The sequence below is a fragment of the Macrotis lagotis genome, chromosome 1 (assembly GCF_037893015.1).
Source record: "Macrotis lagotis isolate mMagLag1 chromosome 1, bilby.v1.9.chrom.fasta, whole genome shotgun sequence".
NCBI classification, from domain to species: Eukaryota; Metazoa; Chordata; class Mammalia; order Peramelemorphia; family Peramelidae; genus Macrotis; species Macrotis lagotis.
In genome coordinates, this window is record NC_133658.1 from 915,531,517 (window position 1) to 915,592,464 (window position 60,948).

The 60,948-nt window shown below is 52.2% G+C and overlaps 6 protein-coding genes and 1 long non-coding RNA gene across 16 annotated transcripts in view; 5 read left to right on the forward strand and 2 right to left on the reverse strand.

The window, feature by feature from the left end:
* Window positions 1-2,174, forward strand: part of AKT1S1 (AKT1 substrate 1) — a 3,160-nt gene extending 986 nt beyond the window's left edge. For 2 of the 3 annotated variants that reach the window (XM_074219700.1, XM_074219698.1), the window contains exons 2-4: window positions 714-1,120; window positions 1,217-1,449; window positions 1,539-2,174. In XM_074219700.1, the coding sequence (XP_074075801.1) occupies window positions 721-1,120; window positions 1,217-1,449; window positions 1,539-1,682 (777 nt within the window). In that variant the 5' untranslated portion in view covers window positions 714-720 and the 3' untranslated portion in view covers window positions 1,683-2,174. Of the gene's footprint in view, window positions 405-713; window positions 1,121-1,216; window positions 1,450-1,538 lie in introns of all 3 variants that reach the window. The other variant, XM_074219699.1, reaches the window with a different exon arrangement.
* Window positions 2,175-2,271: 97 nt separating this feature from the next.
* On the forward strand, window positions 2,272-5,346 carry PNKP (polynucleotide kinase 3'-phosphatase). The gene is made up of 16 exons (XM_074219697.1): window positions 2,272-2,492; window positions 2,579-2,625; window positions 2,700-2,957; window positions 3,043-3,122; window positions 3,300-3,357; window positions 3,443-3,550; window positions 3,634-3,705; window positions 3,831-3,879; window positions 3,958-4,028; window positions 4,113-4,205; window positions 4,287-4,383; window positions 4,471-4,532; window positions 4,680-4,789; window positions 4,882-4,969; window positions 5,051-5,112; window positions 5,185-5,346. The coding sequence occupies exons 1-16, from the start codon at window positions 2,342-2,344 to the stop codon at window positions 5,303-5,305; spliced, it is 1,527 nt and encodes a 508-aa protein (XP_074075798.1). The 5' UTR covers window positions 2,272-2,341; the 3' UTR covers window positions 5,306-5,346.
* A 59-nt stretch (window positions 5,347-5,405) lies between these two features.
* Window positions 5,406-10,057, reverse strand: MED25 (mediator complex subunit 25). The gene is made up of 18 exons (XM_074219701.1): window positions 9,881-10,057; window positions 9,746-9,791; window positions 9,508-9,632; window positions 8,971-9,069; window positions 8,774-8,894; window positions 8,539-8,695; window positions 8,129-8,259; window positions 7,922-8,009; window positions 7,646-7,839; window positions 7,371-7,502; window positions 7,206-7,291; window positions 7,052-7,109; window positions 6,717-6,824; window positions 6,414-6,626; window positions 6,273-6,341; window positions 5,948-6,181; window positions 5,657-5,837; window positions 5,406-5,543 (listed from the first exon to the last, which is right to left on the reverse strand). Exons 1-18 carry the CDS (start codon window positions 10,012-10,014, stop codon window positions 5,443-5,445), a joined length of 2,277 nt encoding a protein of 758 aa, XP_074075802.1. The 5' UTR covers window positions 10,015-10,057; the 3' UTR covers window positions 5,406-5,442.
* An 8,392-nt stretch (window positions 10,058-18,449) lies between these two features.
* Window positions 18,450-21,019, forward strand: FUZ (fuzzy planar cell polarity protein). 2 transcript variants are annotated; one of them, XM_074219704.1, is made up of 11 exons: window positions 18,450-18,648; window positions 18,788-18,909; window positions 18,992-19,076; window positions 19,159-19,227; window positions 19,307-19,411; window positions 19,496-19,693; window positions 19,767-19,862; window positions 19,937-20,043; window positions 20,122-20,186; window positions 20,277-20,351; window positions 20,446-21,019. In XM_074219704.1, exons 1-11 carry the CDS (start codon window positions 18,538-18,540, stop codon window positions 20,679-20,681), a joined length of 1,269 nt encoding a protein of 422 aa, XP_074075805.1. In that variant the 5' UTR covers window positions 18,450-18,537; the 3' UTR covers window positions 20,682-21,019. The 2 variants fall into 2 exon arrangements, with proteins under 2 accessions (XP_074075805.1, XP_074075806.1); XM_074219705.1 differs by having other exon boundaries at window positions 20,426-20,697.
* On the reverse strand, window positions 20,714-28,167 carry AP2A1 (adaptor related protein complex 2 subunit alpha 1). Of its 2 annotated transcripts, XM_074219702.1 has the most exons (24): window positions 27,944-28,167; window positions 26,985-27,053; window positions 26,764-26,906; window positions 26,482-26,675; window positions 26,260-26,389; window positions 26,072-26,173; window positions 25,229-25,337; window positions 24,817-24,967; window positions 24,544-24,712; window positions 24,335-24,472; window positions 24,060-24,242; window positions 23,873-23,970; window positions 23,544-23,775; window positions 23,221-23,391; window positions 22,972-23,138; window positions 22,659-22,724; window positions 22,404-22,460; window positions 22,235-22,317; window positions 22,062-22,152; window positions 21,800-21,922; window positions 21,576-21,692; window positions 21,391-21,460; window positions 21,164-21,298; window positions 20,714-21,076 (listed from the first exon to the last, which is right to left on the reverse strand). In XM_074219702.1, exons 1-24 carry the CDS (start codon window positions 28,008-28,010, stop codon window positions 20,999-21,001), a joined length of 2,943 nt encoding a protein of 980 aa, XP_074075803.1. In that variant the 5' UTR covers window positions 28,011-28,167; the 3' UTR covers window positions 20,714-20,998. The 2 variants fall into 2 exon arrangements, with proteins under 2 accessions (XP_074075803.1, XP_074075804.1); XM_074219703.1 differs by lacking the exon at window positions 22,659-22,724 and having other exon boundaries at window positions 27,944-28,165.
* Window positions 28,168-30,129: 1,962 nt separating this feature from the next.
* LOC141509862 (uncharacterized) lies at window positions 30,130-42,908 on the forward strand. Of its 3 annotated transcripts, none has more exons than XR_012474727.1 (3): window positions 30,130-32,210; window positions 39,790-39,896; window positions 42,067-42,908. It is a non-coding gene; the product is annotated as an uncharacterized LOC141509862 (long non-coding RNA). The 3 variants fall into 3 exon arrangements; XR_012474729.1 differs by having other exon boundaries at window positions 30,130-30,506; XR_012474728.1 differs by having other exon boundaries at window positions 30,130-30,231.
* Window positions 42,909-53,855: 10,947 nt separating this feature from the next.
* On the forward strand, window positions 53,856-59,568 carry TSKS (testis specific serine kinase substrate). Of its 4 annotated transcripts, none has more exons than XM_074219706.1 (12): window positions 53,856-54,093; window positions 54,266-54,512; window positions 55,946-56,017; window positions 56,163-56,258; window positions 56,484-56,567; window positions 56,742-56,825; window positions 56,976-57,394; window positions 57,775-57,969; window positions 58,234-58,401; window positions 58,681-58,816; window positions 58,929-59,053; window positions 59,400-59,568. In XM_074219706.1, exons 1-12 carry the CDS (start codon window positions 53,924-53,926, stop codon window positions 59,554-59,556), a joined length of 1,953 nt encoding a protein of 650 aa, XP_074075807.1. In that variant the 5' UTR covers window positions 53,856-53,923; the 3' UTR covers window positions 59,557-59,568. The 4 variants fall into 4 exon arrangements, with proteins under 4 accessions (XP_074075807.1, XP_074075808.1, XP_074075810.1 ...); XM_074219707.1 differs by having other exon boundaries at window positions 57,000-57,394; XM_074219709.1 differs by lacking the exon at window positions 56,742-56,825.
* The last annotated feature ends 1,380 nt before the right edge of the window (window positions 59,569-60,948 follow it).

The following is a 60,948-nucleotide window of genomic DNA, read 5'->3' on the forward strand; positions in this document are numbered from 1 at the left end:
GAGTGCAGCCCCTCGCGTGCGCGGAGGGGCCCGAGGCCCCGCGCTCGCCTCACAACCTCCCGGCCACGGCCCGACCCTCTGAGCCGGGGTGACAGGGGTTGGGGTGGGTCGGGGGGGGGGTCCCCGCTGATGGGGTGCCCCCCGCCCACGCAAGGGCGGGACTTCCGGTTCCAGCTTTCTCTCCCTCCGCCCCGGGAGGCAGGACGTGGTTTTTCCTCCTTCAGGAGTCGGGGGTGGAGGGGGAGGAAGAGCCGTGATTGGCTCCTTCCTCTTCGGCCCCGATTGGCGCTGCCTCCTGCCTGGGAAGTCCTGGCCCCGCCCCTCGGGGCGGGACTTCCCGTTTTCCCACGTGGAGGGCGGAGCTGAACAACTGTTCCATGCCGGACCCGGGGCACTTGTGGCAGGTGTGGAGGGGCGCCCCTCGGAGGTGGGCCCCCGGATGCGAAGCCGGACTCCGGCGCTTTGCCCCCCGCCCCCAGATCCCAGCCCTCCGGCGTTCGATGGCGGCAGCCCCCGTGCGGGCTGAGACCCCCCCCATGGCAGTGCCGGCCCCCCGAGTGGCGGAGTGACAGCCGGCCCAGGGGTCCCTCCTGTAGCGGGGGCTCCCCTAGGCGGCCCCGGCCCTGGCCCTGCGCCCTTTCCCTCGCTGCGCTCTCTGCCCAGGTGTGTCCGGGCGCCGGGCCGCCTCACCCCCTCTTTGCTCCCCCCCCCAGGGCGTGGATGGCATCCGGGCGCCCTGAGGAGCTATGGGAAGCCGTGGTGGGGGCGGCCGAGCGCTTTCGGGCACAGACAGGTACGGAGCTGGTGCTGCTGACAGCTGCACCCCCGCCCCCCCCTCGGCCGGGCCCCTGCGCCTACGCTGCCCACGGCCGGGGCGCCTTGGCAGAGGCCGCCAGGCGCTGCCTACATGACATAGCGCAGGCGCACCGGGCCGCCGCCATCCGGCCCCCCGCACCCCCCGCTGCGCCGGAGCCGCGGGCCCCCAGCCCCAGGAGCCCGCCCCATCCTCCTCCTCCCCCTCGGAGGCCAGAAGCCAAGGAGGAGGAGGAGGAGGAGGACGGCGAGGAGGAGACGGAGACGGAGACGTCGGGGAGCCGGCTGGGCCTGGGAGATGACGGAGGTGAGAGGGGGCACCGCTGGGGAGGGACGGGGCCCAGAGGGCGGCCTGCCCCCGGGGCCCCGGGCTGAGCCGCTGCACACCCCCCCCCCCCCCCAGGCCTCTTTGTGATGGATGAAGACACCGCCCACGAGGACCTGCCCCCGTTCTGCGAGTCAGACCCCGAGAGCACGGACGACGGCAGCCTGAGCGAGGAGGCACCCCCCGGGCCGCTGCCCTGCGCCAGCCAGGCGCCCCAGCAGTACGCCAAGTCCCTGCCGGTGTCGGTGCCCGTATGGGGCTTCAAGGACAAGAGAGCGGAGACCAGATCCTCGGACGAGGAGAACGGGCCGGTGAGAGGGGCGCGGGCTGGGGGCCCGGGGGGCGGGGCGGGGGCGGGCCGGGGGCGGGGCAGGCCTGACCCGCCGCCCCTTGCCCGCAGCCCTCCTCCCCAGACCTGGAGCGCATCGCAGCCAGCATGCAGGCGCTGGTCCTGCGCGAGGCCGAGGGCTCCCAGGTGTTCGGGGACCTGCCCCGGCCGCGCCTCAACACCAGCGACTTCCAGAAGCTGAAGCGGAAATACTGAGCGGGGCGGGGCTGCCCGAGCCTGCGGGCCCCTCCCCCCGGCACGCGCGGCCCGCCCCGGATCCGCTTGCGGCTCCGCGGCTCCTCCCCTCCCGAGTGTGGGGAGAGGGTGACGGGGCGGCCGCCCGCTTCCCCGCGGGTCCTCCCGATTCCGCCCCGAGGCCCCCGGTTCCGGGACGTTCGGGGGAGGGGCGCAGGGCGTCCAATCAGCTCGAGGAGGCCCGGTCTTGCCTCGGCCAATCCGCAGCCTTAGCTCCCTTGGGCCCGCCCCTTCCTTCTCGGAGGATCCAATCAGCGCCTGAACTGCCAGTGGCGACAAGGCCTCCGCGGCGGGGCCGCCTGGATTCGACACTACAGCCTCCTCGTGCGGCTCCCGCCCGCCCCGGGGCGGCGCCGGGGCGTCCGCGCTCCTCCGATGATGCCACCCTCGCCCGCGGGGCTCGCGGGGGCTCCTCCCGCACATGCCTTAAAGGGCCCTGCTCGGCCGGGGAGGGGGGGAGGGGCGGGGGGCGCCTGTGAATAAAGAGTTTGACTTGAACTGCGGCCTCGTCCTGGGGGCGGGGCGGGCGTGGGCCGGTCCTGGGAGCGGGGCGCGCCTCTTCCGGCTCTCCTCGGGGAGTAGGCGGGACTTCCGGCGGCGGCCCGGGGTCGGAAGCGGGCATGGCGGAGCCGGAGCCGGAGCCCTCCCTGTGGCTGCACAGCCCTCCCGGGGGGCCGCCCCCGATCCCGTTGCCCGCCGCGGGCCGCAGCCTCCTGCTGGGTCGGGGCCCGCTGACTCGAGTCACCGACCGGAAGTGCTCTCGCAACCAAGGTGGGGCCCTGGGGCTGGCGGGGCGGGGGCGGGGCCTGGCCCCCCCGGCGGGCGGCACTTCCTGTCCCTCTTCCCTCCCCCTGCAGTGGAGCTGCGCGCGGACCCGGCCTCGGGGGAAGTGACGGTGACGCAGGTGAGGGGGGGGAGGGAGGGGGAGGGGCGGGGCTGGGCGGGCCGGGGCGGGGTCTGACCAGGCTCCGCCCCCAGCTGGGCACCAACCCCTCCACGGCCGGGCGCGTCCGGCTGAGCCCCGGCGCCCGCGCCCCGCTGGCCGTCGGGGAGACGCTGCTGCTGGTGAACGGCCTGCACCCGCTGACGCTGCTGGCCGCGGGGCCGCCGCCGCCGGAGGAGGAGGAGGAGGAGGAGGAGGAGCCCCCCGGGAAGCGGCCCCGCCGGCCCGCCGGCTGGCAGGAGCTGGGGCCGCTGCTGGTGTTCACGGCGCCCGGCGCCCGGGCCCGCGGCAAGGTGAGCGGCCCTCCGCCCGCGGGGGGCGGGGACGGGGAGGGGGAGGGGGAAGGGCCCCCACGACCCCCAGGCGCCTCTGCCCCAGGTGGCCGCCTTCGATCTGGACGGGACCCTCATCACCACGCGCTCCGGGAAGGTCTTCCCCACGGGCCCCGAGGACTGGAGGTGAGCCGGGGGCCGGGGGGGCCGGGGCCGGGGGGGGCCGGGGGCCGGGGGCCGGGGGCCGGGGGCAGGGCCGGGGCCGGGGCCGGGGGCAGGGCCGGGGGCCGGGGGCCGGGGGCCGGGGGCAGGGCCGGGGCCGGGGCGTCTCCCCAGCTCCATCTCCTCCTCGCCCTCCTCCAGGATCCTGTTCCCCGAGATCCCGAAGCGGCTCCAGAAGCTCGAGGCCGAGGGCTACAAGGTGCTGGGGGGGGGGGGGGGGCCGGGGCCGGGGCGCACGGGCCGGGGCCAGGAGCCCCGGGGTGACCCCCCTTGGCCTCCCGCAGCTCGTCATCTTCACCAACCAGATGGGCATCGGGCGAGGCCGGCTCCGACCCGGAGACTTCCAGGCCAAGGTGGAGGCCGTGCTGGCCGCCCTGGGGGTCCCGTTCCAGGTGGGCACGAGGGGAGGGGGTCGGGGGAGGGGGGCCAGCGCCTGGGGAGCCTCTCCACCCGCGGGTCTTCTTTCTCCCCGCAGGTGTTGGTGGCCACGAGCTCGGGCATCTACCGGAAGCCGGTGACTGGCATGTGGGATCACTTGTGTGAGCAGGTGCCCCGCGCTTGCTGCCCTGGCATGGGGGGGCTTGTTTCTGGGGGTCCCGGTCCTCCTTTCTCTCCTCTTTCATCAGAAGGTACTTCCCACCCCTTCAGCATCTCCATCCTCCTTTCTCTCAGGCCAACGAGGGCGTCCCCATTTCCTTGACGGACAGCGTCTATGTGGGAGGTGAGGTCGGGAACACTCGGGGCAGGGCGGGGGCTCCGCTGCCCAAAGCAGGGGGACCGATGCCACTGTCCTTTCTAGATGCCGCGGGACGGCCGGCCAACTGGGCTCCGGGCCGGAAGAAGAAGGATTTCTCTTGTGGGGACCGACTGGTGAGGGGTCCCGCTCCCCAGCCCCCGCCTGAGACACCAGCCTGGGGGGGACTTTACTTTCTGACCCCGTCCTCTTCCCCTCAGTTTGCTCTGAACCTCGGCCTGCGCTTCTGCTCTCCTGAAGAGTTCTTCCTGAACTGGGCTCCGGCCCCCTTCACACTCCCCGACTTTGACCCGGTGAGGCCCCGGAGGTTCTGTGGGGGAGGTGGACGGCCCGCGGCGGGGCCTGGCCTCACACCTCCCCCTGATTTTCTGCAGAGAACTCTGAGCTCCACAGGGCCTCTCTGCCTGCCCCCCGCCGGACCCCTCGTGGGCCCTGGTCCGGAGATCATCGTCGCTGTTGGATACCCCGCAGGTGAGACAGCCTCTACCCCCAGCCAGCCTTGGCCTCCTCTCCCAGACCCACCCACTGTTGACTTCTCTACCACTGCTCCTTCCACAGCTGGCAAGTCAAGTTTTATCCAGGAACACCTAGTGCCAGCTGGCTACATCTATGCAAACCGGGTAGGTATGGACCAGGGGGGCATGACTCCCTCTGCCCACCACCGGCGGGGCCACTGAGGCTCAGCTAGCCAAAGCCAGGGGAGGCAGGGTCCAGCCCCTGGTCAGATCCCCCAGGACCACACTTAGCCCTGGGCTGTGCCCCCCCAGGACACCCTGGGCTCCTGGCAGAAATGCGTGGCCGTGTGTGCAGAAGCTCTGAAGGCTGGGAACCGAGCGGTAGTGGACAACACCAACCCAGACCCTGCGAGCCGGGCCAGGTACCGAGGGGTAGGGGCTGGGTGGGAGGAGGTTGGACCTAGGTCACTGGGCGCAGAGCTCACAACACATTCTTTCTCTACCCCTTTGGCAGGTACATCTCATGTGCCCAGGATGCTGGTGTTCCCTGTAGGTGCTTCCATTTTACAGCTTCACTGGAGTTGGCCAGACATAACAACCGCGTAAGGAGGGGCTGCCACCTTGGGTCAGGTTCCTGATCTCTGACCCCCCCACCCTCTAACTTTTGACTTCCTACCCCCCAGTTCCGTGAGATGATCCGCTCCCCACACCCCCCGGTGTCCGACATGGTCATGTTCAGCTACAGGTGAGGGCCGGGGCCATGGGGCGATAACTGGGGACTCTTGAGGAGCAACCTGACCCGTCTCCTCTTCTCCAGGAAGCAGTTTGTTGCCCCCTCCCTGACGGAAGGCTTCTCCCAGATCCTGGAGATCCCATTTCGCCCCCACTTCTCTGAAGCCCAGCACGAGGCTCTTTACCGCCAGTTCTCTGAGGGCTGAGCGCCCCCCACCCCGTGCCAATAAAAGATATTTTCATAGTATCTGCCTTGTCTGTCTGCTCCAGACCCCCGCCCTGCCCCCCCCAAGAGAGTGCCAAGAAGGCTGGGAAAGTGGCTTTATTGGTGTGGAGAAAAGGCTCAGATGAGGTCCATGAGGATGTCCTCCTCCATGACGCTGGGAGGCTGCAGCCCGGGCTGGGGCACTGGGCCCCTGGGGCCTCCACTCAGGAGCATCTGACCTGAACAAAGGGGAGGAGAAGAAACCAGGATCACAGTCCTGCTCCTTCCAGGGCCAGCCCCTCCTTTCTCCAGGACTCCACTACCCTGTCTGAGGGCCCCCCCAAACACACACCTGGTAGAGGGGCCCGTGGGGGAAGCTGTCCAGGCCAAGGCTGAGCAGGCGGGGGATGCAGCAAGGGAGGGCCCAAAGGGGGCTGGCCCAAGCCCTGGTGTGGAGGAGGCAACAGGGTTGGGGCTCCGGGAGGCTGCAGGTGGTGGAGGGAGGCCTGGGGTGGCGGACCCCCAGCCTGAGGCTAGGAAAGAGAGACAAGAGAGCAGTCGGGGCTGGGCTGGGGTCAACGCTAGCCAAGGCTGTGCCAGCCCAAACCCCAAAGCCCCCTCTTTCCCTCTCCTGCCCTCTCACTGGTGGTGGGGGTGGTGGATTCAGCAGGAGGCTCCGCAGCTGGGGGTTGGCACCTGGGTTCTGAGGTCGCAGGAGAGGCCCGGGAGGGGGAGCCCCGGGAGGGGGGGCCCCAGGAGGGGGTCCCCCTGGAGGAGGCTGGGCAGAACCCGGGGGAGGCTGGGGCTGTCCGCCTGTCCCGGTCACCCCTACTCCTACCCCACCTGGTGGTTGCGGCTGTGGTTGGCGGAGCTGGAGCTGGAGGGGGAAGCGAAGAAGAGGCAGTTCTGAGCCACAGGCAGGGATCTGGGGGCCCGCGCAGGCTGCCCCCATCCCGCCCTGGCCTTACCAGGCTTTGGGGCGGGCGCTGCTGCTCCTCCAGGAGGGGGCCCAGACCTGGGGGAGCCTGCGGTCCCATCTGTGAGGAGAAGAAGGGGCGTCAGAAGCCGGGCCGCAGAGGCCTGCCCCGAGCGCCAGGCCCCACACTCACCCCACGCGGTGGTGGCGGCTGCTGCTGCTGCAACTGCTCCAGCTTCTGTTGCTGCACCTGCTTGTGGTTGGTGATGACCTGGCGGATGCCGTTGACAAAGCCGCTCTGGTCGTTGGGGATCAGCCCCATGAAGATCTTCTTCTTGGAGGAGTAGAGGAGCATCAGCACGCGCACCTCACAGGGAGCCGTGTGGTGGAAGTGGACACAGCCGGCCTGGGGAGAGAGGAGCAGGGGGCTCAGGGAGGGCGCTCCTCCAGGAGCCCCCCAGGGCCCAGCCCCCGCTCCCATCCACAGCTCACTCACAAAGCCGTTGCCCATGATGCGGTAAAGGCCTTTGAGGGACTCCAAGTCCTTGTTGGTGAAATGAAACTGGACCATCCTCGAGTTCCGAAAGAGGGGGCCCAGCGTGGTCTGCAGAGAAAGTTCGGGACCACCCCCAGCGGAGGCTGCTAGGGGTCCTGGGAGGAGGGACGAGGGCAGGAACGGGGGCCTGGGGGACACCAGGAGGATGACTGGGGGCTCCTGGAGCAGGACTGAGAAGAGGCAGCAGGGGCTGGGGGGGCCCCTGAGAGGAGGCAGGAGAAAGGGCTCTAGGATGGGACTTGGGGGGATGGGGTGGGCACAGGCCCTTCTCTCACCAGTAACTGCTGCGGGATGAGCTGCATGATCAGCTTCTGCGGCCACTGCTCCGTCTTCCTGCAGAGAGCAGAACAGAGCCGTGCCCTTGCCATCCTCCGCCATCCCTCACCACTCCCTACCCCACTGCCCCCAGCCCCCTGCCCCGACACTCACAGGTTCTCTCCCTGATTCACATAGACCTGGCAGGGCAGGGAGCGCGTCAACTTCGTGTTGGCGTCCACAGAGGCTGGCTTGGGCTTCTGGGGGGGGGATGGGGGAGAAGTGTCACCAGGCCCCTCCTCCCCTGCAGCCCCCCTTCTCCTCTTCAGTCCCTCTCACCTCCTGCCACTCCAGAACTCCACTCCAGGCCAGGACCTTGTTGGTGACCGACTGCTGGCCTGCCCCAAGGGCCGAAGCCCCCAACTGAGCGGTGCTCGGACCGCTCACCCCCGCCGCGGGTACGGGGCCAGTCTGCCCACAGGAGAAAGGGGGGCTACTTGGCGCGAGGCCCTTGTAGGGAGTTACTGGGGTTTGGGGGGAACCCCAAGGATAAGAGTCTCAGAAAACTCTGAAGGGAAGCAGGGCACATTGGGGAATTCCCCCAAAAGGCTTACCATGGGGGGCCCTCCAGGTTGGGTGGGAGGAGCCAGCCCAGGCCCAGGGGCCACAGTGGCCACCAGGCTGGGCTGGGAGGCAGGAGGCAGCTTGGGAGCCCCAGGAGGGCCAGGAGGTATGGGAGGGGCCGGGGCCTGGCTGAAGGGGGGGCCCACTCCTGGGGCGGTGGCCTGCAGAGGATTGATGGGTGAGACTGTGGAGAGAGGAAAAAGAGCTACAGAGCCAGGGGCTGAAGCGCCTGCCCCCCCCACCACGGTGGGCCCCCCAACACTCACAGCGAGGGCCCAATCCCGCCTTCTGGTTCTTGGCGGCATCCACGGCATTCTGAGCAGCCACCTGAGCAGCACTAAGATTACCAGGCACCTGCAACAGGGTCGGAGCAGCCTTGGAGCCACAAGCCATCCCTCTCCCCCTTGTCCCCCTCCCCCATCTCCCAGAGGACCTGATCCCAAACAAGGGTGGGCAGGATACGGAGGCCATACCTGGTAAGGCTGGGAAGCCGGAGGCAGTGGCTGGGGGGGCGCCGCAGAGAGGGCGGCCCCAGGGGGTGGTGCCGGAGGCAGTGGCACAGGCTGCTTGGGCTGGAGGGGGCCGGGGCCAGAGCTTCCACCCACTGTTGAGGAGCAGAGGACAGGAGTCATGCATAGAAGAGAAAAACATGAGAGCCAGAAAGAATGTGAGGGGAGGTCACAGAGCAGGAGGAAAAGGAGGTGACCTCCACTAAACTGGGTGCCTGGCCGTCAGGCGTCACAACCCTGAACCCCAAACTACAGGGTCAGGACTCCTGGATCCCACTGAGCCAGGACCAAGCCCCTCCCCCATGAAGCCCCTGACTTCTTCCATGGGAACCCCCCACCTCCCCTGCAACTGCCACCAGCTCCTTAGCACTCACCAGGCAGCACCAGGCCCCGCACCAGGACCATGTGCCGGGGGTCCTGGCTCACGTCTGCCGGCTGCGTCTCCAACATTGCGGGTGGCGCCGCTTTCTCAAACAGGAGCCGCAGGGCTGGCAGTTTCCGAGGAGACACGATGGAAAAGTGGATACCTCGCTGTGGGTCAGAGGAGCCCCTCAGAGTGGGCCACAGGAGCCCCCCACCTCCCTACTGCCCAGCCAGGCCTCCCCTGACCTCCCCAATCTTCTGCACCAGGCTCTCGGTGGTGTAGCCGGAGTAGGTGGTGCTCTCCACGGCGGGCAGCAGGTAGGGGGGCGAGTTGCAGATGAGAAGGCAGACCCGATGCGTTTGACCTCTAGAAGAAAGGGGGGACCTCAGCAAGGGGGGCACTGGGAGCCCAGGGGCTCCGCCCCAGCCCGGCCCCAGCTCACATCTGCTCCCGCATCTTCTTGAAGTCGTCGAAGAGCTGCAGGGCCGTGCTCAGCCCCTCTGCGATGAGGCTGCAGCTCTCGCCACCCCCGCCCATGAACCTGAGGGATGAGTGGAGGAACCAGGGTGGGCTGTACTGCGGACCCCGACCACTCCCCTGCTACCCTGACCCAGGATGGGCTGCCTTACAGACCCTCAGCCCCGCGGCAAGGGACCAGGGTGGGCGCCCCCCCACCCCGCAGGCCCCCGCCCCCCCGTGGGCGCCCCCCACCCCGCAGCCCCCGCCCCCCGTGGGCGCCCCCCACCCCGCAGCCCCCGCCCCCCGTGGGCGCCCCCCACCCCGCAGCCCCCGCCCCCCCGTGGGCGCCCCCCACCCCGCAGACCCCGCCCCCCAGGCAGGAGGACCGGGGTGGGCGCCCCCCACCCCGCAGACCCCGCCCCCCTAGGCAGGAGGACCGGGGTGGGCAGGAGGACCGGGGTGGGCGCCCCCCACCCCGCAGCCCCCGCCCCCCGTGGGCGCCCCCCACCCCGGCACTCACTGGATCCCGTCCAGCCACGTGACGAACTCATAGGCGCTGCTGGTGGGGGCGTGGCACTGCACGTAGGACTCGGGGGCGCAGTCCACGGTGTTGAAGACCACCAGGCTGTACTGGGTGCCCCCGTACTGCGGGCACAGCGCGGCGTGTGCTCGCCTGCCCGGGGCCGGCCGGCCCGCCCCCCGCCTCGGCCCCCCACCCCGCCGCCGCCCGCCGCCCCCTCCGGGGTCCCCCTCCTCACGTCTCCTCCGAAGTCCGTCTCGGCCGGGGGGCCCCCATTGAAGTACCTGGGGAGGAAGAAGAGAGGGCGTGGGTCGGGGGCGGGGGCCGGGGCGGGGGGCGCGGGGAGGCCGGGGCGCGCACGCGCGCTACGCACTCGATGGCCGGCAGCAGGTAGTGCTTGCGCAGCCCCTCGAAGTAGGGCCCCAGGTTGGCCGTGCCCTCGATGACGAAGACCACGTCGGCCACCAGGCCGCCGGCGCGGGCCGGGCCCTCCACGCCGGGCACCATGGCGAGCGCCGCCCGGCCGCCCGCGCCGCCTCGCTCCACCCCCGCGGGAGCCGCCGCCGCCGCCGCCGCCGCCGCCGCCGCCCTCCCCGGACCCTCGAGGAGGCGACGCCGCTCCTGGCGCACCCCTGATGACGCAGGCGTGGCGGCCATCTTGGCGCGGGGCGGGCCGAGCGGGAGGGGGGAGGAGGCTGGGCCCCCAGCAGCCAATCGCAGGGAGGGGCGGTCGTGACGCAGCCGGTTGCTAGGAGGAGGGTGGCCATACTTGAGCAGGGCGGATGTGGCACGTCTCATCTCGCGATGCTCTCCCCGAAAGCCTCGCCGAGGAAGAGGGTTGCTCGGCGACGCAGCTTCCCGCTAGAGCGCGGTTGCTAGGCAACAGCACATCTCAGGCGTTCTCTGACCCCAGGACAGTTGCTAGGCAAATCCATCCTCCCATCCACTTCGGTCCGAAGGCTGGGGCTTGGGAATGCACCTCCGCCGCTGGCGGACCAGCGTGCCCCCGACTCGGCCCGGGGCTCATCTTCCTCTCCTTCCGGGCTTCCTCTCTTCATCCTCTTGCCCGGGACGGGTGGGTTCGAATGTCCAAAGCGCCAAGTTAACCTGAATCTCCATCTCCATCTGATTCCGTCCAGAAAGGGTGAACATGATAAAGACAATGGGGGGAGGGAGGGGCAAGGTGCCCAGAATATAATGGAATGAGGAGGAAGGCGGGGTGGAGGGCAAGAGAGGTGATGAGTTAGGTTTTGGAGATATCTATGTTGCAATATCCAGGGCCAGATGTCTGAAGAGGACTGGGAGATCTGTTGGAGTCAGGACTATATAAATAGATTGGGAGATGGGCTGCAAAGCAAAAATCACCCAAGACACAGGATCAAGGAAGAAAGGAAATGGGCCCAGGAAGGTGGAGAATGGAGAGAAAGCCTTAAAGTTTAGTCCTGAAGAGACCATTGGCAAATTTGGAGAGTCACATTTCAATTGAGCAAAGAGTGTGAAAGCCAGATCACAGAAAGTGTAGTATGAAGTAGGAGAGGAAAGACTGAGGATAAACAGCTTTTTCCAGGTTTAGGTGACAAGGAGAAAAGGCCTTGGGACAATGGCTAACAAGAAAGATGGAATCTACTGAGCACATTTTAAAAATGAATAGAATATAGATAAAGCACCAGCCCTGGAGTCAAGAGTACCTGGGTTCAAATCCAGTCTCAAACACTTAATAATGACCTAGCTGTGTGGCCTTGGGCAAGCCACTTAACTTGCCTTGCAAAAACCTAAAAAAAAACAATGAATAGTTCAACTTCCTTCCCTTCCAGGAGATATTCAACCCCCCTCAGCCACACACAAAGATGGTCTTACTCTTGCTCTTGCCATCACCCAGGATTGTATCACTTAAGTATTCAAGTGCTCAAAATCCTATCTGACCATAAGCCATTGACTTTTTTTTTTTTAGTTTTTGCAAGGCAATGGGGCTAAGTGGCTTGCCCAAGGCCACACAGCTAGGTTATTAGTGTCTGCGGTCAGATTTGAACTCAGGGACTCCTGACTCCAGGACAGGTGCTCTATCCACTATGCCACCTAGTTGCCCCCAGCCATTGACATTTCACCTCTCCTGCCTGCCTTTGCATAACCCTTACTCTTTATCCTTACAGTAACATCCAATCCCTTGTTTCCATGTTCCCTTGATTGTACCTGGAAGGAATGAACACCTCTTTGTCTGCTTTCAGGGATCTTCACCAGTTCACTTTCCCCACTCCCAACTTGGAAGGTCCCTAATCTCACAGCCTAGGAGTCATATTGGGCTTCTCCTCTCTTACCCCTACCTCCAAAGACCTCTGTATTTCACCACTGCAGCATCTTTAATATGCCCCCTTCTTTCCTCTGACTGCCCCTACCCTGGTGCAGACCCTCAACACTTCATGGATTATTGCAGTAACTGCTGGGGAGTCAAACCTTCTCCTTGGTCAGTAGCTCTTGTTCATAAAAAAATCAAGTTCCTTTTATCATTAGATTTCTGACCAGAAGTAAAAGAGAAATGTAGATTTCCTACTCCCACCTGGTAACCTTAAAAACAAAATCTTTAAAATATAAGGTTAAAATAAAACCACAGAAAAATACAGGTTAGACATGAAGTTTTATTCTCTGAGATTTACCATTAGTCTATAAGTGGAGACCATTCTAGTAATGACCAGCCCAAGATGAGAGAGATGAGAAAATGTCTAAGCAGCAAGGGGAGGGGAACAGAATGTACATAACAAGACTAGACAAACATTAAACTTCCAGGAGAGTATTCTATTATTTGATATCAGAGAACCATCCTTCTACAATGCTATCTTGCCTGAGTTTTAGAACCAGAAGGACAGGACTAAACTTCCAAGTCTAAAGGAGGGCACATTCCATTCTTTACAAAATCTACCTTTGACCAGGAATGTAATTGTAAGATTTGCAGTGATTATTATACTTTAACATTTTGCCATTTTGATCATAGATGACATCCTTATGACAGCTATAGGTCAACTAAAGAAAAAATGGGTATATCGGAGGGAAAGATACCATCTCTAGGTCATCTAGGATTGCTAGAAGAATGGATAGGCAAAAAAACCCAAGGTTTTTCGACTGCCTAATCTGATATTTTTTAATTTAGAATTAAATATTTCTGATTAAAAATTATTCTATCAATCTCTGATTGAGTTCTGTAGGTTTGGAATGTTCACCTCTGCCCCTCCACAAGGTCTGTGTTTCTAGGTATAAATCTGAAGCCAGGCTCTTTCTGTGTGAAAACTGCCTAATGCTCCTCTAAATTGCATCTGCAAGGTTTACTGCCAAAACTATGTAAACAATCAATTAAAGACCATCCTGAGAAGGCAGGAAACTACTTTGGTTATCTAGATGAGAGACTGGATGAATTCCTGTTCTTAAAACATTTTGGAAAGGAAGAAACTCCAATGTGTTATATATCCACATCATAGCCAATAACAACATAAAATATCAAATTAGAAGAGGATTCAGCAGTCCTGGGCTAATTGGATCCCTGTCAGTTCTGACATGGAACAGACCTCACGGATGGGTTAGAGAATTGTAAAGTAAACCATGATAACTTTATGCACAAAGGTGTAACCTGATTGGTTGGCCACCCAAAGTTTTGTGATTCTTTGCTCTTTCTGTATAAATTGCCCCCAAAATTTTGTATCACTTGCACTTGCAAAGATGCCAAGCACCCATGGATTTTGGCAAGATCCTAGAGAATTAAACTTCACTTATCAAACTGTCCTATTTCATTTTTCTTAACTTACGGAAATGATGGTTAACACCATGAGAATGGGGCATAAGGATGGAGGATGCATTTATAGAGTCAAGGGCAAGTTACAAAGCTCAAAAGGGGACACTCCCCTAGGATTGAAAAACCCTGTACAATCAAGATGCACCAAGAGGGAGAAAGTAAAGGTGAGGTATTGTAGGGTGTTGGTCTTCACCTGGTGTGGAGGGCGCCCTTAGGGAATCCATAACAAAGGGGGAATGGCCCAGCCAATCACAAAACTGTGAGAGTTTTCCTAATCCCTTTCCAGAGATGGCAAACCCAAGACTGGTTCTCAAGGAGTCAAGAGTGACCTAGAGATCTTGACCTAATGCAATTGAATATTAACCCACACACCCACTGTGATGTTTTGGGTTCATCAGCATATCATCCCTTGTATGATGTGGGGGGGGGGGGATCATATTAGGGGCATGTCATGGGATGAGTGGACCTCTTAGATTGTAACTCAAATTCTGATAGCCTATGAAAATCCAAGAGGGAGGGGAAAGAATTTCTGAAGACTATAAATTACCTGATTTTTGAATGCTATCTCCTGCCTCATGCCAGTATCCTGCAGGATTCGGGAATAAAAACATACCATTTTCTCTCACTCTAGCAGATTTTTCTTTCATTCATTTATAACAGTAAATAACAAACTTCCTCAGACATCTGATGTCTCTGAAACCTGTCAAAGATCAGGCTTTTCCAAGTACATTCAGCATATTTGTAGATATCTTCCTTTCTGATCAAAGAAATGTGTCAAAACCTTTATTTCAAAACTTCTTTGATTTGCTAAATGTCATACATTCAATGTGAGAACAATTTTACAATCCAGTTTTAAAATACTTGACATTATTTTAAAATAGTGGGCATTTTATTTCTCTCCCATCTAGAAGAACTAGATGGGGCAGACCTGACCCTATCTCAGGTTTGTGATCAGATTGAGGCTAAATCTTTTGTCTTAACTCAGGGACCTGCCCATAAAACCACTATATAGGCATACCCTAGTCTCTGTCATGTAAACTAACAATTCTCCCTTCACTTTCTAGTGGAACCCAAATACTTCCATATTCCTCACCATTGGTATTAAAAAAAATAATCTCAATTGTCTTTTGAAACTGGCTTTATTAAAAAAATGTTTTTATAATACAATGTTTAGGTATTAGCTATATTTAAAAACAAACATAAATGCAAATCATTGCTTTTAGAATCCTTCACACGAGAATGTCTTAGGTGACTAAAAATCTCAACTAAAAATCTCAAATTTCAAATGTAACAAAACTCTACTTGCAGTTATTACAGTAACTTTAAATGCTTCTACTATCCAATGACAATGTTTGACAAATAATAAACTTCCACTTTTTATGAACTTGAAAAATAGAAACTTTTCTATGAGAGCTATAAGCGAGATATAGCTTAATCAGGTGGACAAGACTTAGGAAAACTCCAGGGTTCACTTCACTACAGTAGTTTGAATCAAAAAGGAATTCCAAACTTAACAATTATAATCATACAATTTCTCCCCCCCCCCGCATTTTTTGCAAGGATTTTGCCAGAATTCTACAACACTGATACCCTTGCAACAGGACTAAATTTTTCTATTGCATTCTCCAATCAAAAAGCTCAAAGGAACCCCAGATACACAGTTCAAAGAAGAGGTAAATAGACATATAGATGAGGGACTGTAGTTCAGAGATTAAATCCTTACAGGTTAGCCGGGAGATCCATTGTTTTGTTAAAAAGGGTTTGCCTTATGCCAGGGGAAGTCCTTGTCAGGGAGGAGCAAAGTAAAAAATTTATTGATCTCATCTCAAGAACTTCAAAACTGGGATAGGGGTAGGGGCCTATATTGCTTTGAACACTCTAAGATACATAGTCAGCACAGAGGGAACAATTTAATAAATTATAAAAGCTATTTCCCTGTCCAAAATGTTTCATGGACCACATGTCCCATTAACTCAAAATAATAAATTCACTTAGACAAACAACCTTAAGTCAAATTCTTTTACTAAATGCCTGCTTTTTTTTTTTTTAGGTTTTTGCAAGGCAAATGGAGTTAAGTAGCTTGCCCAAGGCCACACAGCTAGGTAATTATTTAAGTGTCCCAGACTGGATTTGAACCCAGGTACTCCTGACTCCAGAGCAGGTGCTTTATCCACTGTGCCACCTAGTCACCTCCCTACTTTTTTTTTAAACCAGGGGATCCTCCTTTGAAAGAGTCTCTCATGCCCCCCATTTGCAATAATTACAAAAAGACTTTTAGAGACATGCTGTGGCCTCTGCTATGGTAGAAACGCACAAGTAGGGGTGTCTGACCACCCTGAGGAATTGGACAACTGTGGTTTAAGTTCCTTTGAGATCAAGTCAGAAAAGACTGGTCAGAAAAACCCTGAGTCGCAATGTGAGGACCAGATACGACATCTGTGATCAACACAATTTTCAATATCCAAATGTTTAGTTTATGAGACTGTCCTTCAATAATCCTAGTTGCTTAGTTTGCCAGTATTTCTTTTTCTTTTTGATTTTTGTAAGGCAGTGGGGTTAAGTGACTTGCCCAAGGTCACACAGCTAGGTCATGATGAAGTGCTCGAGGTCGCATTTGAACTCAGGTCCTTATGAATTCAGGGCTGGTATTAGTATTTAATATTATAAAACATCACTTAAAATACCATGATCAAAATGATGCCTTCAAAAACTAAAAAAAACCTCAAGTTAATATATTTTTTAGTAATGTGCAGAAGATCAGTCTATATAATGCAATCTGGGGCTTTTACTAAGGGAGATAGACCTTTTCTGCAGAAAAGTTAATTAACGCAAGACATTTAATCACCCCAGACTGTTTTTTATAATCATGAGCCATTTATAATAATTTCTTAATGTCAATTAACAATTGATAGGTAGCCCTATTCCTTTTTCTGAATCTTGATTCTTAAAAATTCCTATAGATTTTTTTTTCTCTGAAATCAAATCAATTCTGGTTTGCTGCTAGTAAGGCGTGACTTGCTTTTAAAAAAAAATCTCACAGATATTTATCACAAGCCCTTTCTCCCAGTTTAAACCCAATTTACTAACTTGACTTCTAAAGGGAAAAATTATCTCTGTAGTTTCAAACTGAAACCAAGACACTTATACCATTAAAACGTCCCTAGCAAGGAGCTAGGCCCTGAAATCTTAAAACTGATGACATTCTCACTTAGATGGGAATCTGTTATGGGTAATTTTAAATTTAATTTTAAATTAGTCTTTTTAAAACAATTAAATCCAAACCCCAGACAAATAATAATTCACACTTTAGGAATTTCATTTCATTTAGACTGGGCTGGAAACAAATTCAGTTGCTTGTGGGTCTTATTAACCATCTGTTGTCAGTTTTAGAGGAATAATTTCACATACAAGTAGAGGGAAAGCTGTGCAGCCAGGTGATCAGAGTTGGAAAATCAAGATTCTAAGGGAGTTCTATCCCTGCCCCATTTTATAGCTGAGAAAAAAAAATCATAGGAGAAATTATCTCCTACTTGAGAGAGAGGAGACCACAGGTGCTCATAGCCTTTGCCTTTTGCTTGCTCTCACCATCAGCTTTGGGAAAGGCAGAGGCAGAGAGAGGCAGAGACAGAGACAGAAATACAAAGGAGACAGAGAGTGGCAGAGACAGAAAGAGACAGCCAGGAGACAAAGAGATGAGAGATAGAGGCAGGGATACTTTTTTTTTGGTTTTTACAAGGCAATGAAGTTTAGTGATTTACCCAAGGCCATATAGCTAGATAATTATTAAGTGCCTGAGACTGGATTTGAACTCAGGTCCTCCTGACTCCAGGCTGGTGCTTTATCCACTACACCACCTAGCTGCCCTTGAGACAGAGACACTTAAGGAAATTAGGAAGAGAAAAACAAAACCCTTTTCTCCTTTAAGAACATGATTTTCAGGAAAATCTGTCCTGTGGCACAAAATTGTGAGTTTTTGGAAAAGAAAAAGATCAGATTTGACGAGGGGGATTGGTCAGTCAGGTCACAGAGACAGGACAGCAGCCTGACCAGGCACAGTCAAAAGCTCCATCCTACCTACCCCATATAAAACACCCACAAAACACATAAACTGAGTCAGAGCACTTTGAACCAGAGAGCCCCCCCCAGCTTCAGGGAAAACCCCATTGCTCTTGCATTAGAGGGTCAATTAACCCTATTGCCTTGGAAAAAACAAACAATAACCCCCCAAACCCTGAAAATAAAGGTTAGACACGACGTTTTATTCTCTGGGAGGCACCATTTACTTGTAGGTGGAGGCTCTCTGCCCATGCCAAGCCGAGGGAGCTGAGAAACCTCCAGGAGCGAGGCAGCGGAACCCAACACCCCCAACCAGGGCAGTCACTTCTGTCAGGGACCCCGAGGGCGACTTTGGCCGGGGAGGGCAGGACCGGGCTTCCTCTCCGCGTCTGGGGGGGCACAGCCACGCCTCACAACAGCTACAGGGAGGTGTGTCATACTTTTGTGGGCACCCAGGGGAGCGCATCCCTGCCCCAGAGCTCGGGCCCCCCAGCCTTGCAGCCTCAGGTCCATGTGGCGGCCTTTGGGGCGAGGGCCCTGAAGCAGGCAGGAGTCCAGCGCAAAGCCCCAGGGCTCACCGGGACCCCGGGCCCCACTCTCAGCCCTTGGCCCAGGGTTCGGGGGCCCGGCCTTGGGGCCCTGCCCGTCCCAGGCTTCACCGATCAGGGTTCATTTGCTTTTTGTGCGGCTAACCCACGGGTCATCATGGGGATGGGGGGCAGCGCTCGGCCCCCAGCCTCACCCTCTGCTCCCGGGGGGCCCCGGGCGCGGGGCAGTCGGGGCCTTGTCCAGGGTCCCGCATGCGGCCCTGCTGAGTCGGAGACGTGAGGGCGCCCGCCACGAGGGGGCCCGGGGCCCGCGGGGTGGCGCCCGGCCCGGCCTGGGCCAAGAGGAGGGAGACTCTAAGGTAACGGGCCCGGAAGGGGCGGGGAGGCCCGTTGCCAGGCAACGCCTGCATCTTGGAAGCGGCCCCAGGACTTGGGTCCCTGAGGACCGGGAAGAGCGACGGGGCCTTCAGGAAGCCCGGCCGCCGCCATCTTTGTTAGGGGCGCACGCACTTCCGCCGGCGCCACCGGGTCCCGGGGCGCCGCCATCTTGGAGAGGGGCACGCGCACTTCCGGCCACCGGCGGACGCGGGCCCGCTGTCCGCAGAGAAGCGGGGGACGTCGGGCCGCGTCCCCGGGGAACCCCGCGGCATGGCGGAGGAGGGGGCCGCGGGCGCCGTGCACTTGCTGTGCCTCGCCGCCTCCAGCGGAGTCCCCCTATTCTGCCGGAGCAGCCGCGGGGGCGCTCCCTCCCGGCAGCAGGTGGGGCCCCCGGCGGCGGCGGCGGCGGGAAGGGGGCGGGGGGAGGGGCGGGCGGGCGAGCTGCGGCTCCCGGCAGCCCGCGCGCCCCGGCGCAGGGCCCGCCGGGAGCTGTAGTTCCCGACGCCACGTCCCCTTGCAGCTGCCCTTCTCCATCATCGGCTCGCTCAACGGCGTGCACATGTTCGGCCACAACCTGGAGGTGACGCTGCGCTCGGCGCGCGCCCAGGGCACGGCCGTGGCGTGGAGGACCTTCCACGACAGGTGGGCCCGGCGCGCCCCGGGGGCGGGGGGCCTCGGGCTGCCCGCGGCGGGGGTCCCTGACGCCGGCCCTCCCCCCTCGCAGCGTCACCCTCATCGTGCTGTCCTCGGAGCCGGGCTGCGCAGAGCTCCGGCTGGAGCGGCTGCTGGAGCTGGCGTTCGGGGCCATGGTGAGCGCCCCCCCGGGCCCCCCCCGGCCCCCCGCCCGCACCCCCCCGGCCCCGGCCGGCCCCCCACACTGTCTGTCCCTAGGTCCTGCTGGTGGGGCTCGAGGAGGTGACCGGGATCCGCAACGTGGAGAGGCTGAAGAAGGACCTGCGGGTGAGTGGGGGGGCCGCGGCGGGGGGGCCCCCGCGGCGGGGCCCGGCACCCCGGACTTCGCCTGCCCCTCTCGTTCCAGGCCACCTACGGCCTCATCGACAGCCTCCTGCTGGACTCGGAGCTGGCCGGGGACCTGACCCAGTGCGTGGACTGCCTGGCCCCGGGTGACGGGCCCCTGCTGCAGGTCGGGCCCGGGGCGGGCGGGGCGGGGCGGGGGGCGAGGGGCCCCCCGAGCCCCGAGCCCTGAGCCCGGCCTCGCCTTCCCCAGGAGGTCCTGACGGGCTTCGCCGAGGAGCTGGGCAGCGCCTTCGCCTGCCTGGTGGCCGGGGGCCGGGTGGCCACCGGGACGGAGGGCTGGTGGCGCCTCGGGGCCCCCGAGGCGGTGCTGCTGCCCTGGCTGGTGGGCACCCTCCCCGTCCAGGCAGCTCGCGATTACCCCGTCTACCTGCCCCACGGGAGCCCCACGGTGAGTGAGCCGCAGGCGGGCCGGGGAGGGGGGCGCTTCTCCCTCCCGGCCCCCTAAGCCAGCCCCCTTCCAGGTGCCTCACCGGCTCCTGACGCTGCTGCTGCTGCCCGGCCTGGAGCTGTGTGTGCTGTGTGGGCCCCAGCCCGCCCTGGGCCAGGTAGAGCCCCAGGTGAGCCCTGGGCGGCTGGGGGTGGGGGCCAGGGCAGAGCCCGCTTCCGGCCTTGACTCTGGTCTCTGGTCCAGCTCTTGGAACGCTGGTGGCAGCCCGTGTTGGAGCCGCTGAGGGCTTGTGTGGCCCTGGCCCCTAGGGGCCTTCCCACAGGCGTCCCTCTACACCCTGACATTCTGGGGTAAGTGAGGGGCCACGAGGGCCTGAAGGTTCAAGTCCCCCCCCCAGGACTGCAGGTTAACTGGGTCTCCCCCACCAGGCTCCTCCTCCTGCACCTGGAGCAGAGACGAAGCCTCTTCACGGTGGACCTCGGTGCAGACGAAGGTGTGGCCCGGGCCGACTGAGTCTGGGTGGGGGGCCTGGAGCCCAGGGCCCAGAAGGCAGCTTCAAGGTCTCCCTTCTTTGCGCTCTTAGGGCCTTCTCCCAAGATCCGCAGGCACCTCCTACGTTCCTTCTACGTACTGGTCACCAGCATCCACTTCCCTCCAGGTCTGCTAAGTTTCTTGGGGAGGGGGGGACCGGTGGGTGAGAGTGGGGGCTACGGAGCCAGACTCCCTGGGCAGCTTTCCCCTTCTCTCCTCAGAGGACAAGGCGGAGGAATGGGGCTGCCCCACGGAGGTTCCCCGGCTCTGCTACGTGGTGTCCGGGGCAGCTACGGAGGGGCCACGGGACCGGGAGGACCCCGGGGCTGGGCTCAGGTTGGTGGCCCTGCAGACCGGGCCCCGTCGCCTCCTGCTGCTGACGAGTCCCCGGAGCCCCACACATGCCCTGCGGGGCCTGGCCACGCACACCCTGCAGGCTCTGAGCCCTGTCCTCTGAGCCCCAATAAAGCGCTGGCGCCTGCCACCACCTTAGCGTCTTTTCTCTTTATTCGCTCACATTGATACACGGTGGGCTGGGGGCAGGGCAGAGGAGGGGTTGGCCCGAGCCCCCTCCCCTCTGTGCTTCAGGGAAGGGGCCCCGACACTGTAAACAGCAGCAGATCCAAAAATAGATACAAAAGGGCAGAGAGGCTGGTCCCCCTCCTAGAGGCCCTTGTCCTGGAGTCCTGGAGCCCCCAGCCCAGACTCCCAGGGAGCCGTGCCTTTCACCCACCCCCCCAACCCGCTCCAGGCTGGGGAGGGCACGGTGCAGGCTCAGAACTGCTGGGCCAACAGCTCGCACAGGTGACGCGATACGCTCTCCTTGCTGGTCCGCAGAGTCAGGCGGTACATCTGGGCCGGGAGATATTGGGGGAGGGGTCAGGGCTCAAGGCGAGGAGGGGGCAGAAAAGAGCACAGGCCCAGGCCACCCCCTCTTACCTGGGCCTGGGCGTTAGGCTCCAGCCGCAGCAGGCAGCCCACCTGCAGGGCCTTGGTCTGCACAATGCCAGCACCCACGTAGTTTTCGGGGTTCGGATCCACGTTGTCCAGCAGAGCCGAACCGAAACCCAGGAGCTACAAGTGCAAAGATGAGTGCAGGCCGGCACCTGGCCCCGGCCTCCCCCTGGGCCCTGGGCCCCAACCCCCCGAGCTCCCCAGTCCCTCACCTTGGCCTTGGTCACCTCTGAATCCATGGGGTGATGAGCCTGGAAGATTTTCTGGGCCTCCTGTTGGGGGCTGGAGATGACAGAGAAAAACCAGGCTGAGGCCCAGGGTTTGAGGGAGAGGGGGCTGGCCTTTGGGCTACCCCTGTGCACCTGCTTCCCACCCCCAGCCCTCAGCGGCGCCTCACAGGCTCAGCTGCTTCCAGCGCTGGAAGAAATCCTGGGCCGCCATCTCTGTGGGCTGGAAGAACTTATTGATGGTCACTGGGAGCTTGAGGGTGAGGGCCTGAGGAGCACCCCCATACCTGGTCGGGAGGAAGACGGGGAGGCCCCGGGCTAGTACCAAGGCTTGGCCCTATGGCTCTCTCCCCCAACCCCAGGCCCAGCCCTGGCTCTGGCCCCGGTGCCTCACCTGAAGCGCACAGTCAGCAGCGGGGGTGTGAGGAAGTCCCTCAGACACTCGATGTTGAGGACCTGCTGCACCTGGGCACCCCCATCCACCTGCCCCGGCACCCGCTTGGTCTGTACCACCAGCTGTGCAGCCCCGAAGCCGTCAAGGAAAATAACCCGGGCAGGCCTGGGGTTGGGGGCTAACGTGATGTCACATGCCAGAGTTGGGGAGGGGGATGAGGAGGGGGGACCTGGCTCTGGGGCCCCCAAACTTGAGGAGGATATGAGTCTGAAGGTCCCCGGGGTGAGTGACGGTGGCACAGAAGTTCTGGAACTGGACCGAGGTCTTGTTTCCATAGAAGAGATACATGCGGCCTGCAGAGAGAGGAGACCGCTGAGTCTGGCTGGACCGGACGGACTCCCTCCCCGCCCGCCCCCCTCTCCTAGGCTCACACACCCAGGTTCTGTCGGAACTCAGACTTGACCCCGATCTGCAGCAAAGCGTTCTCAAAGAGGACTCCGTTGTTCTTGCACACAAACCTGTGGGAGCAGAAGGCAGCGGTGGGGAGGGGCAGGGGGAAGGGGACAGTGGGCAGGGCTGGCGGGCCGACCTCCAGGTCACTCACTTGTTCAGAAGCTCGTCGGCCTCGGGGATAGGGATGCCGGGGTCCTCCGAGGCTGGACTGGAAGGAGAAAGGAGAGATGAGCAGGAGGGGCAGGGAAGGGGAAGACAGAGGCTCCAAATGAGGGATCTCCCAAATCAAAGCCCAGAGGGCTCCCCTCCTCCCGGGGCCTCCCCCTCAGGACCCCCACCCTGCCCCCTCCCCACCTCCCCCTGCCCACCCCTCCGGCCCCCAGGGCTCCTGCCCCCTCCCCCTTACTCAGCAGCCGGAGCCTGGTCGGCCAGTAGGGCGCCAGGGCTCTCAGGGGCTGGGGGCTCCAGCTCACTGGGCCATCCAATCCCAGGACAGACACAGGAGAAGGACAGGGCAGGCAGCCAATCCCAGGGAGGCAGCAAGGCAGAGAGAGGAGAGCAGGCTGAGGACGAGGCTGCTGACAGCCAGAGGGAAGGACAGAGAGGGCCAGAGAGGAAGGGCCTGGGACTCAGGCCACAGAGAGGGTGCCCCCCAAGGGGCTCGGTGGGAGGCCCAGGAGGGGGGGCTGGACAAGGGGCAGGGCTGCCACCCCAGGTACCTGAGGAAGGCCTCCTCGGGGCTGGGCCCCAGGCCAGGTGGGGCCCCCATGGGGCTGTCAGAGAACACATCCACCAGGAGGCTGCCGGCACTGGGGGGCCCTGGGGGAGCTGCAGGAGGAGGGGCCGCCCGCAGCCCCAGGAGGTCGGCTGAGGGCGAAGGCGTAGACTGAAAAGAGAGGGTCCCCGTGGAGCGGGCTGGAGGGTGGAGGACACCGGCTCACCTCCCCCTCCTCCCGGCCCCCTCCTACCCCAGTGCTGGGGGCCGGCTCCACACCCCCATTGACGTCGCCCCCCGGCCCGGGCTCCCTGCGCCCATCGTCCAGTGTGCTGGCCGCCCCGGGGCCCTTCTTTCGCTTCAGCTTGGCGAGGATGGACGACTCCCTCTCTGGGAAAGGAGGCATCTCTTCCAGCACCGTGGCCTGGGGGGCGGGGGGAGCAGAGAAAGGCATCAGCCCAGTGGGCACCTCCTCAGTCCACTGAACACCACCCCTGGCCTGACCTGAGGCCTAGCCCCACTGCTGGGTTTCCCCATCCCCCTGCCCCCTCAAGCCACGGTGAGGGTCCGACTGACCAGGACGTCGGTGCTGGCGATGGAGCTGAGGGTGAGGTACTCAACCGCCCGCTGCTGCAGCTCCACGTCAGCGTTGCGCAGCTGGGAGCCCGCCCTCAGCACAGCCTGGATGGTGGCCTTGGTCTCAGGGAACAGGTTGATGAACTTGATGTAGGTGGAGAGCAGGAGTGCCCTGGTGGCCACGCTGCACAGGTGGAACTTGGAATGCAGCAGAGAGAACTGGACCGGGGGGCTGCGTGGGCACAGGGCGAGAGGCCCGCTGGGCATCGCCAGGCACTGCCAAGGCCCCCCGGGTTCCCCCGTCCCCTGCAGCCCCCACCCCCTCTCACCTGGAGCGCGGGTCCCCAGCGATGAGGTTCCCAAACTCTCCCAGGATGTAGCCACCGACCTTCACCATGTTCTCATGGCAGGCGGGTGCCTGGAGGGCCTGAGGGAAAGAGGAGCCTCTGGCTCAGGGAGGGCTGACCCTGTGATCTGGGGATGCATCTGCAGAGGGCGGGGTAGGGGGGGGCTGACCTCAAAGACGGTCTTGGCGGCATAGCCCTGCACATCGTCGCGGTTGGTGACTATCTGGAGCACGCGGTACCACACCTCCTCACTCACGTAGTCACCGGCGATGCGGATCAGGTTGAGGATGGTGTCCACGTACCAGCTGTAATCCACCGCGTACTTCTCGGCCAGGATCGCCACCTTCAGCACCTGACAGGAGGAGCCTGTGCATGAAGCCACCCTCTTCCCCCTGACCCCCCGCCCGCAGCTTCCGGGGTCTCTGCTGGTTTGTGGGGGCTCACAATCTCCTCCCGGATAGCATAGTCGGCCGTCTCCAAGTAGCGCAGCATCTCCGACACGATCTGCTTGGCATTGCTCCGGTCACACATGGCATAGAGGAGATCTGCTGCCCGCTGCCGCACGCTAACATCACGCTCCGTCTGGGACAGATGGGGAGTTGGTGAGGGCAGAGTGCAGCAAGGCAGGGGTGGGCTGAAGGGGGGGAATTTACCTTGAGGGCATTGATGACCGTGTCAATGTGGGTCTTGACAGCCTCGTGGGAGAACTCGGAGCTGGCCAGCGTGCACATGCTCTCCAGGGCCAGGTAGCGCAGGTTGGTCTCGCGGTGCTGCAGGAACTGGCCCAGCTGGTTGCAGGCCCGGACCAGGAGGTTGGGCTCGCTGTGGGTCGGGGAGAGAGGTGAGGGCCATGGCTCTTGGCGGCCAGGACCCCCACCCAAGGGCCCCCTGCCCTAGGCCCCCCCCAGTCCAGGTGGCCCCCAGACCTGTCATAGTGGATGATGAGGCTGATGGTCTCGAAGAGGACGGCATTCTTGGCATTGGAATGCTGCACTTTCTTTGACTTGGGGGGCTCCTGGGCCTTGTTCAGGACAGTTTCCAGACACTCCACCAGCCGCCCCTTCACTGCCGCATCCTCTGTGGCCCATAAGGGACAGGGAAGGGTCAAAGTCTAGGCCATCCTCCCCAGGTAGAGGCCTCAAGGCACTACACCCTCCTACCCACCGAGTCCCTGAAGGTTGCTCCCTGGACATTGGGAAGTGAGGCCCCTGGACCAGTCCCTGAGCACCCAGAGGGGCTGCCCAGGACCCCACCCCACCCTGGGTCCTCCTCCCCCCAGTAGCCCAGGGAGAAGAGGAGACCCTGACTAGAGTGGGGCAAGGGGTGGGCAAGGCCCACCTGGAGGTGCGTAACACTGCAGTAAGCGGAGAAGCTTCACAGACAGCCACGGGGCAGGGACAAAGTAGTAGGTGTAGTCCTGGAGGTCTGTGGAGGCTGAGGAGACAATCTGGGGGGCAAAGGTGAGATGACAATGGGGAGAGAGGAGGAGAGGGGAATCAGGGGGACAAAGAGAGAAAAAGAGGGAGAGGGATGGCAATGGGGGAAAGGGGCAAGATGGGAGGGGAAAGAGGAGCAAGAAGCTGGGCCCCCAGCTGTCCTGGCTTCTCTCTTGCCCAGGCGTTCAAATACACATTTGAAGGCCACTGTTTTCAGAACCAAACTTTTGCTGGGCCCACTGAGGCAGGGTCCCCCAGTGTGGACTGGTCCCTAGGAGAAGGGAACTTGCAGGTACAGCAGGAAGATTCAGGCCTGTGCCCACATCTCCGGCGTCCTCGCCAGCTAGGCATCTGGGCGTGCCCCCCCACTTAGCTGAGAAATGCTTGACCCCCCACCCCTGGGGTCAGAGCTCAAGACGACTGGGCCCCGGCTGCCCACAGGGGCCGGGCCTGCAGAGGAGCCTCTCGCTGCCACACAGCCACATCGCTCAGATCTGGAGGATTCTGAGAGCGACAGGGTGCCTTGCCCTGAACCTTAAGAATCCTAGACTCGATGGGGGGGCCTGGAATGACCTCGGTCGGGCCAGCTGAGCTGTCCTCTCCATCTTTGGTTGGCCCTTGACCCGAGGCCAGCCTGGGGCCAGTGTTTGTGGAAGAGGAGACTGAGGCGGGGCAAACCGAGCACCGAGAGAGGCTGAGGGCCATTGGCAGAGACAGAGAGAAGATGGGGCGCTCGCCCACTCACCCGGCTCAGCCGCGACACGGCCAGTGAGACGCAAGTCTTGAAATCGTCCGGGTTCTTCTTGCAGAGGCAGGTGATGAGACTGACGGCAGCAGTGACCACGCCCTATGGATGGGAGAGGGAGTCAGGAGCTAAGCCCAGCCCCCCGTCTCTTGTTCCCCCCCCCAACCACGGGGCTGCAGGAGCCTCACCATGTGCTGGTCATTGAGGAGGTGCACCACCCGGGCTGTCCACTCACCCATGGGCACGAGGTCGGGCGAGGCCTTGTACAGGCGCAGGAGGCACAGGGCGGCGCTTTGCTTGACGCTGTCCATGCTGTCCCTGGGGGGGCCGGGGCTCAGGGATGACCCAGCTCCCCACTCCCGCTCCCCCCAGCCGGTGGTCCCGCCCGCCGCCCTCGCCCGTCCCCTCACCCTGCCACCAGGATGCGCGGGATGTCGGCGGCGAAGGCCTCGCCCATCTCCCGGCTGCCCACGTTGGCGATGCAGTGCAGGGCCAGGCACATGAAGGTGGGGTTCCGGCTGGTCAGGTCATTCTTGACCCCGTTGTTGATGAGGCGGATGAGCTCCGACGTGGAGTTCACCAGCACCGAGATGAACAGATAGCCCTGGCCCGAGGAGCCGGGGCCTCACTTGGGGTCCTGCCTCCGGCCAGCCCCAAGTCCCCCCGCCCCGCCCCCCCACCGGCCTACTCACAATCTGCTTCTCCGTGTATTTGTTGGAACTGAGCAGGTTCACGGCTTCCATGTGGCCAAAGTCAATGTCGTGGCCCAGAAGGAAGATGAAGAGCAGCTTGCAGACATACTTCTTCTTGCTGTAGCCGTCCAGGGCCTTGTCCCCTGCAGGGAGGGGAGGGTCAGGGCACCGGGAGCAGGAGCCGGCCTTGGCCCCCAGCCGCTCCAGCGCCTCCCACTTACCTTTGAACTTGGACCTGATGTTGGCCAGCTCCTTGTTAATCCTCTTAATCTCTGCCTCCTTGCTCTTACCTGGGGGAAGAGACTGAAGCCTGAACTCCCCCTCCCCACTGTGGAAGGGCTGCCCTGCCCGAGGGCATCCTCCATGCCCCCCATCCAAGCCAGCCTGCAGCAGGGCCTCACCCAAGGTTATGCCACAAGTCAGGGACCCAGTCTCCTCTTCCCTGTCAGTCCCCCCGACCCCAGCATGCCCGTCTGTGGCCTGGCCCACCGGGTCCAAGTCCAGCCTCAGGCACGTCCCAGCTCTGTGACTCCGGACAAGTGCCCGCCTCAGTTTCCCTTTCGGTACCACGAGGGTAACGAGAGCGGCCCCCTCGGGGGCTCGGCCCGGCACTTAGCACAGTGCCTTGCTGCCTTGCTGACTGTCCCCCGACCCCGTTTGGGGTTTTCTTCTCACAGAGGAGGGGAAGAGACTGGCCCAAGGTCACTCGGCTAGGAACGTCCCACACTGGATTTGAACTCGGGGCACGGCAAGAGCTCTACAAAGTCCGCCCAGCCACACTCACGCTTGCCCGGGCTCCCCTCCCCGGGCCCTGCCTCGGTTTACCCCACGGTAAAGCGGGGGTGCTCGAACCAGCCGTGGGGGCCCCCTTTCTGGATCTCTCACCCCCCAGGTCCAGCCACCCAGGCAGCCTCCCGGGACCCCCATGGGCTCCCTCCTCCTCCCCTCGCTCCCCCCGGGGCCAGGCGGCCGGGCAGGCAGGGGTCCTGGGTTCTAATCCCGGCTCCGGGTGACCTTGGGCCAGTCCTCACTCTCCTCAGCACAATCATCACAATCATGGGGGGGGGGGGGGGTCCCCTGGAGGGGGAGGGGCGGCACTAGGGAGCCCCGCAGCCCCCCGGCCGGGAAGCGCCTGGGCGTGGCCCCGCCCGGGCCCCGCCCCCGCCCCCGCCCCGCTCACAGTTGCGGATGTCCGAGATGAACACGGCCAGGCCCCGCATGCCGTCACCCTTGGACACGGCCGGCATGATGGCGGCGGGGGCCCCCGGGCGCCGGGGCCGGGCCGGGAGCGCGGAGGGGCGGGAGCGGGGCCGGAGCCGGGCAGCGACCACCGGACGCTCCTCTCCTCGGCGCTGAGGGAGAAAGGGAGGGACCGCGGCAGGCGGGCGGGCGGGCCGCGTCGACGCCCCCTCATTGGGCCTCCGCCCCCGCGTCTCCCAGCCTCCATTGGGCAGCCCTGCGGTCGCCCCGCCTACCCCCTGTTCCTATTGGACTGGGTCTACGTCACGCAGGGCCGCCTCCGCCCCAGCCGCCTCCCATTGGCCGATCTCGGCCGCCGTTTCCGCCCGGAGGACTAGGTCGGGGAAGCGGGAGGACGTAGGGGGAAGGGGAGGAGAGGGGCGTTGCCTGGGAAACGGGCGGAGTTCATCCCTGCGCAAAATTCCCGCCCCTCCTCTCAAACTCCTGCTTCGATTGGAAGAGCCTGCTAAACTTCCGCCTTTGCCGGCGAATCGTCAGGAGAAAAACGGGAGCTGGGGGGCGGGGAAGAAAAGTCCAGACCAATCGTGGCACAGGCCTGCCCGGATTGCTTCTGTAATTGGCCAAGCCTGGAAGGCTTCTGCTATTGGTCGAGAGGCGGGACGAGCTGGGATAGGTGGAAGGAGGTCTGCAATTCCCTGCTGCAGAAAAGGGGCTGGGGCGGAGGCGGAGGATGGCGGTGGCCCTTTGTATTTGTGAGGAGTGTCTGGCGACGTTCCCCGGGATCGATCGTGAACCTGGCCGCCGTGCGCTCGGCAGTGGTCCAGCCTGAGGCCGGACGCTTGGCATTCGCGGGGAAGTGTCTCCTCCGCGAGTTCTTAGACCGTAGGGAGGCTGGGAGAGTCCATTCTGAAATGTAGGAGACGATGCGTCCCCCGCCCCAAGAGCCCATGGACTGCTCCCCGCTAGGGAGGCTGGGCCAGTCCGTTCTGAAGTATAGGAGAAATGTGTCCCCCGCCCCAAGAATCCGTGGACTGCTCCTTCCCCCAGAGAGTCTACGAGGCTGACCCAGTCCCTTCCGCTCTCCAAGGGAGGAGGTGTCCCCCCTCCCCAGCTCATGGACTGCTCCTCCCCCCGGAGGCTAGGGAGACTGGGACAGTCCACTCGGAAGTGTAGGGGAGGGTGTGTCCCCCCCCGCCCCAAGGCCCATGGACTGCTCCTCCCCCCGGAGGCTAGGGAGACTGGGACAGTCCACTCGGAAGTGTAGGGGAGGGTGTGTCCCCCCCCGCCCCAAGGCCCATGGACTGCTCCTCCCCCCGGAGGCTAGGGAGACTGGGACAGTCCACTCGGAAGTGTAGGGGAGGGTGTGTCCCCCCCCGCCCCAAGGCCCATGGACTGCTCCTCCCCCCGGAGGCTAGGGAGACTGGGACAGTCCATTCTGAAGTGTAGGGGAGGGTGTGTCCCCCCCCGCCCCAAGGCCCATGGACTGCTCCTCCCCCCGGAGGCTAGGGAGACTGGGACAGTCCATTCTGAAGTGTAGGGGAGGGTGTGTCCCCCCCGCCCCAAGGCCCATGGACTGCTCCTCCCCCCGGAGGCTAGGGAGACTGGGACAGTCCACTCGGAAGTGTAGGGGAGGGTGTGTCCCCCCCCGCCCCAAGGCCCATGGACTGCTCCTCCCCCCGGAGGCTAGGGAGACTGGGACAGTCCACTCGGAAGTGTAGGGGAGGGTGTGTCCCCCCCCGCCCCAAGGCCCATGGACTGCTCCTCCCCCCCGGAGGCTAGGGAGACTGGGACAGTCCATTCTGAAGTGTAGGGGAGGGTGTGTCCCCCCCGCCCCAAGGCCCATGGACTGCTCCTCCCCCCGGAGGCTAGGGAGACTGGGACAGTCCACTCGGAAGTGTAGGGGAGGGTGTGTCCCCCCCCCGCCCCAGGGCCCATGGACTGCTCCTCCCCCCGGAGGCTAGGGAGACTGGGACAGTCCATTCTGAAGTGTAGGGGAGGGTGTGTCCCCCCCCGCCCCAAGGCCCATGGACTGCTCCTCCCCCCGGAGGCTAGGGAGACTGGGACAGTCCATTCTGAAGTGTAGGGGAGGGTGTGTCCCCCCCCCCGCCCCAAGGCCCATGGACAGCCGGGGAGGCAGTCCTGGGGGGGGGGGGGGGGCAGGGACAAGATGGCCCTAAGCAGATGCGAGAGTCGGTGATCGGGCCCAGCGCTCTGCAGGGTGGGCGGGAGGGGCGGCCCGACCCGGCTCCGAGCCGCCCCCCGCTTCCCGTGAGTCCCCGCCAGGCGCCCCTCCCCGGCTCCTCGGGCCGCCCCTGGGGCCCCCATGGGGAGGGCCCCGCCTTGCTGGGGGCCTGGCGGAGCCCCCCAGGCGCGTCGGGCATCCAGCCCCGTCCTGAGCCCTGGGGGCCGCGGAATGGTGACAAAATGCCTCCCCGGAGGTCGGGGGCAGCAGACGCAAGCGCGTCCGCTGGCCCAGTTCCGTCTGGCTCCTTGAGGCCAAGGCCTGGGCGGCAGTGGCCGGCCCTCGGCGCGAACGCCCAAAGGTGACGCATAATGATTTTATGACCAAATTCGAGGAGGCCCTGTATACAGATTGCAAAAACGGAATTATTTTGATCTAAATTAGAAGAAAAGAAAATTGAGGTTGGATATGACGTTTATTCTCTGAGATTCCCCGATAAACCCAGGTAGCCACCTTTGGAGATGACCGCCCAGAGCAAAGGGGGCCTGGCAGATTTCTGCATAAAAGAATAAGGCAGGGGCGGCTAGGTGGTGCAGTGGATAGAGCACCGGCCCTGGAGTCAGGAGCACCTGGGTTCAAATGTGGCCTCGGACACTTAAGGATGACCTAGCTGTGTGGCCTTGGGCAAGCCACTTAATCCCATGGCCTTGCAAAATCCTTAAAAAAGAAAGAATAAGGAAATCAGTAAACCTTCTTGGAGGCCAGTCTATCAGGTTACACAATTGCTCACAAATATCATCTTTATACAATTATCTTGTCTAAAGAAAGATGCATAGTTATGGCTTTCTGGATTAAGTTATAACAAAGTCTCCAATTTTCTGCTCTTCTGCCTTCCTGAGATCGAAATTAAAATATGGAGAGATAATGTTGCATATTTAGAATAGTTAGAAATTAGAATTTTTATCAGGAATTTACTAGATTTAAAAAGTCACTATTTTAGCATTTTTATATAAACTCCTATTCCACCACCACCCTCAAAGAGATCAAAAAGGGCCAAGTGTATAAAAATATTTGTAGAAGTTCATTTTTATAGTAATCAAAACTAGGAAACTGAGGGATTCTTCTCCTTTGAAGAAATGATGGTATATGAATGTAATGGAATATTACTGTCATATCCATCCACCGGACAGTTTCAAAGGCAGCATGGAAGGCACTGATGGCTATTAGGTGGAGAGTAAAGTGAACAGAACTAGTAAAACACAATGATATCATACAAAAAAACAGCATTGAAAGCTAGTACAACCTTGACCAAGACAATGAGAAACCAGGAATCAGAGGACTGAAGGACTTTTCTTTACCAAGAAAACCTCCGCTTTAGTCATGTCTAATGGAGAAGATAACAAGTTGAACAAAGGATAAATAGAAAATAAATGGGGGGAGGCACTGGAATTAAGAGGGATTAGGAAAAGCTTCCTGAAGAACACCTTGCCAAGCATCATCAGCAAAGGACCTTGTTTTGCCAGACTATTTGTCTTTATGCTGAAGCTATTCCTTTTTTTTTTTGTTCTGGTTGTTTTTCAATTGAGAAAGACACACAGATTAAAAATGCATATTTATATGCAATTATGTTTTTTATATATACATTTATATATGTTAAAGGGCATAAATTCCTTCAGGGCAGGAACTATCTTCTCTTTTTCTTTTTGTAACCCCAGTCCCAAAACACATAAGCATGGAATTCCCTCATCATAGGAAGAGATCATTGCAGAAGCCAACATCAAAGTCAGCAGAACTAGGGAGAGACTGAGAAAAGAGAGCTCAAGGGTCTGGACTTTCTTCAGTTCTTTCAGACTCTGAGCATTGCAGTTGCTTCAGGTACCTTTGGTTTTCAGCTTCAAGAGACCTTGAAGAGATGCTGGCCATCTGCATCAAGTCATGTCACTCTCCCCAGCTCTTTACATTAGACACATCAGAGAATTTCCCCTTGGATGAGACCTAGTACTCACCTGGTTGAACTGAGTTATCTCATTCCCAGTGGGAGAGATTATTCACTCTGTACTGTCTGGTATGTATTCTCTCATGTATATACTCCCTCTGGTTTTTGTTTTACTATTGAATTGGATCAATGGGATTTCCTTGTTAATTGCTATGGGTATTCATTGCCCCAACCTCCTGCTTCCCTTCTTGTCAGGAACTAAAAAATATTCCTTGGAGAACTGTGAGGGATAAAGAGGCCCCAGAAGTCTATTCTGCATCCCTTAGAGCCTACCACAACACAGCTATGCTGGGGAAGCAGTCTTTATATATTTGTATCCTCAACACTTAGCACTTAGTAAATTTGTTTTCATTCATTCAAGACTAGGTGCCACAGTAGCAGCTGAAGTGGCTTTAGAATGATACATACTTAGTTTATAGACTTAGTTCCTTGGACAGTTCCTCTCCTTTGTAGGTGGTCTCAAACAAAAGTTTTTAACCTGGGGTCTGAGAATTTGAGTTTTTTCACATTTTTATAACTGCATTTCAACATGATTAATTTCCTTTGTAAGCTTATGTGTTTTATTCATTTAAAAATATTATCCTGGCTTCCCTGGACTGCCATTACATACAGACATGCAGAGATCTTCATAATCTAATCCCTTACACCTTTCCTGCCTTATTATACCTTCTTCCCTTCCATGTAGCCTCTCTGCTGTCCCCCATGATTGGAATGCTCTCCCTCTTCATCTTCAACCGGCTTCTTTTAAGTCCCAACTACAATCCCCCGTTCTTCAGGAGCTTTTCCTAATCCCTCTTAATTCTAGTGCCTCCTCCCTATTTATTTTCTATTTATCCTTTGTTCAACTTGTTTTACACATTTATTTGCTTATTATCTTCTTCCTTAGACATGACCAAGGTTGAGGTTTTCTTAGTAAAGATACCAGAGTGGTTCACCATTGCCTTATCCAGCTCATTTTTCAGATGAGGAAACTGAGGCAAAGGTAAAGTGATTTGTCCAGGGTCACATACTTAGTAAATGTCTGAAGCCAGATTTGAATTTAGGAAATGAGTCTTCCTGACTCCAAGCCCAATACTGTATCCACAGAGCCTTAACAATACCACATATTCATTTGCTTGTTGTCTTCTCCATTAGATAGTAATCTCCTTGAGGGCAGAGATTGGGGTATTTTTCTCCTTTTAGTATTCTCTTCATTTAGCAGAGGGCCTAACATATTTGATAAGCACTTAATATTTTCTGAGTAACTGCTCTGGAGGAAAAAAGTTTTGATCAAGATCCTCAAGGAAAGGGGAGGCTAGGTGGCATAGTGGATAGAGCATCAGCGGCCCTGGAGTCAGGAGGACCTGAGTTCAAATCCAACCTCAGACACTTAATAATTTCCTAGCTGTGTGGTCTTGGGCAAGCCACTTAACCCCATTTGTCTTGCAAAAACCTAAAGAAAAGAAAAGAAAAGAAAAAAAGAATCCCAAGGAAATTAATAAGAAAAATAGGAAGAAAGGGAACCTAGAAATTGTCGGATCTCAAACTACATTACAAAATTGAAATCACAAAAAATAATTGCTGATTAAGAAACCAAGAAGCGTATCAGTAGAACAAATTTGCTATTCAATATGCAGAAGCAAATAAGCCCAATGGTCCAGTGTTTTTCAACCAAAACCACTAGAAAAATTCAAAAGCAAACTGTCAGAAACTTAGTATAGACCAAGATTAAGACACATCATGTCTAAATCATCAAACACAAAATAGAACAAGGAAGAAATGTCAAATCTATGGCTAGAGGAAGACTTCCTGGCCAAGCAAGAGAGATAGAAATAGGATCATAGAAGGTAAAGTGGATCATTCTGAATACCTAAAGCTAAAAGAGTTTTACCATAAATAAAAACCAATGCAGCAAAACTTAGAAGAGAAGTAGGCAAATACGGGAAAATATCTTTGCAGCAAGTTTCTCCAAAAAAAGATTTCTATGTTATATAGGGAATTGATCCAAATTTATTAGAATAAGAGTCATTCCCCAAATGATAAATGATCAAAAGATAGAAACAGGCAGTTTTTAGCAGAGTAATCCAAGCTAACCATAGTCATATAAAAATATTATAAATCATTAACAATTATAGAAATGCAAATTAAAACAATCCTGTAGTACCACACACACACACACACCCATCAGATTGGCTAAGATGACCAAAAAAAGGACAATTACAAATAAGAAAAAATAAGTAGAGCTGTGAACTAGTTGAGTCATTCTGAAAAGCAATTTGGAACTTTTTCCAGAACTCCTAGATCTATGCCCTAGAGATGAAAAAAAAAGAGGAAAACAACCTAAAAATATAGCAGCTTTTTTTGGTAGTATCAAAGAAAGAAGGGGAAGAGGTTTAGAGGAACCTGAGGAATTTTGTATGAACTGATGCAAGGCAAGGCAAGAAGAACCAAGTGTCACAAATTTTATCTGAATTAAATCTAAAAACGACAAAAAGTTTATGTAAGATAAGAATTTATTCGCTAAGATTTACCAAACCTAAAGGTTGTTGGCCCTTATGGAAATGGCCACACTGAGAAAAAGGAGAAGGATGTCTTTATACATTGAAAAAAAAAGGAACTCGTCATCTTCTAGTGGCTAGTGAATCAGTTACACATTTGCTCACAAATATAACATCCTTACATTGTTATCTTGTCATAGAGAAGATGGCTAGCTATCTCCTTCCTGATTTAATATTTAACAAATGCCAGAAACCTATGAGGTTCTTACAAAGTTAACTAGCCAGATTTCCCATTTTCTAATCATCTGTGTTCCTGTGATTATTAGAAAAATTAATGAGATAGAAATTACAACTTTTTTTTTAGGTTTTTGCAAGGTAAATTAGGTAATTATTAAGTGTCTGAGACCGGATTTGAATCCAAGTACTCCTGACTCCAGGGCCAGTGCTTTATCCACTGTGCCACCTAGCCACCCCTAGAAATTACAAACTTAAAACCCTCAGTTACACATTGAGAATTTAGACTTTTGGCCTGTAGTATAGGCTGTAAAAGTTAACCTTGATGTAGGAAAACAAGAATTGTTCTTAAAGACTAACAACGTTGAAAAACTCAGAACTCTGATCATTGAAATGGTCAATTATAATTCCAGAAGACTCATGCTGGAACATAATGACCACCTCTTGATAGAAGCTGTTGAACACCGAATGCAAAATAAGGCATCGATCTATCTCTCTGTCTCTCTATCTCTCTATATTGGGGGGGGGGGGGCGGATAGCCATAGGAGATACTTGTTTTCTAAAACATCAGTATTTATAATGGAATTATTTTGTTTTCTTGCTTTCTCAATGGGGGAAGAGAAATTGGAGGAAGAAAAGACTGATCTTTGGAAACTAATTAAATTTTTAAAAAAGAAACTTCTTAGAGAATGATCTTAATTTTTTTCAGTAAAATATAAGGGAAGATTCTCTGCTAAGATGTAGGGAAGTCTTGAGAAATTTAACAAAGGATGAAAAAGTCTGGGGAAAGGATTGTGGTGAGTAGGATAGTGAATGGATTAGGGAGATGTAAAGGATTACCTTGATGTAGTAAGGGTCCAGTTGAGATCATGTAACCAATTTATAATGAATCTAGGAGTCACAGTTTCATGATTTTCTTTTTCATTCAATAAATGACACAGAAATAGAAAAGGCAACAAGTAGTGGGTAATTTATGTTTGAGACTCAATGAGGAAAGATCTTTGATCAATAAAGGGTTAAAGGATTCAAGAGAAAAGGACAAAGTATAGAGTTGAACTGCCTCAACTAGGGGTTCACCAAGATGAGGAGAAAAGGAAAATATATCTAGCACAAGGGATGATAAGCTGGTAAAGAACTAAGGGATTGTTGAACTGGTACAGACAAAGAACAGGATTTGCACTTTGCGGGGGTCCAGCCTCCACCGGGTTCTTGGAACCTGACAGGAGGGATAGAGTTGGCAAAATGAGTTGAGTTAACAAGTGGGTAAAGGCAGGAGCAGGTTGATTGATTGTCAGCTGCTTGGCTTTATTTTTATAGTTTTATAGAATCATGTATGTTTCAAGCAAGCTGAGATCATTTCCTTGGTTACAAGAGTGTACCATTTTCATCATCACTCATATAGTTCATATGGTTACAAGTTTTAATCATGTGATTGCAAGTTTAAGTAATAATCATATAGTTAATTGATTTCTTATCCCTACTCAGACCATGATGACCTTAACCTGTCCTTTACCTTATTTATCACTACATTATATAATGGTTAATTCATTTGAAGTTATTGATTAAGCAATTCTTTTCATGGAAAGATTTTTTTTTTTATATTTTCTGTGGAAGTAATGTTTTTCCATACACTTCCTTAACATTCTATAGTGAGGGTCTTTATGCTTGTCCACCCATCCGTTAACTCTTTTTTTTCATTAACTCTTCCAATAACCAATTTTTCTTTCTGGCTTAGTTGTTAGAAGCCACAGTTTCTGAGACTTTTTTATTTTTTCCCATGAAACTAAGGCTGCTGCAGTTCACATATCGGTCACCTGTACTAACTATTTTCTCACCATCTTTTTCATATATTCCTGTGTATGGTAAGGGGGGCAAAACTATTAATTTCCCTGGAATTCTATCTGACCCATCTTGTATCTGTTTTCCATATATATATATATATATATATATATATATATGTATATATATATATATATACATATATATATATATATATATATATTCTGGCATCTCCTTGGAATTCCCAGTGCTGGGTTTTCCAGAGATTTCATAATGTCGAAGCCTTTTATATGCCTCAGAGAGAGGCAGTCCTGTTAAATTTGGACAGAGTTTACAATCTGTTTTATTCAAGGAATTTTTTTCTGAAATCCTTCCTTTATAGTTATTCCAGTATTAGGGTGAGTAAATATTGTAATCAATAATAAACCTATAAATATTGGTATGAATGAAATCCCTATATATATTGAAGAAGGAAGTGTTGCTCCATCAGGCAGTGTGACTACCTTGAGTTTTCTTGCTGTGACTGTGTCAAACAGCTTAGAGACCCCGGCTCCCAACAGCACTTATCAAGATAACAATAATGTTTGTTCTTATTTTTGAAGAAGACTACAACATTGGAGAGGTGATGCCATGACAAGCACATGAACTGAATTTGAATGAGGGAGAGCTGTGCTAAGTCACCAGCCTCACTTTCTCCTCTGGAGCCATCTGGTCCATCAACCAGATAGGAATCAGGACGACTGGAGATGGCCCTGCCTGTGAGGCAACCAGAGTTAAGTGACTTTCCCAAGGTTACATAGCTAGTTAGTGGCATATATCTGAGGCTAGATTCAAACTCCCAGCCTTCTGAATCCAAGGCACTTCAGTGCTCCACCACTGCATCACCTAGCAGAATGTCATCAGATAAGAGAATTTCCAAGTTCATCAGCTTGTAAGTGGAGCATATGTAGATTGTGGCAAGATCAGGTGTTTGGATCAGAAGGGTTGGAGGAGGTCATGGAAAAGGAGCTGAGAGGTTAAGATGGTTGGAAAAAAAGAGCAATATAAATATATATATATATTGAAGTTCTCTAGTAAAAGGGCAAGAATTAGTGAGGAGAGAAAGACTATGATCCAGTCACTGACCTTGTTGAAGAAGAAACAAAAGTGGCTTGGAGGTCAACATATAACTAACAGAATCTTAATTGAATAATAAAAATTGTTGGAATGAATCTCAAAGGAGGGGGGCTTACTGAGAGATGGGGTAGAAGGAGATCCTGAAAGTTGCCACAAGTAGTATTCATCCTTCAGTTCTGGAAAGGATAACTAGGGAGGCTGTGTCATCAGAAGGAAACAGACCTGAGAAAATACAAGAAGATAAAAGAAGTGAGGAAGGAAAAGGTTTAAGATAAATGAAAGAAGAGACAGTTCAGAGAGTGGAAGGAGTCAATAGATCTTGAATTGGATGTTTGATGGGGTGGGAATAAGGAAGTAAGAGATTGAGAGTGGAATTTGAATGATGACAGCTGGGGGTTCTTAATCACTAAAGTGGTGAGGGTATGATAATTGTTGAGAAATACATTCATGTGGCTCTCCATTATCTATCGGGGTTTGACCTTGGGTAGAGTCATGCCAGGGAAGAAGGCATGAGTCTGGGAATGGGGTGGGGAAGAGAGGGATCCATAGTTGGGACAAAATAACCAGTGGACTTGTGAGAGAGTGGGATCATGATGCCCAAGAAACTAGAATCTTCTCTTCCTTCCCAGAAAGCATGGAATTGTAGGAGGGTGGGAACAAAATGCAATGGCTGTCCATAAGAAATGAGAGGCCCAGGGGCAGCAAGGTGAGGATGCCACATGAAGAAAAAGTACATTGGGACCTTGTGGTCCTTGAAGTATGAATTGTAGTGGCCACATGTGTTCCCTCCATGTGAACCTCACTACCAGTGGAGTCTATGTATGTTCCTACTCTTCCCATGGATATTGTTTATATTTGAGAGAGCATATCCCAAGCTTATGGGTGGGATTTTTGTACCTATTGTTCTTACCATACCATTGAGAAAGCTTAATAAGTATTTCAAACCTATATTCCTGATTTTAAAAAAAAGTCTGATTTCTTTCTACTGTAGGAAATGAAATGTTATCTTCTCGAATGTTAACTACAAACTCAGAAAAACAAATGATTAAAAAAAGCCAGAAAACTTGTCCTGCCCTTGTCATATTTTAATTTAGTAAGATAACTATGAATCCTCCTTTAGATCAGATAACATCATATAAGGATCAGAAGCAATTGTGCAACCTATAGACTGGCCTCCAAGGAGATTCAATGTTTTTCCTTATCCTTATTCTTTTATAAATACTCCCTTCTCCCTCTGCTCAGGGTGTCATCTTGGATAGATGACTGCCACCTACAGATTTTAGGGTAAATACTTGAGAATAAACTTCATATCTAACCTTTATTTTCTATCCTTTTATTATAACCCTAAAATTTTAAGTTTTACAGATTAGGCCATGCCATGAGAATATGGACAGGAATTTAAGGAGACACCCAACTGAAGGACCCAAATCAGAAAGAAAATTGTAGCCTTGGGAGGAAGGAGAGTTGTAATTTTTCAAATCTATTTCAAACTCATATTTTAGTTAACAGATGCATTTATCTCATGGCTCATTTGACCTGGAAATGTGGCAGACTCCCTTTTAACAATGCTGCATAATGGGATCCCTAAAAAGTTGAGACAAATCTCAAGCCTAGACAAAGTAGTGTGGCCTTGAAAAGAGCTGAGTGTACCAATTTTCAACTCAATGGTTCTTTTCAAACTCCTCTTTTAGTTTTGGTCAAGATATTCTCTGGATAGCCCTCTTGGTTTTCTCACATTCAATAGTGTGTACAACTGTACCCCCCGTTGGTGGGTTTTATTACTTTGGGGATTCATCCCCTGGCACTTGATAGTGTGAGACTTTGTTCAGGTGCCCACCTTGCTTGTATGTTTTGTTGTTTTAGGGGTTCAACCTCTGGCACCCAATATTGTGAGACTTTGTCCGGGTGCCCCCCTCTCCCTTCAGTTTTGTGTGTTTTGTAACTGGCACCTTCTGATGTGAGAATTGGGATGGTGCCTATGTTGAATGTTTATTTGTTGCTTTTCTTAATATTGGTTTTTTTTTGTTATTAACTATTAACAGTTGGCTCATCTTATCAACACTAGTATACTTCTTAGAATGATAGGGTAGAGATGGAGCTTCTTTGCATGGAAGCTGCTTCAGTCACCAGCTCCCCCCCTTCACATAAGGTAAACAATGTCTTTAATATCTTTTTTTCATTTTATTTTCTCTGTCCAGATTGATCAATCCTATTCCCTTAAAAAAATTTTTTTTGAAGTGGCTTGTAACTACTTCTCATTCTCTCCTATGATTTTTTTTCCCTATTTTTTAAGCTGGAAAACGGGGCGGGGGGGGGGGGGATTAGAATGTTTTCTTTCAAAATGTGCAATTTTGGCAGGCCCAGAATATCATCCAGAAAACAACTGCAATTTTGAAGGAGGAAAATCTGTTTTCCTATTCCTACTTCTAATTTAAGCATTTACCTCATGGCTGATTCATTTTTAAACCTTGCTCTGGGAATCCATCTGTGCAGCTTCTCTTATCTGTTCTCACTCCCTCACTTCTATCTCTCTGTAAATCTAAAAGAATATAGAATTATAACATAGTCTAGTTACTGTTCTGGAATGCAAAATGTTTTAGGGTTTTTTAATGGAACTTAAAATAATGGAGAAGTATTTGGGTTTTTTGCTGCAAATTATAAATGAGATTTCTAACCATTAAAAATTGTATTTTAGATCTTGGAAAATGTCTTATTCCTCACCATACAAGAGAGGAAATATGTTGAAAATGTTGTGTTACTATTTTTGTAAATAATTTATCAGAATTTGACTACAATTGGCATAGAATATGAAAGTTTTTGTTATTTGACTTTTATGTTTTTACTTTTAATATGTTTAATATAGAATTATAAATATTTTTATTTATATAAATTCGAGGACTGTAAATCAAAAGATACGTCACGGAATCTTTCTGGTAGTGTGGGAACCAGAATTGAAATAATTTAATATATATTCATATTTGTGTTAAGTTAAAATCCTAACATCACAAAAATAAGCACAGAATTAGGTTGAAGAACTCTTTTTTTTTTAGGTTTTTGCAAGGCAAACTGGGTTAAATGGCTTGCCCAAGGCCACACTGCTAGGTAATTATTAAATGTCTGAGACAGAATTTGAACCCAGGTACTCCTGACTCCAGGGCCGGTGCTTTATCCACTATGCCACCTAGCCGCCCAAGTTGAAGAACTATTAAAGGAGTAATTAAGTCTTTGTTTTCAGAATAAACGATGGAAACTGTAAAATCCTATATTGGTATTAATTATTTGAAAAAATACAACTTAGAATGCTAAATTTGAACCTAAGGCTCTAATTTATAATATTTGGGAAAAATAAGATCCATGAGTAACATTTCTAACCCCAGTCTAAATGAAATGAAAGTTCTAAAATATGAATTACTCCTTTTATTCATTTGGGTTTTGGATTAAATTGTTTTAAAAACTCATTTAAAATTAATAAGTGATAGCAGATTATCATCTAATTTAGGATGTCATCATTTTAACTTTCAGGGTCTAGCTATATCGCTAGAGCATTTTTTTGCTTTTTTTTTTTACAAGGTGATGGGGTTGTCCAAGGTCACACAGCTAGGTAATAAGTGTCTGAGGCTGTATTTGAACTCAGGTACTCCTGACTTCAGATCCAGTGCTCTAATGACTGTACCACCTAGCTGCCCCTTAGATCTTTTTTTTTTTAGTTTTTTGGGTTTTTTTGCAAGGCAATGGGGTTAAGTGGCTTGCCTAAGGCCACTTGATCATTAAGTGTCTGAGGTTACAGGATTTGAACTCAGGTACTCCTGACTCCAGGGCCGGTGTTCTATCCACTGTGCTACCTAGATGCCCCTGAAAACAGTTTTTTTTAAAAAAAAATCAATTTTCAGCTAAGAGTTTTTGATTCTTTTTAAACTTTGGCAAAAGGTTAGAACTTTTATTTGTAATTCACTTACTGGACACACAGTGTCCTAAAATGATTATCAAATGTATATATTAGGAACTCATGGAAGTTTTTACTGAATTCACCTTGAAGTAGAAACTTTATTCTTATGGAAGTTATTGTTTTAGTGGAAAAGCATCCTCCAAATGGGAGAAATAATAATGCCAAGTATAAAACTGAGTTTTTAAAACTGGTGTGATTCTCAAATTTTCTGTTTATAACCAAGTACTCTGTGTGACAGTTGACAACTCAAACTGTAATTTCTATGGTCTAAAGAGGTTCAAAATTTCATTTTTTAATAATGGAAATATAAGTTTTGACTTGATAAAATTTGTGTTGAGATATTTCTTTTTTCTTTTTTTTTTGGTTTTACAAGGCAGTGGCGTCAAGTGACTTGCCCAAGATCACAGCTAGGCAATTACCGATTTGAACTCAGGTCCTCCTGACTCCAGGGCTAGTTCTCCATCTACTGCGCCACCAGCTGCCTGGAGATATTTCTTTTACCAGAAAGGAAGATATCTATGGGTAACCTGAATGTACTTGAAATGGTCCACGATGGTACTTGGAGCTATAGAATTATGCCAGCTGTACCTGGAAGAAATAAACGAACCTGAATTTTACACTGCTGTTTATCTTCTCCCTCTTAAGCTTCTTATTTGTATAGGTTATTTAACTGCCTCCATTTTATCTCTGTAACCTTATGCCCTCTCATAGACCTTATGTTTCCTGCCCATCTTCTAGCAATTCTAGCATCTCCAAGAGATGCTATTTCTCCCCACAAATATGCCCCTCATTTTTTCTACACTTCTTTAGTTAAGCTACAATTGATATCAAGTAACTTTATGAAAATTGGGGAAATGAGAAAGTTTAATAGAAATCAAATTTCTTTCTGTTTTATAAAATAGCATATTATCTCCTCATAGGTTAATTACAAATTCAGAAGGAGAAATGATTAGAAAAGTCTGAAAAATTGTTCTGCCCTTATTATACTTTAATCCAGGAAGATATAGCAACAAATCTTCATTTACACCAGATAGCATTGTATGAGAATGATAGTCTTTGATGAGCAAATTGTGCAACCTAATAGACTGGCCTCCAGGGAGATTTAATGTTTTTCCTTATTCTTACTCATTTATAAATACTCCCTTCTCCCTCTGTAGGGTAGTCATCTTGGATAGATGGCTGCCACCTCTACGTTTCTTGATAAACCCCAGAGAATAAACTTTATGTCTAACTTATATTCCTGTCATTTTATTTTAACCCTAAAATTTTAAGATTTAAGCCATCTTAGCAAATGCCTTTACTTTGAATGAATTGTATCTACTGACTAGCAAAGATAAACCCGCCAGTGGGAAGTCATGAGCTTTAGCCTGAGTTGACATCCCTGTTGACACCCATTCTACAGAAAGTAAATTGGGAAACTATTCCAGAGGGGGACGCTATATATAATGTCACCATTTCAAACTCATAGCCTGAAAATGACTTTTTGCTTACCAAATGTCCCTAGGGATTTAGAGTTTCCTAGTATTTAAACCCCAGATCTTCTGTTCTCTATGTAGAGTCCAAATGTCTCCAGGGATCTAGAATTCCCCAATTTTTAAAACCTGTATCCTATCTTCTCTCATATTGAAGAATAAGGTACAGAGAGACAACCTGAGCCCAGGGGGGGCAAAATCATTGGTATTTCTGTTACCCTTTCAACCATATTCCTCATCCATGCATATGCAGTTAGAGCTACTCAAAATCTAACTTGGACTTTGCCCCTCAAAACCTTTCAGAAATCAAATATTAATTGCTGTTACAAGGAATTCTCCTTGATTTATCACCTTCTGTGCCTTCCTCCCAATTTCTCTCTGAATTGTTATTGAGGAAATTTGGAACATAGGCCTGGTCATTGAAAAGGCTCAGGAACAAGGCAACATACTCCCTAGTCTAGGGGGCTGAACTAACCTGGAAATTCACCATTCTAGCTCAACAGCCCAATAAGTCTATCTCAGGTCTATCTCAGGTTCACTCTCCTTCTTCTTTGTGGCCACCCAAATTATCTTCAGGTTGTTGTTGCCATCATTAGACCTAGACATCTTCTAGATGGCACAGTGGATAGGACATTGGTCTTAGAGTTAGGAAGACCAGAGTTTGAACCTGGTTTCAGACATGTACTAGTTGTGTAACTCTGGGCAAGTCACTTAACCCTAACTGCCTCATATCTAGAGCCACATCCAGTCATTCTGATCCACATTTGGCCACTAGACCCAGATGGCTCTGGAGGAAAAAGTGAGGCTGGGGATTTAGCAAGGCCCCCCTCACTCAAATCTAATTTATGTGCTTGTCATGGCATCACTCCCCTGATGTCATGTTTTTTTTTCGAGAACAAAGAACAACCATTATTATTAGACATCGTGTGGACCTTTTCCATAATCAGCCTCAAGTATTGGTTGATAAGAGTCTTGGACCACAGATGCAATGGCACTCACTGGCCATGGCAGCCTTCATGGTCATCAGGAAGGTCTTAGTCTAATTAGAATAGTTCCCCCCATCCCAGATAAGGAACATTGACAACACTCTCACTTGCCTTTCCATTTTCCATCTTCTTCCAGGGGTGGCTAAACCAGGCTACTCAAATAGCCCCTTAACTGCTTCATGAATGACTTCCTAAAATAAGAAGGTCAGGGACTGAGCTAGCTGCCTCTGGCATAGTTTCTTGTTTCAAGGGTAAAGGAGATTTGCAGCCCTATCAAATGGAAGGCAGTCTCTCCTCTGACATCCTTCCTGGACCTGAGAATATGAATCAATATATGTCATTATATCTCTCTTGAATTGAAGTCCATCTCTCTTGGAGATCACCAAGTCCAAAGGGGTACCCGATACCTTAAGCCCTAAATCAACCCCAATAACTAACAAATGTATCCTACCTCTTCATCTCCCAAAACCCATCAATGATAAACTGCCAGCTACCTATGTGTAAGCCATAACCAGCCCACTTCCCTATTCTCTTTTCTCCATTCAGTTCAACTCTATCCTTCCCATGTTCTATGACTACAGCCTTGCTCACTGTGCCCCCTGAATCTCCTGTTCTAGAATTAACACCTTCATTTCAGACCTTTTGTTTTTGTGTTCTTTCTATCTATCCAAACTCATAAAGACCTTGTTTTTCCCACATGTCATTGCATCTGTAGCCTTTCTCTCAAATACTGGCTACCACTTTTACTCATTTCCCATAACATCCTGGTCCTGGAGGGGAAGTCCAAAGCCATCCCTTCCCTGACATTGTCACTATCAGAATCTTTCATCAACTCTGTTGATTGTCATCAATTTAACCTGGTTATAGCTTTTTTTATACATGATTATTTGAACCTGGCTTCAGACATTTACTAGTTGTGTAACTCTGGGCAAGTCACTTAACCTTGACTGCCTCATATCCAGAGCCATGTCCAGTCATCCTGATCCATATTTGGCCACTGGACCCAAATGGCTCTGGAGGAGAAAGTGATGCTGGGGGTTTAGCACAGCACCCCTCACTCAAATCCAGTTTATGTGCATGTCATCGCATCACCCCCTGATGTCATGACTTTCTTAAATAACGAAGGACAGGGGTGGCTAGGTGGCACAGTGGATAAAGCCCTGGAGTCAGGAGTACCTGGGTTCATATCCGGTCTCAGACACTTAATAATTACCTAGCTGTGTGGCCTTGGGCAAGCCACTTAACCCCGTTTGCCTTGCAAAAACCTAAAAAAATAAAAATAAAAAAATAACAAAGGACAGATTGTGAGCTCTTTCAAAGTTTCTCTGTACCTCAGTGCTCATGCTTTGTCAAAGTTCTGCAAATTTCCCCACCTTCTGCCTCCCCTGCATTTAAGAGAGGATCTGGAAGAAATGTCACAAAGGAGCCAGTGAGTTCCTTACCCAGATTTATGTTCTCCAGTCTCAAGTGGTTCCTCACTGCAGAAAGACAATTCTTTTTTTCTTCTCATTCAGACTTCTTGGATTCATGACTCTGTAGACCTTACTGTTAATGAGCTTTTCTTGTAAAGGACACTGGAGTGGTTTGCCATTTCCTCCTCTAGTGGATTAAGGCAGCCACAGGTTAAGTGACTTGCCCAGGGTTACATAGCTAGTATCTGAAGTATGATTTGAACTCAGGTCTTCCTGACTCCAGGTCCTGTATTCTACCATTGAGACATATATCTGCCCCTGCTCCCTAATTGATTCTTTTAAAAAAAATTTTTTTATGTTTTTGCAAGGCAAACGGGGTTAAGTGGCTTGCCCAAGGCCACACAGCTAGGTAATTATTAAGTGTCTGAGACCGGATTTGAACCCAGGTACTCCTGACTCCAGGGCCAGTGCTTTATCCACTGTGCCACCTAGCTGCCCCCTAATTGATTCTCTATCCCAGTCACCAGGATGTTCCAGACTCTCTCTTTCTCTCCCTATCTTTCAACCTTTTCCTACCTTTCTCACTAACTTTAAACATCCTGAAGTGTGCTTCTAATATGTGTGTGTAGGTATGTATGTATGTATGTGTATGTGTATATATATATATATATATATATGTATATATATAATCTTTTGTATATACCTTCTCTTTTTCAATCAAATACCTAGAAAAGGACATCATGATTTCTCTGGTCTCTAACTCTACTTTTCTCACATAAAATCTTTTCCAATTTATCTTCTGTCCTCATTTCTCAACTGGATCTGCTCACTCTGAAGTCACCAACAATCTCTTGATTACCAGATCTGATGATCTTCTCTCTCAGTCTTGTTTTTTTTTATTTTTTATTTTTCTCTCTGTCTTCATCTTGCTTGACCTCTCAGTAGCATCTTAAACCTCCACACAAGTCAGAGGGAGGGTCTTTACCCTTTCTGTCTCATAGACCCTTCTGGCAATCTTGGGAACCCAATAAACTTCTCAGAACAATGTTTTTATAAATTCATCATATATATGCATTTTAACTACAAAAGAAGTCAATTATATTGAACTAAAGTTATCATTTTTCCCCCATTCAAGTTCATAGATCCCCCGATATCTTTGGGTTCTCCAGATTAAACTCAGATTTTCTCTATTTTCTTTTTGTGATACTCATCCTTCCTATCGACAGTGACTCTGTTCCTGCTTCTCTGATCACTCTTCAGTCTCCTTCCATGTTGAATCCCTTAAACTGAAGGTGTTCCCCAAGGCTCTGGCTTAGTTCTTATTCTCTTTTCTTTCTCTATTCTCTTTCAGAGACTTCACTGGTTTCCAAGGTTTAATTATTATTGCTATATAAATGACTCTCGCATGTATTTATCCATTCCTAATCTCTCTTGAACCTCAGAACCACATGACCCTACTGGCTATTGAACATTCTCATTGGATGTCCTAAAGATACCTTAAACTTAAAACATGGGCAAACTGAATTCATTCTCTTTTATATGAAACTGTCCCTTCTTCCAACTTCTTTATCTCTGCTGAAAGTATCATGATCTTGGGGCAGCTAGGTAGTGCAGTAGATAGAGCATAGGCCCTGGAGTCGGGAGGACCTGAGTTCAAATCCCACCTCAGACACTTAATACTTACTTAACTGTGAGATCTTGGGCAAGTCACTTAACACCATTGCCTTAAATAAATAAAATTTTTAAGAAAAAAAGAAAGTGGGGCGGCTAGGTGGCATAGTGGATAAAGCACCGGCCTTGGACTCAGGAGTACCTGGGTTCAAATCTGGTCTCAGACACTTAATAATTACCTAGCTGTGTGGCCTTGGGTAAGCCACTTAACCCCATTTGCCTTGCAAAAACCAAAAAAAAAAAGTATCATGATCTAAAAAGACCCACATATATACAAATATTTATAACAGCTTTTTTTGTAATGGTTAAGAATTGGAAAATGAAAGGATGCTCATCAGTTGGGAAATGGCTAAACAAATTATGATATAGTACTAATGTTCTATAAGAAATCAGGGTGGGCAGACTTCAGAAAGTCCAGAAAGAGGGTAGGGACCCAAACCAGGAGAGCATTGTACACATTAACAGCAGCATTGTGAGATGATCAGCTATGTTAGACTCAGCTTCATTCAGCACTGATCAAGGACAATCCTAAAATACTTCTGATGGAAAATGCCATCTATATCCAGAGGAAAAATACTATAGAGTCTGAATGCAGACCAAAGCATACTATTTTCATTTTTTAAAACTAATTTTATGTTTTTTTTTCTTTTTCTCTTTTTTAACTCACTTTAGATCTGATTCTTCTTTCACAACATGACTAATATAGAAATATATTAAACATTATTATACATGTATAAACTATATCAGATTGTTTGCTGTCATGGGGGAGGGGAGGGAAGGGAGAGAGGTAGAAAAATGTGGAACTCAAAAATCTTACAAAAAATATGAATGTTGAAAACTATCTTTGCATGGAATTGAAAAATTAAAATAACATTAAAAAATAAAGTTCCATGATCCTTGTAATTCCCTATGTTTGTAAGCACAGCATTAACCTCAGCTTCTCACTCATCCTCACTCCATTTAACCAGTCTACTGCCAGATCTTGCCTTTTCTACCAATATAACATCTAGCATCTGTCCCTTACTTTGTACTCACATAGTTCATTACCCCTTTCCTGGACTATTGCAATCACCTTCTCATTGGCCAAGTTTGTTTTCTTTCCATTCCATTCTTTGTATAGTTGCTAAAGTAATTTTCCTTAACAGTTAGGTCTACCATGGTATTCACCTATTCATTGGATCTCAATGGCTCCCCATTGCCTCTAGAACACAAAAGTTTAGCCTTTAAAGCCCTTCCCAAGTCATTTACTCTGTATGTAACTTGTTTCTTCATGGTTGTTTCTACAGTCTTTCCCATTATAGTGCGAGCTCCCTGGGATCCTTTTGCCATTATTTGTATCCCCAGTTCTTAGCTCTTAATCTGTCTCATAGTAAACACTTCATAAATGCCCAGTGACTGAATGTCTGACCCCCATCTATCTTTCCAAACTTCTTTCATTCTGGGGTACAGGCAAATGCTCCATCTTCCGTCTCCATTGTAATGGATACATCTATTCTGTAATACTTTCCCTCCTCATCTCCATCTCATAAAATCCTTTACTTCCTTCAAGTCTCAACTCATTCACCTCCTTCCAGAGGAAAACACTATCTGGTACATTTTAATAAATGCTTGGGTCTTTTCTGATTCTGTTGCCCTCACCCTCCAACTATTATAAATATGAAGAAAATATTTTAAATGATCCTAGTTGGAACCTTTGGACCAATTTGAAAGAGGAATCTGATTGTCACTATCCATTCTGAAACAGTGTTCTGTTCCCCTTGCTAAAATCAGCCCAGGGAGAAACTTTGCTGAAATAATTAATCTGAAAATGGCAATATGGAGGAAGGGCTGAATTTTGGCTTAGCCTCTACAGGACCAGTGTGTGGTGGAATATGAGAAAAATAATTATTTCCCTGAAATAATTGGGGGGCTCTTGATTGATGCACTTACCTTGGATTGACTGGTGCAGTATCCCCTTTCCTGAAGGGATTATACTAATGATCCACCTAAGAGAAAGAAGTTTCTTTATTTCAGTTCATGGAAAAAAGCTCTTTTGTTCATTTTCAACCAATTGGAAAGAGAAATCTTAAAGGGTATCATCTGGGAGTGATTGAACAGTTTTAGGAAAATGGTTCTCTGGAATGCACCAGAAGTTGTGACTCTTGTTCTGTTTAATTAAGTCAATCCTTAACTCCAATTAAGCCAGTTCTTAACTCAACTGTTACCTAAACTCTGGACCTTCACTCAGTCTTGACTGTGAAATATTTCTTGTCCAGAAATCCTATAAATGGTGACAACAAAGTGACTTGTTAGAGAGATATCCAAGGTCATGAGGGAATTTTTTTCTATTTGGACATTTCTCTCTCTAAGTAGAAAAATGATTGGATTGAAAATAATCACAAATTAATTATTTCTGGCAGACTTCTTTGCTGACCCCAGTAATTTATTTTCTCCAACATCACATTGTATGTAACTATTTTATGTAAATTTGCAATTCTTCTGTATAGATTTACTGTTATGTGTAGTAGACGTCGAATCTTCATGGAACAAGGACTTTTACTTTTCGGTAATGAAATAATCACTTTACTGGTGCCTGAAGAAGAAGACCACCTGATGATCTGATTAACTTCAAAGGGGAAAATCCTCCACAAATGATTGTGCTGAAGGTGGAAGAATAAGACCTAAGTAGGAGAGCTCTGTGACTCTGAACCTTACCAAATTGCTCAGCAAGGTTGGGCTGATGGGGGCGGCTAGGTGGTGCAATGGATGGAGTCAGGAGCACCTGAGTTCAAATCCGACCTCAGACAATAATTACCTAGCTGTGTGGCCTTGGATAAGTCACTTAACCCCATGGTCTTGCCAAAAAAAAAACCCAACAACAAAAAAAAAAAGGTTGGGTTGATTGACTCATTAGATTCTAAGCTTCTTGAGGACAGGGCCTGTCTTTTGCCTCTTTTTGAATGCCCAGCACTTTTAAGTAGTGGTGCTTTTTTGTTTGTTTGGGGTTTTTTTTTTAGGTTTTTGCAAGGCATTGGGGTTAAGTGGCTTGCCCAAGGCCACACAGCTAGGTAATTATTAAGTGTCTGAGGTGGGATTTGAACTCAGGTCCTCCTAACTCCAGGGCCTGTGCTTTATCCACTTCGTCACCTAGCCACCCCTCTTTACAACTTCTAATAGTTTCCAATAATGTCTTCTGGGACCAAAGAAATCAATCTTTCCTATAGTTAACAAGTCCTCCAAGTACCAATACTTGAAAAGCTTTTGTGTGCCTTCAAAGTGTTCTCCTGGCTAAACATCCCTAGTCCTATCACCTGGTTATCATGGGCTAAGAAATTGAGCCCTTACATCTGATTGCCACCTCTTTGCTGTTATCCAGCTTATCAAAGTCCTTTCTAATATGTGGTAATTAGATCTAAACAACACATTATATAGTAGACAATAAAGTATTTGTCAGATGAATTAACTGATCACAGTACTCCAAATTAGTTCTGATAAAATTAATACAATTTGACCAATATTTAGTAAGCTTATACTACTTGCAAAGCACTGAGGATATGAAGAGAAAAAGAAATAATCTCAGTCATCGAGGAGCTTAATTCTACTATGTATGCAGATAACATCTGCAAAGTAATTTTGGTGGGGAGAGCACTAATATCTAAGTGGAGGAGCAGGGAAGAGTCCAGTAGGAGTCCAACTGCTTAGTTTTGCATAGCATCTGAGGGCACCCCCTTTTACTCATGGGCCCTCCAGAAAAACTACTCATTTTGACATATCTCATGGATTTACATGTGCTCAAAAACATAATTCACAAGCCCCCACCAATATGGTTACTTTCACTAATCAGACAAAGGACACAATTCAAAGCAAAAGCATTTAATGAAATAATATAAAAAGAAAAGCAGTAATAAACATCCCCCCCCCCAATCAGGGGCCTAAACTCCCACAAATACATATAACTGACTAGGAAGAATGAACATGTCTAGCAAATGTACTCAAAGGCATATCATCTCATGAGATGATCACATAAATCCTGTGCTTTAGATCAAAGAATCAGTTTCATAAGAATGTGATGAAGAAGATATGGCTGAACAACAATTCATAAGAAAAAATATATGGGGGGTTTTGTGGGCCACAAGTTCAACATGCATCAGCAGTGGAAAACCAACATATTCTTATCCTGCATTGAAAAATTGTTCCTAGGAATAAGGATGGGAGGATCCCATCATCCTCTGTTCTCAGCAGACAAACTCTATGTGGAAAAGTGCAAATATTCCAGGTGCCAGTTTAATAAGCTAGAGAGAGAACAACCAGATGGTCAAGGACCTTGACATATAAGGATCAGTTGAAAGAATTGAGATTGCTTATCCTGGATAAGATAAGACTCAACAGGGACATGATTGTTCTTTCTGAGTATGTGAAGGAGGACATGGACTTAGTTTGGTTCTGAGGGTCATTACTATAAATAATGGGGGGGGAGAGTTGCAAAGAGGAAAGTTTAGGCTTGATATTAGGAAAACTCTAATAAAGCAAGTTACCCCAATGGCCATGAAGGTGACTAAAGCAGTGGAGCTTGGTTAGACATCAAAGATTCCAAGATCATACACCATATCCCAGGTCATCACCAGTTCTCCTGACTTCTGTGGTGCCTCTGCACTTTGGGAGTGAAGCTGAAGACTGTTCAACTCTGCCTCATTTAAATCCAATCCACAGGTAAGTCAAGCAAGTCAAGATGTCACCTGCAATGAAAAGGAAGGACCAACAAGAACACATCAGCACCTGGCTTCCTGACATCTGGCTCATTTTCTGTGATCACATCACTCGGATGAGGTGGTAGAGTTGACCATTCCTACTTTAGTGTATCTGATATGAATCTAGACTATGCGGCTACTAGGCTTCCTTTCTGAACTTAAATCTGGCCTCAGACATTCTTAGCAAGTCACTTAATCCTATTTGACTCAGTTTCCTCATCTAGAAAACGAGCTAAAGAAAGAAATGGCAAACCACTCCAGTATCTTTGCCAAGAAAACCCCAAATGGGGTGACTGAATTGACTGAAAAACAACAACAAAGTAATAATAATAACAATAAACTATCACTATACACCAAGCTTCTGAATATGTTAATTCCGGAGAGACCAGATGGGATGATGGGCTTAAGAGAGACATATGCATAGATAATTAATTTCAAATCTGGCCAGCAGGTGCTAATCCCATCCATTTAGCCTGTGGAGAGTATAGGCTTGAACTGGGGGGAGACATCTAGATATCTGTGCTCTGAAGTCTCCAGAAGGGAAATTTAAGCCTCTTAGGCTCATGACTTTTCCAGCAAGTGACAATACTACTGGATTGATGGGTCAATTCAATTATCAGGTTCCCTCAATGGATAATTAATATTGCTTCCTGGAAGAAAAGTAGCCCTCAAGGGCCCACCATGTTCTAGCCAAACTGACTCCTGGACAGGCCATCTGTTGTCTCCATCCCTTTCTAGAAGTTCTTCCCCATGCCTCAGACAGATTTGCTTTTCCTCCCCACCTTTAGAATTTCTTGTCTCTCTGGCATCCTTCTTGAAACTTTTCCTGATCTACCCAAATGAAAGTTTTCTTCCTCAGTCTGTCCTTTGCCTCTGCCACTACCTAATTATTATAATTCATTTGAAGTGGGAGGGGGAAATAAGTCTGGGGGCCCTTGAGAGTCTCTTGGTTCACTCCTCTTTGGCTTTAAGGAATTAATTTTAGATGAAAAGTTCTGAGCTCAGTCATAGTCACTCAATATCTAGCTAAGAGAGCAGAGGGACAGTTCTCAGCCTAAATTCACAATTATATCAGTCTCTAGTTACACTCTTGCTTCTTTGTGGTTGAAGCAAAATTCAGTTGATGGGACACCATTTGGTTAATGTGACCAGAGATTATGTAAGATTGTGGCTGAGCAGATGTTGGTCCTAAAGGCTCTTGGTTGGGATTTCCCTCAGCCTGAGTCCTCCATTCCAAGATATCTGTAGATAACAACTCTCATTGATATATCCTGGGTCTAGACCTGCTACAGTTAAGCCCTCTCTTCACTCCTCAGGAATGGGCTGGAAAGTCAATCTCTCAAAACCAGACCTTCAACAACTCTTCAGAATCCAGTTTCTGAGACCTCTTAATAATGACTTTGATTCAAAGAGACTCATTCAGAGGCCCCATTCACTCTCAGTACTGATATTCAACCAAAAAGTATTCTTCCCACAGTATGAAATGATGACCTCTAATCTCATTGCATCAAGGGTCACTGGGTATGCTGAGGTCCAAGAGAGGTGAAGTTTCAAGGAATGGAAACAGTGAAGCTCTTTATAAATTCTAGATGGAGGTAAATGTCTTACCCCTTGGATCAAATGAGCAGGCTCACTGCCCTGTTCTGGGAAGATTGTTTGGGAATTTCTATTCTGGGTTGCAGAGGTGGGGGGAAAGGACTCCTAGGTTGCTTGGTATGGTGGGCTAATGTTCTAGATAAGGCCCTGGGAGAGTCCATTGTAGTTCTAGCAAAGGAGGAGAGACTGGATTCATAGATTCTAGAGTCCTCCCACCCCTAGGAGGGTATCTCTAAGTGGTTGAGCCCTTTGTGAGGCAGGCTGGCGGAGGCTGGGATCAGAGGTCAGAGTGGGTGGTGGGTCTCGGTGGACCCCCCACCCCCCTCCCCGGCACCTGGGCCGGGCCCCGCCCCTACCACTCACATCATGGCGAGTGTGGTGGTTAAGACAATCTGGCAATCCAAGGAGATCCATGAAGCCGGAGACCCCCCGGCAGGGGCTGAGAACCGGACCCCATTGGGGCCTGAGGTCCCAGGGGCTGGTTCTGGCCCCGGAAAGGGGATAACTAAGAAAAAGAAGGCTGTGTCTTTCCATGGGTGGGTAGAGGGCTGGGACTTGCTAGTTAGGGGACAGAAGAGGCAACTGGGATTCCCAGGAGTCCCTGGGGACCTGAGCCACCTGTTTCCTCCAGGGTTGAGTCCTGGGGCTTGCTGGGGGGCTGGGGGGTAGTGGGAAAGGCCAGGGGAGCTGACCAGCTACCTCTTCCAGTGTGGAGCCCCGGATGTCCCATGAGCCCATGCAGTGGTGCCTGAACTTGAAGCGCTCCTCAGCCTGCACCAACGTCTCCCTCCTCAACCTGGCAGCTGTGGAGCCCCCAGACTCCAATAGGATCCAGCCCACCACCAAGGAACTGCCAGCCCTGCCTGCCTCTGGGATTTCCTCCACCCCAGCCCTGAGCTTGCCAGCTTCAGCCCCTGGCTGGGCCCCTGATGACCCTGACATCACTGACCTGCTGGTAAAGCCCCGGGACCACCTCTGCTCCAAGTCTCAGCCTGTGGTTCTAGGCACTAATTCTTGAGATCCTCCCTTAGAACAAAGGGTCTCATTTGAAGACTGGTTCTCAAGGCTCATTTGGACCCAAACTGCAGGCTGAGGGTGGTGTGACCACTAGAGACAGGTTTTTGTGGGGACTCACATTATGACTCTTTTAGACCTGGAGCCTCAGGTTCCAGAACATACATTTGGGGTCACCAAGATGCAGGGTGGGCTCCTGTCAATGGCCTTCAGTTTCCTGCCAGAGAGGACAGGATTCAGGGAATGTAGGGTTCTAGGTTGTGTAATGTGCCTTCAGGCTTGAAGTTCTGCCAGTGGGATCTGAGGATGCCCCAGGTTTCCATACTCCCTCACTTCCTGGCCCAGAATCAGAATGACAAAGTAGAAACTGACTCCCATCCCCCCCCATCCCCCCCAAAACCCCCACCCCAGACTAGACTGGAACCTGAGGGAGACTCAAAAGGGCAGAGGGATGATAGGTTCTGGGATCTGGGCTCAGGGTACCAAGGTCTGGGCTCTGGACTTTAAGGGTCAAATTTCAAGTTTGTATCTTGAATGTCAGGGAGCCAACCAACTAATCGATCACCATTTATTAAGCACCATTTATTAAGTAGGGGATTGGAAGACAAAGGAAAGGGGAAGGGAACTAAGAATTTTAGAATACCTACTCTTATGCCAAACCCAGTACAGGCAAAGTCATCTCATTTGATCCTGAGGACAATCCTGGGAGGTAGGTGCTGTTATCTCCATTTTACAATTGAAGAAACTGGGCAGGAAGCAGTTGAATGATTTGCTCAGGATCTGAGGCTGAATTAGAACCTGGGTCTTCCTCAAGACTGCTGGCCCAGGTTGACCAGTAGCTGTCAAAGGTCAAGGAACACGACCAATCCATATACACTGGGGGTAAGGAAAGATCGGACTTGGAAGATAGAAGCTGGCCTTGGTCTTGATGGAAAGGAGGAATTCTAGGTCATCAGGAGGGGAACAGAGACACTGGGGGGGGGATCAAGAATGGGCAGAGTTGGAAGGTAGAGGCTGACCTTAGTCTTGATGGAAAGTAGGCCATCAAGAGTTATTAGGAGAGGAAGAAGGAGCACTGGGAGGGCTGGGTGGGGGGGAGGCAGGAAAGGCTGAACTTGGAAGGTAGAGGCTGACCTTGGGTTGGATAGAAAGTAGGAATTCTGGGTCAACAGGAGGGCAAGTGGAAACAGGCTGAGATTGTGGGTGACAAGCCCAAGAGGACCTAAAGAGAGCACCTCCTCCTGGGCTGCCCCAAAGGTCCTAAGGCCCTGGGAGAGCCACTAGAATTGAGAGCTCAGTGAGCTGTGTTTTAGGAAACACCTCGGTAGTTGTGAGGAGGGGGCCTCAACAGTGTCTCCTCCAACCCCTCTACAGGATCAGCCTTATCTCTGGGAAGTGGGTGGTCGGCCTTTGTTTGGACAGACTCAGGAGTGGGAAGAGACTGAGGTGGGCCCATGAGTGAACCCCACATCCAAGAATCTCAGAAAAAGATTGTTCCCCTTCCCCAGCACTAGAGCCTGGCTCCAGGGCTGGGGAACACAAACAGCTAAATTTGGGGTAACCGTGGCCCTGAGCCCCTCCTTTCCTACAGAATGGGGTGAACAGCGGCTTGCTTCGGGCCAAGGATTCCATCACCAGCCTCAAGGAGAAGACTACCCGTGTCAATCAACACGTCCAGTCACTTCAGGTGCCTCTAATCAATGCCTGGAACAGCCCCTTCCCCTTCCTCACCCCCAGGCCCTCCATGTGTGACTCCTGGGTTGGCTGGGGTTGGGGGGGGGGCCCTTGCCCTGGACACCCTGCTGAGCCTGTAGAACCATCCCATACCCCCTTGAACCCAGAGAATCCCTTTCCCTCTCTGGCCCCCCCATCTCCTGCCAGCTCCCAACTCTTCTCGCTCTTTCACCCACAGAGTGAGTGTTCCGTGCTGAGTGAAAACCTGGAACGCAGGAGGCAGGAGGCCGAAGAGCTGGAGGGATACTGCAGCCAGCTGAAGGTGAACAGGTGGTGAGGGGGACCTGTGGGAGGGTGGGGGGATCAGTCGTGGGAAAGGAGTCTATGCGGAGGACAGGTTTAGGGCTAGGGGAGGGGCCAAAGGGAGTCCCAGCACCCCAGGGGGTGGGGCCTCCACTCCTAGCCCCCACCCCCAGCCCCAGATGTCCGGTCCCAGGAGAATTGCCGTAAGGTGACCCGTTCAGTGGAAGATGCTGAGATAAAGACTAACGTCCTGAAACAGAACTCGGCCCTGCTGGAGGTGAGGGTCACCCGGGTCTTGGGGTAGGTGCTGGGAAGCTGGGGAGGTGTTGGGGGAGGGGTGGTCAGGCAACAGTACCTCCCAAGGATTGACAGCAGAAGGGGTCGGGATCGGGCTGCCAGCAGGACCCCCCTCTCCTCGCCTCCCCAGGAGAAACTCCGATTCCTCCAGCAGCAGCTGCAGGATGAGCCCCCTCGACGGCAGGAGGCTGAGCTGCCCGAGCTCGAGCAGCCGCTGGAGACCGGACTGTCCAGCCACTCGCTGGTCTCTTCCTGCCCCACCCTGCCCCCCGAAGAGACTCCACCTCACCCGGAGCCTGAACCCAAGCCCGAGCCCAAGCCCGAGGCCCACCCCGAGCCGGAGCCACAGCCGGAGCCTGGGCTTGGCTTCGGCCCCGCTGCCGCGCCCCAGACGGAGGCCTCAGGAATCAAGGTTATAGTCAACTTCAGCGACGGGCCCGAGGGCCAGAGCGAGGGCCAGGCCCAGGGCCAGGGCCCCGGGCTGGGGCGCCCAGGGGACAGTGGAGAACTGGAGCTGCAGAAGGTCACGGCCGGCCTGGAGGAGCTCAGGTGAGCCGAGGCTGGCCCTGCCAATGGGGAGAGGGGCCACAGAAGGAGGGAGGGGAGGGGGCTGGGAAGCTATCCAAGACTTAGTGGGACAGAGTAGGAAAGGTCACTCATGGAGTTGAGAGTTTAGGATGCAGCGGCATGGAAGGGACCTGTCCAGAAAGTGGTTCACTTCCAGGCTGGTCCCTTGATCCGTCGGTTGGTTGGGTGCTTGGTTCTGTCTGTCTAGTTGGTTGGTTAGCTGGCTGGCTGGCTGGAAGGAAGAGATGAGGGGGGAAGGGATGAGACAGGGGAGAGCCTCTGGGACTCTTCTGCTGGGGGGAGGGTTTGGGGGTCCCTGGGGCAGGCAGGCCCTGAGCACGATTCTTCGGTTCCCTGGGCAGGAGAGAGGTGTCCTCGCTGACTGCGCGTTGGTATCAGGAGGAGGGCGCGGTGCAAGAGGCCTTGCGTCTGCTCGGGGCACTCGGGGGGCGGCTGGACGGCTTCCTGGGCCAGTGGGAGCGAGCCCAGAGGGAGCAGGCCCAGACTGCGCGGGGCCTTCAGGAGCTGCGGGGCCGGGCAGATGAGCTCTGCACCATGTGAGCAGGCCCCCACCCCTCGGCGGCTGCCCAACTCTGCTCGCTTGGGAACCCCCAATCCCCATTGAGGGAGGGGAGGCAAAGAGGGCTGATCCAACAGCCACAATGAAGCAATCGGGCCTCAGAGGGCGGGGCAATTGGGGAGCTGCAAGGGCAGGACCAGGCTGGTCCCGAGTGGGTTTCCCGCAAGTTGACACTCATCGAGGTCCCCAACTTTGTTGGGGTATGGCCTGCTGATCCCCGCCACACCTGCCTTGCCCCCAGGGTGGAGCGTTCTGCTGTGTCGGTGGCTTCACTGAGGGGGGAGCTGGAGGGCCTGGGTCCCGTAAAGCCCGTGCTGGAAGAACTGGGGCGACAACTGAACAGCGCCCGCCGAGGCTCCGAGCTCTCCATGGCCTTGGACCGGCCAGTCTCCTGCACTCGCTGCAGCAGGTAAAGCCCGGATTCCCCAAATCGCAAGACCTCCTGGGTGGAGGAGAGAGCCCCACCTGGGTCTGAGTGGGTGCTTTGAGAGTATCTGGGAGCTGGAGTGTCGTGGTCCTCATGAGAAAGTGTTGGAGGTGGGGGTGGTCTTGGGCATCTGGAAGCTGGAGGGTCCTGATTCTAATGAGAAAGTGATTAGGGGGAGGGAGCTCCTGGGCCTCTGGTAGTTCTGCTCCTGGACATGAGGGGGTCCAGGTAAGACCTCAAGCCTGAGCCCACCGCCCCCAGCCAGGGGCAGCAGCTGTCATCTGAGTCCCTGCAGCAACTCCTGGAGAGGGCCCTGACACCTCTGGTAGATGAAGTGAAGCAGCGTGGCCTGGCCCCTGCGTGTCCCAGCTGCCAGCGGCTGCACAAAAAGATCCTGGTATGCACCACCCCTGCCCCTAGGAGCCTGGAAATCCTGGGTTGAGTGGGCTGAGTGGGAATGTAAAAGGGGCCCCCCCAGAAGACACTGGCTCTCCCATGTGTCACTGCAGGAGTTAGAGCGCCAGGCATTGGCAAAGCATGTGCGGGCTGAGGCTCTGAGCTCCACTCTGAGACTGGCCCAAGATGAGGCCCTCAGGGCCAAGAACCTGCTGCTCACGGACAAGATGAAGCCCGAGTGAGGGTCCTGACCCCTGACCTCCCCTCTCAATGACTTCAAATATGACCTTGACCAGTGATGCTGACCTCATCAGACCCCAGTGTTTTCCTAGACCCTTGACCTGCCCCCCCATGTGAGCCTGGACCTCTTCATGACCCTTGACATACTGTAGGAGCCCTAACCCTAGGTCCTCCTGACCTGACCTGACCTGACTTCTGATGGTCATCATGACCAGCTAGTAGCATCTTAGTGGGAATGACCTGTGACCCCTGACCCTCACTACCTCCTGCTTCTGACTCAAACCTCAAAGCCTGTGTGATGCTCCCATATCCTAGTGTCTAAGTGCTCCTTTCCCTCCTTGTAGGGAGAAGGTGGCTGCTTTGGACTATCTGCATCTGAAGATGTGTTCCCTACATGACCAGCTCAGCAGTCTCCCTCTGGAGGGATCGGCCACAAGCCTAGGGGGAGGAAGCAGTGGAGGAGCCCCTCCAAAACGTGGGGGCTCTGCACCTGAGCAATAAAATTCAACCCCAGCCCTGCCTCCTCTCTCCTCTCTGCAACATCAGGAATACTTGGCAACAGACCTTTAATAATCAGCCACAAACTCAGTTCAAGACCCTAGGAAGACCCTATTGGAGCAATGATCGTAATGATTGGGATCGGCAGGGCATACTTGGGGCCTCAAATGAGTGAAGGGTAGGGTTGGGGCTGAAGTTTTCTATGGATGTAATGAGGATAAATGTGGATGAGCTGAGGGTGGAGTTAAGGAAAGGGGTTTTTGTTCAATTGTATCATCTTACTAATGGGAAAACTGAGGCTGAAGGGCTAACTTTAGTTTCAGAGGACCTGCTGGTTATCTGACCCCCAAACCAACTTCTATCCTTCCACACCAAGGATGAACTTTTTGGGTGGAGATCTTCAGGAAAGATAAGGACTAGGGAGAGGACAGAGGCTAAACCCAGACATTGGCTTGAATTATATTGAATAAAGTTGGGGATTAGGTTGGACCAAAGGGATGTATTTATGGTTAATGGATGATTGAGTTTGAAAAACTTGATAGACTGAGATGATAGTAAAACTGAGATGAAATCTCTTCTAACAATGCTCTGGACAAAATATGGTTGGGCTGTATCTGGGAGCTGGAGTGTCCAGGTCCTTCATGAGAAAATGCTATGGCTATGGATGGGCTGCTGATGTCAAGATGAACAGCAAGTTACCCCTCATCGATATTCTTCTAACCCTGATCTCTGTTCCTGTTGCTAATTTTTAGGGGCTGAAATTAGGATCAGTCTCTCCAGCCAATTCTCCATTTGGTAGCAAATTAGAGTTTATAAGGGCAACTATGTAAGTCTACTGACTTAACTAGAGAAGTCAAGGTAGCCACCATTTACCAAAAAAAATTTACATGAGCTAGAGATTTGCTGAGGATATAAATTAAGCTGTCCTATGAATTTGTGCCACATTATGTCTGGGACAGACAGTGCAGAGCAGAAATATAGGGTCCAGGAATGAACAGATGGAAATCAGGGTAGGTTGCCTTTAGAAAATCACAAAGCTTTTAATCACCCCTAGCTTACATTGGTCATAAAAGCCTGTGTTTTTAATTCTATCAGTGTTTTTGTATACCAATGAGATATGGAATTATCCAGTCTCTGAAGAATTAAATGATTATCACAGGGCAGTTGAGGGATGTACAATAGACATGAGAAACCTGCAACATAATCAGTGAGGTATAGAAAAAGAAATGGGGGATAAAGAAAAGATGGACACACGAGAGTGAGGAAGGACAGGTGGGTAGCCACAATGTCCTTCAGGTGTCAGGGAAAAATCCAAGTTGGGTTCACCACCCCAAGGCAAACATGGAGAACATGGGCAAGAGTCATATAGGACAGATTTTATCAAAGGAGCTTCCA

Excerpts from the sequence above, each read along its gene's own strand:
- PNKP (XM_074219697.1), top strand. The coding sequence starts at position 2,342 with ATGGCGGAGCCGGAGCCGGAGCCCTCCCTGTGGCTGCACAGCCCTCCC. Across the intron at positions 2,958-3,042 it reads GCGCCCGGGCCCGCGGCAAG|GTGGCCGCCTTCGATCTGGA; the intron begins GTGAGCGGCCCT and ends CCTCTGCCCCAG. Across the intron at positions 3,706-3,830 it reads GGGATCACTTGTGTGAGCAG|GCCAACGAGGGCGTCCCCAT; the intron begins GTGCCCCGCGCT and ends CCTTTCTCTCAG.
- MED25 (XM_074219701.1), bottom strand. The coding sequence starts at position 10,014 with ATGGTGCCCGGCGTGGAGGGCCCGGCCCGCGCCGGCGGCCTGGTGGCC. Across the intron at positions 8,895-8,970 it reads AAGAAGATGCGGGAGCAGAT|AGGTCAAACGCATCGGGTCT; the intron begins GTGAGCTGGGGC and ends CCTTTCTTCTAG. Across the intron at positions 6,342-6,413 it reads AGCCGCCACCACCGCGTGGG|ATGGGACCGCAGGCTCCCCC; the intron begins GTGAGTGTGGGG and ends TTCTCCTCACAG.
- FUZ (XM_074219704.1), top strand. The coding sequence starts at position 18,538 with ATGGCGGAGGAGGGGGCCGCGGGCGCCGTGCACTTGCTGTGCCTCGCC. Across the intron at positions 19,228-19,306 it reads GGCTGAAGAAGGACCTGCGG|GCCACCTACGGCCTCATCGA; the intron begins GTGAGTGGGGGG and ends CTCTCGTTCCAG. Across the intron at positions 20,187-20,276 it reads GGACCTCGGTGCAGACGAAG|GGCCTTCTCCCAAGATCCGC; the intron begins GTGTGGCCCGGG and ends TTGCGCTCTTAG.
- AP2A1 (XM_074219702.1), bottom strand. The coding sequence starts at position 28,010 with ATGCCGGCCGTGTCCAAGGGTGACGGCATGCGGGGCCTGGCCGTGTTC. Across the intron at positions 24,713-24,816 it reads CTCATCATCCACTATGACAG|CGAGCCCAACCTCCTGGTCC; the intron begins GTCTGGGGGCCA and ends CCCGACCCACAG. Across the intron at positions 22,153-22,234 it reads TGAGTTCCGACAGAACCTGG|GCCGCATGTATCTCTTCTAT; the intron begins GTGTGTGAGCCT and ends CTCTCTCTGCAG.
- TSKS (XM_074219706.1), top strand. The coding sequence starts at position 53,924 with ATGGCGAGTGTGGTGGTTAAGACAATCTGGCAATCCAAGGAGATCCAT. Across the intron at positions 54,094-54,265 it reads AAGGCTGTGTCTTTCCATGG|TGTGGAGCCCCGGATGTCCC; the intron begins GTGGGTAGAGGG and ends TACCTCTTCCAG. Across the intron at positions 56,826-56,975 it reads AGAACTCGGCCCTGCTGGAG|GAGAAACTCCGATTCCTCCA; the intron begins GTGAGGGTCACC and ends TCGCCTCCCCAG.